This window comes from Pecten maximus, chromosome 1 (genome assembly GCF_902652985.1).
Source record: "Pecten maximus chromosome 1, xPecMax1.1, whole genome shotgun sequence".
Taxonomy (NCBI): Eukaryota; Metazoa; Mollusca; class Bivalvia; order Pectinida; family Pectinidae; genus Pecten; species Pecten maximus.
Window position 1 is genome coordinate 3,230,210 of NC_047015.1, and position 70,831 is coordinate 3,301,040.

The 70,831-nt window shown below is 35.9% G+C and overlaps 4 protein-coding genes and 1 long non-coding RNA gene across 6 annotated transcripts; 1 reads left to right on the forward strand and 4 right to left on the reverse strand.

Moving 5' to 3' along the window:
* Positions 1-321: 321 nt before the first annotated feature.
* Positions 322-6,675, reverse strand: LOC117322524. The gene is made up of 6 exons (XM_033877492.1): positions 5,222-6,675; positions 4,799-4,965; positions 3,514-3,631; positions 2,088-2,233; positions 1,332-1,496; positions 322-825 (listed from the first exon to the last, which is right to left on the reverse strand). Exons 1-6 carry the CDS (start codon positions 5,279-5,281, stop codon positions 690-692), a joined length of 792 nt encoding a protein of 263 aa, XP_033733383.1. The 5' UTR covers positions 5,282-6,675; the 3' UTR covers positions 322-689.
* Positions 6,676-8,389: 1,714 nt separating this feature from the next.
* Positions 8,390-22,180, reverse strand: LOC117322532 (delta-like protein 4). The gene is made up of 9 exons (XM_033877504.1): positions 22,013-22,180; positions 21,537-21,703; positions 19,765-19,885; positions 19,337-19,482; positions 16,007-16,125; positions 15,560-15,682; positions 10,951-11,261; positions 10,437-10,537; positions 8,390-8,796 (listed from the first exon to the last, which is right to left on the reverse strand). The coding sequence occupies exons 1-9, from the start codon at positions 22,058-22,060 to the stop codon at positions 8,661-8,663; spliced, it is 1,272 nt and encodes a 423-aa protein (XP_033733395.1). The 5' UTR covers positions 22,061-22,180; the 3' UTR covers positions 8,390-8,660.
* A 4,335-nt stretch (positions 22,181-26,515) lies between these two features.
* LOC117322539 (calumenin-like) lies at positions 26,516-40,829 on the forward strand. The gene is made up of 8 exons (XM_033877517.1): positions 26,516-26,570; positions 28,795-28,863; positions 29,413-29,543; positions 34,127-34,317; positions 34,837-35,009; positions 38,484-38,544; positions 38,774-38,970; positions 39,134-40,829. The coding sequence occupies exons 2-8, from the start codon at positions 28,804-28,806 to the stop codon at positions 39,236-39,238; spliced, it is 918 nt and encodes a 305-aa protein (XP_033733408.1). The 5' UTR covers positions 26,516-26,570; positions 28,795-28,803; the 3' UTR covers positions 39,239-40,829.
* Positions 40,830-41,197: 368 nt separating this feature from the next.
* LOC117322540 lies at positions 41,198-43,381 on the reverse strand. The gene is made up of 2 exons (XR_004531567.1): positions 43,137-43,381; positions 41,198-42,185 (listed from the first exon to the last, which is right to left on the reverse strand). It is a non-coding gene; the product is annotated as an uncharacterized LOC117322540 (long non-coding RNA).
* Positions 43,382-52,537: 9,156 nt separating this feature from the next.
* Positions 52,538-57,735, reverse strand: LOC117322544. Of its 2 annotated transcripts, XR_004531574.1 has the most exons (3): positions 57,596-57,735; positions 53,792-54,262; positions 52,538-52,634 (listed from the first exon to the last, which is right to left on the reverse strand). XR_004531574.1 is itself a non-coding variant. In XM_033877540.1 (2 exons), the coding sequence occupies exons 1-2, from the start codon at positions 57,619-57,621 to the stop codon at positions 53,929-53,931; spliced, it is 360 nt and encodes a 119-aa protein (XP_033733431.1). In that variant the 5' UTR covers positions 57,622-57,735; the 3' UTR covers positions 53,751-53,928. The 2 variants fall into 2 exon arrangements, 1 of the variants encoding a protein (XP_033733431.1); XM_033877540.1 differs by lacking the exon at positions 52,538-52,634 and having other exon boundaries at positions 53,751-54,262.
* Between the last annotated feature and the right edge of the window lie 13,096 nt (positions 57,736-70,831).

Consider the following 70,831-nt stretch of genomic DNA (forward strand, 5'->3'; position numbering starts at 1 on the left):
CCTGGTCGTTATAGATACGTGTTTATAGTCAGCACGTGTACAACTCCTGGTCGTTATAGATACGTGTTTATAGTCAGCACGTGTATTATAGATAGTGAGCTATGCTGAGAATGGTCATAACATGTTTCACTGGGTAATTAGCCGAGCTAGCAATAAACTGTATTTTATAAGGATTTCTTTAGATGACTAAGTCGGGATGTGTAATTTTGATATGGTTTGTTAGGTATCATTAAGATGTTACATAATTTACATAATGTAATGAGTTAAGATTTTTTGATAGACTTGTCGTTCAATTTAGTTTGAACTTAAAAAATCGAAATCATCATTTTGATCAACCTTTATTTTCAAACTTAAATCAAATGTCTGTTTCGCACAAAGTTAAATTAAATGGTCTGCTAATAAGAAACGTTCTCATTCAAATTCTACAAGAAAAAATGCCTATAAGTCATTTGTTTAGTCGGTTCAGACATGTATACATGGCTTAGCCAATCAACACTCCGTCCGCAGACGTGTATACATGGCTTAGGCAATCAACACTCCGTCCGCAGACGTGTATACATGGCTTAGCCAATCAACATTCCGTCCGCTTAGAAATCCTTACTTTGTATCAAAATTAGAAAATTGTCATATGGTTTTATTATCAGAGTCTATTAAGAAATTCACTGTCCGTAGTTCTGGTGATCATTCGTCTAGTCTGGTCTGCCGTTCACCACTTCCATAACAGTAGTGCCATCTCGAGGTGAAGAAGTTGCGTCCCCTGTCATTTTGTCTGTAGATTGGATCTTCTCGGTACCAATGTTCGTTTTCCTCTTGATTATGTATTTCCTAAACAATTAAATAATTGCCGAATGTAAGAATGAATAATTGTTCTGCAATGACCCACAGACAACAATATGCATCATAGGATATACACAACGCATCGGCCTGAACAGATTACATTGTATGTATGCCTTAACAATTAAATAATGGCTAAATGTAAGAAAGAATTGTTTGATTTATTGGTGTGTGATAAATGGTTTATAGACCTTTACTGATATAATCACGTGTAAATCAGTCTCCGATCTTGTGAGAATTGTAGAAAAACAATTTTCAAAATAAGTAAGTTTAATGGTTATAAATGGATGGTGATTGGTGTCACTAATTAATGTATATAAGGATGGTGATTGTAGTCACTAATTAATGTATATAAGGATGGTGATTGGTGTCACTAATGAATGTATATAAGGATGGTGATTGGTGTCACTAATTAATGTATATAAGGATGGTGATTTGAATGTAGACAGGGATCAGTAGACGAATTCCACTAATAGACTCTCGTTAAACATAATTACCTGAGGAAGTACCAAGCCGACACTAACACCAGTAACAGAACAGTGCCTCCTCCAACTGCTGCCCCGACCACGACCGCGGTATTATCCTCGTCTTGAGGTGGTGGTGGACTAGAGCAATCACCGTAGTACCCAGGATCACACTCTATACTGAACTCCAAATGTAACCTATACAGACACACAAACGAGGTTCTCAGCAATATGTGTAGGCATGGTTATTGTACCTGTTAAACCGGGGAATACATTGGCGGTCTGTCATCTGTCATTTATCGAAACTCATCTATTTATTAAAATTTCGTGTGTGAAACCACAAAGGATAGGATAAAACAACGGATATTCCGTACAGCTGTTTTTATTTCGCTTAGCATTCTGTTATTTCCAAACCTTTCCATTCTCAACTTATCTCCGACGTTTGACTATATATTCAGATACAGACAAAACTATTTCAGCTTTTATTTATTTAGTAGGGATCTTCCCAGAATCCGGGAGGATCGTTGTTAACATGATTTTTCTCCATCTAGAGCCCCCCCCACAGTGGCTTATACTATGGTAGATGGAAATTACCTTCCCCTTGCTCCCTTGATGCTCAGACCGATGTGAACGGAGCTTACAGCGACCTAGCCCCATCGAGCCTCAGACGGTCGTTAACTGAACTTACCTGCCCCTAACACCCAGTCCCAATGGGGCTTAGTCAGTTGTGAACGGAACTTATTTGTCGTAAGCCCCATTGAGCTTCAGATGGATGTGGAAGATACTTACATGCCCCTTGTCCCTTTGAGGCTCAGACCGTCGTGGACAGCTCCAGCCGCCAAATCCACGTCCTCGGACTGAATCATTATGTCCATGGTGTCAGAGGTTCCATCGGCATCAAAGTCTACCACCGCCACGGTTATAACGAAACCCATCTAAAGTAGAATCGTTACAACACTACTTACATACACAAAATGGAGTGACATGGCTCTCACACTTTACAACATTACTTTTGTAATGCTCTGGCTAAATTCCGTTACCTACAAAATGCAACTAAATTCATGTCTGATGCGAAGGAGTACGTATTCTCTCAAATGTTACCCTAAAAAGCATTTTAATCAGAGGCTTACATAAATGTACCCCTGTCCCATCCTATAAGTAACCAACTGTGACATTTGACTGTAGTATTGGTCAGTACTCACTTAAATCTAATCAGGTGTAGAGATTGTGTGATGCTATGGTGAAAATATTACTTAAACTGTACAATTATATCTTAGCTTGGTATGTAACATGTTGGGATTTCTTTCTACAAAGATTTGCCATTTGCGAAAAACCTATTTCATGTCGATGTGACGTAGGACGTTATTGTATCACAGTCTAACCTATTTCATGTCTATGTGACGTAGGACGTTATTGTATCACAGTCTAACCTATTTCATGTCTATGTGACGTAGGACGTTATTGTATCACAGTCTAACCTATTTCATGTCGATGTGACGTAGGACGTTATTGTATCACAGTCTAACCTATTTCATGTCGATGTGACGTAGGACGTTATTGTACCACAGTCTAACCTATTTCATGTCGATGTGACGTAGGACGTTATTGTATCACAGTCTAACCTATTTCATGTCTATGTGACGTAGGACGTTATTGTAACATAGTCTAACCTATTTCATGTCGATGTGACGTAGGACGTTATTATATCACAGTCTAACCTATTTCATGTCGATGTGACGTAGGACGTTATTGTATCACAGTCTAACCTATTTCATGTCGATGGTAAGTAGGACGTTATTGTACTACAGTCTAACCTATTTCATGTCGATGGGAAGACGAAATTGTGCTTGGCTTTATGTTTTTTTAGAATCAGATTCTTGGAGTATACACTCATCCCATATTGGAAGAACATTCCCCGCATAATACGAAAACAACGCCTACATGTTGATGGTTTTCAGTGAAATTACAAGTTTACCTCCAAACAAGATATGGAATGGACTAATTAAATTAAAAAGTTTCACCCACAAACATGATGTCCAGTGTTTACTATTTAAATCTAAAAAATCACTCCAAAACATGATATCGAGTTGACCATTTAGATCAAAAACACTTCTAACAAATAAAACTTCAGTTTTCCCTAGTTGGAATCAACCGAGCCATAATCTAAAAAGCCACATCTTTGTCTGGCTATCTAGAGGTGTAGTAATAGGATCACCTTCCAAGATGAAAAGTTGAAGTGTAACGGGTTTGATGATTCCCCAAACGTGTCATTGAAGGTGACGATGGAGGTATCATTGAAAACGTAGGACTCTTCTCTTCCCAAGGAACATTGCCTACAAAACAGGCACAGGTTTGTATTCTAAAAATTCAAATTTCAAAACAATATAAATATGTGTTGATAAGATCATTGTAAGCAATTTATACAAAACATATTAGTAAAAAATCAAATATGGTTTATCAGTAAAACCCGATGAGGTTTAACAGTAAAATAAAATACAAAAAGATGAATGGATCTTCAAACAGGAGCCAACACAATATGTTTATATAAATAATATATATATAAGATATATCAAACGCACTGCGTAATTCTTGAATAAATACATCATGAACACGCTGGACAAATACTTGCATAAAATAATTTTCATTTAAAACGTATTGGCTGTTCCAAATATAACCAAAACCCACACTACAAAGCTCATTTTAATATGATAAACCCAATTACTTTTACAATTAGGTTTTTTGTTATTCAATTTGACAATGAATGTTCCCCATTGAGTGTCATGATTTTTTAATTACTTTTTCCATTTCAAAAAATTAAAGATTAAGGGTTTTAAAAAAAGAAGATTTTTTGCCGTTTTGTATAACGTAATAATAACGAGAGTGTATTGCCAATCCCTTGACCCAGGTCACGATCTTTATAACAAAGTTTCCATATCTTGCTTAACCACCAAAATAGGAATATCCATTTTATTTTTTTCTTCAGTAGTTAAGTTGAATGGCCATACATGAGTCAGTTTTGCTACAAATATTTCATACAGTGATGAATTGAATAGATCAACGATAACCATTTTAAAGACGAAAACACAAACTTAAATATTCACTGCCGCGGGTATGTCAAACAAGTTAAGTGATCATCTCTGTCAAGATGAAGTGTTTCAAATGTATGTTTTTTCGGGGTTATTCTCACAAACATTTTTTTTGAAACATCTGAACAATTCTAGAATTATACTGAAGAGAACTTCCTTAGCAACGCAAAAACGTATACATTGCTAACTCTCATATCCGACTCATGACGTCAATATTACGATGTCACAAAATGTAGCTTCGCAAAACGTCGTATTAATATCAAAAACTCAAGTTAAGCTGATAACGTATAAATGAAGAAAACAAATTAAATAAAATGCGACATTCTGAGATATACAGTTGGAATTCATTTTGTATTGAATTCGATCTGACTTCTGGTCAAACCTGATAATCCATACTTTGTTTATACACCTTACTTGGAATCCAGCTGCTGGTACAGACAGACGATGAATTTGGGGTCACACTGGTTCCTGGAACAGTTTGTTGTACGAGTTTGATCACAGCACTGTCCGCTGGCGAGCTTCTGGGTGGGGTTTTCATAGGAAAGTAACCTCATTATTCCCGTCCCTCCTGCGCAGACACCCTGGGGATAACACTTATAATTAATGATTTTCCAATCAAATTATTGAAATAGAAAGCTATACTCGTCCAGTCAATGATAAAGTGTATGATATAAACTCGTCAACAGAAGGACGTGATCACTTTAATTACAAACAAAATTGATGTTTTATTAAAGTATAGTGTAAATGGCGTGCTCTACAAACATTTCTTATAAAGTTAAATCTTCAAATATAGTAAAAAAAGGTTTACAAATCAATTTGTTGCTGGGAATCACTCACCGCGATGTTGCACAGGAGTAGAAATCCAGTAAATGAAATAGTAGTCATTGTCCACTTCATCTGCCCGTGTTAATACAACACAACAGGATTGTTCTCAGGTTCAAAACAGGTGAGAGAATGGTCCGATAATGAAACAAACTGAGCAAATCCGTCTTAGTGAGTTTATTAAATAACAGAGATAATAAATTGTCAGTCGGGTAGGTACAAAAGATGAACTGAATAGGTAAGTCAGTTTATTAATATAGATTCTGACCGCTGTCCGTTTATCCGTTACGATAGGACACGAGGAGAATCGAATGGCGGCCTATCTCCAGATGTTGTCTATCCGATCTCTTTGTTATCTTAATCTTACCTGAAGCCTACCTTTTCTTATATAGAAATGTGATGTTCACAAAATACACCAGGCGCTTTACGTTGATAATTTGGTATGTGGATATGAGGATGAGTGGAAACATTCGGAGTATGTCGTTTCTCTCGTTATCACCGGAACGTGTTAGGGTACTGATTATTGAAGGGTTTGTTAATAGACAAAAATCAATTACAATAAATGCCACATTTTACCTACCACTGTTATCAAACGTCACCTCCCTAGGACCGGTCAGTTCGGGGATGACCTTTGTCCTTAGAGCTGGTACTAACCTCACAAAACGCAGCCTGTCTCACGTGAAACAATATCTAATATCGCCGTCACACCGAGGTACAGGTAGTTTATGCGGTGAGGGAACCATTCAAGTTAAAATATTTTACACATGTCGTTAATTACCTTAATGAAGCACAGATGTGATCATTTAATAGTTGTCATTACAGTAAAAATCATAACAGTCTGGAACTGTTCACTGATGAATACAATGGATATGTAACATAGAAACATAAAAGTCTAGATATATATGTCCTCTTTATAAGGTTGTGTATTATTTGTCTACTTGTTTACAAGTGTTGGATGATTGTGAAAAGCTCAAGTAACTCAAGATACAATACGAACAGTTTCTTTGATATCTTTATCTTAAAAATCAAGAGAACATTTCCCCCTACTTTCCAAAACGATGTTTTTGCACGTCACTCATTGCCTTTGTTTTGTTTTTTTTCCACAATGGCGTCATATGATGCATTGAGCTGTATTTCATTTATATTTGGAATTAAGCTAGCTATGTTCTCCGCAATCGTGTAAAATGAAATATGTATGTATATTATAATCATATACGCTGATGCATATGGAATAAATAGATTTGTAAAATTGTGGGGGTCGAATATTTCAGTTTTAACATTTTCAAATGAACAGAAATGTGAGTTTTAACAGGTGTACAGAAAGTCCAACTTAAAGAAGTACAGTTTGAGCATAGCATCAGTCCGAACATATGGAACATACTGTGAATCTAAATAAATGACTCTAACATACTGGTACAGACACTGAAAAGTTACGAAGAATTGAAAGGTATGACTTTGTGAGATTTAGCCTGAAGTAGTTACCGAATTTAGACCCGAACGTGTACTAAATAATATTAAAACTAAACTTGAGACATGTCCAGTATATTCTCATGAGATGTGACCAGTATACTATCATGAGATGTGACCAGTATACTATCACGAGATGTGACCAGTATACTATCATGAGATGTGACCAGTATATTCTCATGAGATGTGACCAGTATACTATCATGAGATGTGACCAGTATACTATCATGAGATGTGACCAGTATACTATCACGAGATGTGACCAGCATACTATCATGAGATGTGACCAGTATACTATCATGAGATGTGACCAGTATACTATCACGAGATGTGACCAGTATACTATCATGAGATGTGACCAGTATATTCTCATGAGACATGTCCAGTATATTCTCATGAGATGTGACCAGTATACTATCATGATATGTGACCAGTATACTATCATGAGATGTTACCAGTAGATTCTCATGAGATGTGACCAGTATACTATCATGAGATGTGACCAGTATACTATCATGAGATGTGACCAGTATACTATCATGATATGTGACCAGTATACTATCATGAGATGTGACCAGTATATTCTCATGAGATGTGACCAGTATACTATCACGAGATGTGACCAGTATATTCTCATGAGATGTGACCAGTATACTATCATGAGATGTGACCAGTATATTCTCATGAGATGTGACCAGTATACTATCATGAGATGTGACCAGTATACTATCATGAGATGTGACCAGCATATTCTCATGAGATGTGACCAGTATATTCTCATGAGATGTGACCAGTATACTATCATGAGATGTGACCAGTATACTATCATGAGATGTGACCAGTATACTATCATGAGATGTGACCAGTATACTATCATGAGATGTGACCAGTATATTCTCATGAGATGTGACCAGTATATTCTCATGAGATGTGATAAGTAGGTTCTCATAAGTTGTTAACAGATAATTTACCAATGGATGTTTTTGATATAGTACATAATTGTTGTTTTGTCCAGCATACAGTTTTTCCCAGTATATAGTAGTGGATTTGCCCAGTATATAGTAGTGGATTTGCCCAGTATATAGTTGTGGATTTGCCAAGTATATATTTGTGGATTTGCCCAGTATATAGTTGTGGATTTGCCAAGTATATATTTGTGGATTTGCCGAGTATATAGTTGTGGATTTGCCCAGTATATATTTGTGGATTTGCCAAGTATATATTTATGGATTTGCCCAGTATATAGTCGTTGATTTGCCCAGTAAATATTTGTAGATTTGCCCAGTATATATTAGTGAATTTGCCCAGTATATAGTTGTGGATTTGCCCAGTATATATTTGTGAATTTGCCCAGTATATAGTCGTTGATTTGCCCAGTATATAGTTGTGGATTTGCCCAGTATATAGTCGTTGATTTGCCCAGTATATAGTCGTTGATTTGCCCAGTATATAGTTGTGGATTTGCCCAGTATATATTTGTGAATTTGCCCAGTATATAGTCGTTGATTTGCCCAGTATATAGTTGTGGATTTGCCCAGTATATAGTCGTTGATTTGCCCAGTATATAGTTGTGGATTTGCCCAGTATATAGTCGTTGATTTGCCCAGTATATAGTCGTTGATTTGCCCAGTATATAGTCGTTGATTTACCCAGTACATATGTTTGTACCACTTCATTGTGTTTTTAGAGTATTGATGTGAAAACTCTAACCCGTTGAACAATCACATATTGTTTAATGGTGAATCAGCTTTCCTTTTACTTTGAAAACAAGAAATGTTATATTAGTAAAACGTTTACTAAAATATACAAAAATTTGGTTAAATGTTTAAAAAAAACAACAAAAAAAACCACCCAATCTCCTTCAAAAAGCACTGTCCATAGTGTTATTGAATTCGTCTGATGTATACAGTACTTGTCACAGTTAAAAAGCATTCCAACAGCAAAGCATCTATATGACATAACTAAGATTTCCATCTTGCTGTTGTAATCACGCCTGTTGTTGACCACTCAGAGCAGTGCCGATTGGAGGTGAAGCTGCTACTGCCAAACTTTCCCTTGTCAGTTGATCAGTAGATGATGTCCGATCGGTACCGATGGTCGTTTTCTTTTTGATGACATATTTCCTAAATAAAAAAGTTCTTAATGTTACAAAATAACAACAGAATTTCCAGAAGACCACTTATCGAGATTTAAAAATGTTGAGCACACTTATGTCTTGTCTAGTGAAAGGAGATCTTAGGGTCTATTCAATGTAGGTTATGGCAACATCAAAATGATATTACAGAAAAAATAACATTCATCAACACTGAAATTCTAAACAAGGTACGTCTTGATTAATCGTACATAGCTGATGAAGTACCCAGTACGTGTAAGGTATACAATAAATAGTTACCTGATGTGAAGTACCCAGTACGTGTAAGGTATACAATAAATAGTTACCTGATGTGAAGTACCCAGTTCATGTAAGGTATACAATACATAGTTACCTGATGTGAAGTACCCAGTACGTGTAAGGTATACAATAAATAGTTACCTGATGAAGTACCCAGTACGTGTAAGGTATACAATAAATAGTTACCTGATGTGAAGTACCCAGTTCATGTAAGGTATACAATACATAGTTACCTGATGTGAAGTACCCAGTACGTGTAAGGTATACAATAAATAGTTACTTGATGTGAAGTACCCAGTACGTGTAAGGTATACAATAAATAGTTACCTGATGAAGTACCCAGTTCATGTAAGGTATACAATACATAGTTACCTGATGTGAAGTACCCAGTACGTGTAAGGTATACAATAAATAGTTACCTGATGTGAAGTACCCAGTTCATGTAAGGTATACAATACATAGTTACCTGATGTGAAGTACCCAGTACATGTAAGGTATACAATAAATAGTTACCTGATGAAGTACTCAGTACGTGTAAGGTATACAATAAATAGTTACCTGATGAAGTACCCAGTACGTGTAAGGTATACAATAAATAGTTACCTGATGTGAAGTACCCAGTACGTGTAAGGTATACAATAAATAGTTACCTGATGAAGTACCCAGTACGTGTAAGGTATACAATAAATAGTTACGTGATGAAGTACCCAGTACGTGTAAGGTATACAATAAATAGTTACCTGATGAATTACCCAGTACGTGTAAGGTATACAATAAATAGTTACCTGATGTGAAGTACCCAGTACGTGTAAGGTATACAATAAATAGTTACCTGATGAAGTACCCAGTACGTGTAAGGTATACAATAAATAGTTACCTGATGAAGTACCCAATACGTGTAAGGTATACGATAAATAGTTACCTGATGAAGTACCCAGACGTGTAAAGTATACAATAAATAGTTACCTGATGAAATACCCAGTACGTGTAAGGTATACAATAAATAGTTACCTGATGAAATACCCAGTACGTGTTAGGTATACAATAAATAGTTACCTGATGAAGTACCCAGTACGTGTAAGGTATACAATAAATAGTTACCTGATGAAATACCCAGTACGTGTAAGTTATACAATAAATAGTTACCTGATGAAGTACCCAGTACGTGTAAGGTATACAATAAATAGTTACGTGATGAAGTACCCAGCACGTGTAATGTATACAATAAATAGTTACGTGATGAAGTACCCAGTACGTGTAAGGTATACAATAAATAGTTACCTGATGAAGTGCCCAGTACGTGTAAGGTATACAATATATAGTTACCTGATGAAGTACCCAGTACGTGTAAGGTATACAATAAATAGTTACCTGATGAAGTACCCTGCGGTCAGCAACACCATTAACAGGACCATCAGTCCGCCAACTACCCCGCCTACTACGGCTCCGGTATTGTCATCATTCCCTGTCACCTTAATTGCAGAAACAACATAATTATACTCTATGTGAGATGTAAGATATTCATGGTCATCACGGGATATTAATAATAGTTTAGTTGCAAAGAAGTAGAATGAATTGCAACTAGTGTAAATATCTTTTTTGAGATTCATTTCAATAATGAAATGTGCGAACAGATTTCCAAAAATAAATGACAATTAAAACCGACTCAAAAGAAAGCGAAGGAACAACAGCCTCATCAATAATAAAAGTGTTCATTGTTAGAATCTAAAATAATCAAGTCAATATGGACGTTATAAACCAGTGACAGACTTGGTATGACACGCAGAGTTACGACAAACTTAAAATAGTTGTAACTAAATACCGCCGTGTGAGCATGTATGTAGTGACTAGAGGGACCATTGGTCAAATAGTTGTAACTAAATACCGCTGGGTCAGCATGCATGTATTGACTTGAGGATCCATTGGTCGGTTTAGTGGAAATCGATGTCATAGCAGTTGAGTTAGTCTGGTATGCCGAGGTCGGTACAGATGACGTCAGTGGAGACGAAACAGAAGGTGAATCAGACGTTATCACCGATGTTGACTGTAAAGTGGTTACTGAAGGTGTTGACGTGACGTCGCTGTGGTTGCTGACCGTTGTTGATGTAGTTGAGGCCGTGGAACTGGTGATCATCACGTGAGTAGTAGGTGTTGTTGTTACTTGGGTTGTAGATACAGCGACGTTACAGAGAGGCCCTGCAAGGACAAACAGTAATATAACATCTGACACAGTGAAAGGACGTCCTGTAATACAACGTCTGACACAGAGAAAGGACGTCCTGTAATATAACGTCTGACACAGAGAAAGGACGTCCTGTAATATAATGTCTGACACAGAGAAAGGACGTCCTGTAATATAAGGTCTGACACAGTGAAAGGACGTCCTGTAATATAACGTCTGACACAGTGAAAGGACGTCCTGTAATATAATGTCTGACACAGTGAAAGGACGTCCTGTAATATAACGTCTGACACAGTGAAAGGACGTCCTGTAATATAATGTCTGACACAGTGAAAGGACGTCCTGTAATATAACGTCGGACACAGAGAAAGGACGTCCTGTAATATAACGTCTGACACAGAGAAAGGACGTCCTGTAATATAACGTCTGACACAGTGAAAGGACGTCCGGTAATATACCGTCTGACACAATGAAAGGACGTCCTGTAATATAACGTCTGACACAGAGAAAGGACATCCGGTAATATGACGTCTGACACAGAGAAAGGATGTCCTGTAATATAACGTCTGACACAGTGAAAGGACGTCCTGTAATATAACGTCTGACACAGAGAAAGGACATCCTGTAATATAACGTCTGACACAGGGAAAGGACGTCCTGTAATATAACGTCTGACACAGTGAAAGGACGTCCTGTAATATAACGTCTGACACAGTGAAAGGACGTCCTGTAATATAACGTCTGACACAGAGAAAGGACATCCTGTAATATAACGTCTGACACAGGGAAAGGACGTCCTGAAATATAACGTCTGACACAGTGAAAGGACGTCCTGTAATATAACGTCTGACACAGTGAAAGGACATCCTGTAATATAACGTCTGACACAGAGAAAGGACGTCCTGTAATATAAAGTCTGACACAGTGAAAGGACGTCCTGTAATATAACGTCTGACACAGAGAAAGGACGTCCTGTAATATAACATCTGACACAGAGAAAGGACGTCCTGTAATATAACGTCTGACACAGTGAAACGACGTCCTGTAATATAACGTCTGACACAGTGAAAGTACATTCTGTAATATAAAGTCTGACACAGTGAAAGGACGTCCTGTAATATAATGTCTGACACAGTGAAAGGACGTCCTGTAATATAACGTCTGACACAGAGAAAGGACGTCCTGTAATATAACGTCTGACACAGTGAAAGGACGTCCTGTAATATAACGTCTGACACAGTGAAAGGACGTCCTGTAATATAAAGTCTGACACAGTGAAAGGACATCCTGTAATATAACGTCTGACACAGAGAAAGGACGTCCTGTAATATAACATCTGACACAGAGAAAGGACGTCCTGTAATATAACGTCTGACACAGTGAAACGACGTCCTGTAATATAACGTCTGACACAGTGAAAGTACATTCTGTAATATAAAGTCTGACACAGTGAAAGGACGTCCTGTAATATAATGTCTGACACAGTGAAAGGACGTCCTGTAATATAACGTCTGACACAGAGAAAGGACGTCCTGTAATATAACGTCTGACACAGTGAAAGGACGTCCTGTAATATAACGTCTGACACAGAGAAAGGACGTCCTGTATTATAAGGTCTGACACAGTGAAACGACGTCCTGTAATATAACGTCTGACACAGTGAAAGGATGCTCTGTAATATAACGTCTGACACAGTGAAAGGACGTCCTGTATTATAACGTCTGACACAGTGAAAGGACGACCTGTAATATAACGTCTGACACAGAGAAAGGACGTCCTGTAATATAACGTCTGACACAGTGAAAGGACGTCCTGTAATATAACGTCTGACACAGTGAAAGTACACACAGTAATATAAAGTCTGACACAGTGAAGGGACGTCCTGTAATATAAAGTCTGACACAGTGAAGGGACGTCCTGTAATATAACGTCTGACACAGTGAAAGGACGTCCGGTAATATAACGTCTGACACAGTGAAAGGACGTCCTGTAATATAACGTCTGACACAGAGAAAGGACGTCCTGTAATATAACGTCTGACACAGAGAAAGGACGTCCTGTAATATAACGTCTGACACAGAGAAAGGACGTCCTGTAATATAACGTCTGACACAGTGAAAGGACGTCCTGAAATATAACGTCTGACACAGTGAAAGGACGTCCGGTAATATAACGTCTGACACAGTGAAAGGACGTCCTGAAATATAACGTCTGACACAGTGAAAGGACGTCCGGTAATATAACGTCTGACACAGAGAAACAACGTCCTGTAATATAACGTCTGACACAGAGAAAGGACGTCCTGTAATATAACGTCTGACACAGTGAAAGGACGTCCTGTAATATAACGTCTGACACAGTGAAAGAATATCCTGTAATATAACGTCTGACACAGTGAAAGGACGTCCGGTAATATAACGTCTGACACAGAGAAAGGACGTCCGGTAATATAACGTCTGACACAGAGAAAGGACGTCCTGTAATATTATGTCTGGCACACAAGCATTGCTTAATAAGATAGACGAAGATGGACGTTTATTGATGATACTTATTGATGCATGGAGGGAAAAAATAAATAAGACAATTCACATGGAGGCTGAAGGGGACAGGTGAGGCTAGTCGAATAGTTACGTTCTTGATTTCAGAAAATCTGGGTAACATCATCTCTTTTGATATTGGCCGGCGTAAATAATGTATACTGACTGATCATTTAGCGATCTCTATTAAAATACATTATAGACCACACGCCAAGGAATATAGAACAGAATTAACAGCTTACTGGAAGAAATTGAATGTAAATATAAATCCATGTTAAGAAATGTGATACGGGAATTGAAAGAAGAGCAGGCTGCTCTGGGATTCGGTAAGTCTCGATTTTGGGATTAATAATAGAACTATAGACTACTGCAGAAACAGAAGTAGAAATAATTCGCAATTGGTGAAATTAGTTGATCAGGAAATTTTAAAAGTAATAATATCTGAATTAGATTGATAGCAAGTTTTATGACGATAAAGCCAGAGGAGCTCCGGTACAAGGGTAGCATGAATTTGAAAAGGAGAAGGAATACGAAATATTTGTTGGGAATTGAAAGGCAGAGACAAGCAAAACAGACAACAAAAAGTATCAAGCTAGATGACGATGATATTGTTGACGATCCCGAGAAACTATTGAAGGAAATCGAGACTTTTTTTTTTATTAAAACCTTTATAGCAGTGACGGCATTGATAAAAGGGAGGTAACATTGACACAGACAGGTAAAGCTGTTGTTTCCGTCCCAACACTCACCTGCTCGGCCATGAGGACACAGACAGGTAAAGCTGTTGTTTCCGTCCCGACACTCACCTGCTCGGCCGTGAGGACACAGACAGGTAAAGATGTTGTTTCTGTCCCGGCACTCACCTGCTCGGCCATGAGGACACAGACAGGTAAAGCTGTTGTTTCCGTCCCGACACTCACCTGCTCGGCCGTGAGGACACAGACAGGTAAAACTGTTGTTTCTGTCCCGACACTCACCTGCTCGGCCATGAGGACACAGACAGGTAAAGCTGTTGTTTCTGTCCCGACACTCACCTGCTCGGCCATGAGGACACAGACAGGTAAAGCTGTTGTTTCTGTCCCGACACTCACCTGCTCGGCCTTGAGGACACAGACAGGTAAATCTGTTGTTTCTATCCCGACACTCACCTGCTCGGCCATGAGGACACAGACAGGTAAAGCTGTTGTTTCTGTCCCGACACTCACCTGCTCGGCCATGAGGACACAGACAGGTAAAGCTGTTGTTTCTATCCCGACACTCACCTGCTCGGCCGTGAGGACACAGACAGGTAAAGCTGTTGTTTCTATCCCGACACTCACCTGCTCGGCCATGAGGACACAGACAGGTAAAGCTGTTGTTTCCGTCCCGACACTCACCTGCTCGGCCGTGAGGACACAGACAGGTAAAGCTGTTGTTTCTATCCCGACACTCACCTGCTCGGCCGTGAGGACACAGACAGGTAAAGCTGTTGTTTCCGTCCCAACACTCACCTGCTCGGCCGTGAGGACACAGACAGGTAAAGATGTTGTTTCTATCCCGACACTCACCTGCTCGGCCGTGAGGACACAGACAGGTAAAGCTGTTGTTTCTATCCCGACACTCACCTGCTCGGCCGTGAGGACACAGACAGGTAAAGCTGTTGTTTCCGTCCCGACACTCACCTGCTCGGCCTTGAGGACACAGACAGGTAAAGCTGTTGTTTCTATCCCGACACTCACCTGCTCGGCCGTGAGGACACAGACAGGTAAATCTGTTGTTTCTCTCCCGACACTCACCTGCTCGGCCTTGAGGACACATACAGGTAAAGCTGTTGTTTCCATCTCGACATGTACCCCCATTAATACACGGATTACTCTGACAGTCGTCTATGTCCGTGTCACAATATCTGCCGGTAAAACCTGTATCCAAATGTAAAGTTATTAAAATTAACAAAACGTACCACTGGTGACTAATGTTTACATTTACATGTCATTCCTGCGTTAACTTATATAGGTTCTGTAATTGTTCGTTTTATATGAGTATAGGTATAAAAATGAGATTTTATGGTTTTAATAACTGACAACCAATCAGGAATGATGTTACATACCGCTACGTCGTGTTTATATCGTAGAATGATAACATATTTCATTTAGCCAATAAAAATACTTGTCATATGCAGTACAAGCTTCCTATTATCTTAATTGGAATTATATTATATATAGCGTATCGATATGTTGATTTACCCGGAACACAAACGAGAGTCCCAGACGGACTACAGTAGGAGTTGTTTTTCACTGTACAGCTTAGTGAACAATCACCGTAGAACCCAGGATCACACTCCAGTTTATACTCCAGTCGTAACCTGGGGAATAATACAGATATGGTCATGTGGTATACCAATAGTTGAATGATCTAGACTACGATATCGGCAAGCATAGCTGTAAAATTACTGCAGAATACCTGGTTTACCTGGATATATTTTGGTCATTTTGTCATCGTTGTATTGAATCTATGTTGGAATTATGGTTTATTGTACCATATTGTAGATCATTGTCGTATTCTAGTATACAATAATAGCCTTTTGATAAGGTCGAGTCCTGATTTTATCAACACGGACAAAATATTAACCGAGGACGAAATATAATTGTATATTATTATAAAATCATATTTTTCACACGCTCTGATTGGCTTAAATAGTGCCACGTGATTCCCGATAAAACGTTATCATATCATTATTCACAGAATCACAGAGGCACATTCCTTGTGTCGTTGAAACCTTAGTTTAGCTTATTTATGACACTTATTTGTTATTTCTTTAAGGAGAAATGGTGATATATCCATCCATGGTTGTGGATATGTAAATGTAGATTATACACACAAATTGTTCTTTCTAGTATGACGTACATTTCATCGAGAACAGTAGATAGAATTTGGATTGAAAGGGAAGTGTTCCTTATAACACTTTCTAAGCTAATAGACAAAGCTTAAGAAATGATCGTTGGAATTTTTGCACAAGTTTTGAGAATGTCCTCTGGTTGATCTATATTCACAATTTATTTGTGTCCAGGTTATCCAATCAATTGATAGTTTGTTTTGAATACTTGCAGCATATCTGCCTTTTTCTTTACAGTATTGCAAGGTTGGCAGGTCAAGGAGTTTTACACTTTCCAAATATATCTTGTCCAATAATGTAGGAACACGCTTTGTAGCTCTTCGTTGTACCCTTTCAATAGTATTTTCGTCCTCGACATATAATGTAGACCATATGATAGATGCATATTCAAGGTGTGGTCGTAATTGAGTCTTATGGAGAGTGGTGAAGTTTGATAAGCTAATGTAGATGAAGGTACGGAATAAAATGCCAGTGATCTGATCGGCCTTATTTGCTGCTTCCTGAGCATGTATTGGAAATTTAGACCGTCATCGATGTAAACTCAAAGTCTTTGTCTTTCCTTGTTGTGGTTATCGATGATATTTGAGCTAATAATGCATGTATTCTAATGTTTTATGACTTGTTCCTTTTTCCAATATCCCATTCCATAATCCAGCGGTCGACCCAATCACACATTTTATCTATACATTGTTGTAGTTGTTTCCTGCTTTGTTCTTTGTTTAGAGAACCTCCTCGTGTACGATGTATTTGGGGCTGGTTTCTAACTCGGTGACTCTACATTCCATAGCAAATGTTCAACCGTAGAGACTTCGGCTTTGCACCATATGTCATGCATTCATTAATACAAGACTGTATTTCGTACTGATTTCATCGGATTCCTGGGTCTGTATTTGATGGACATACACGTTTAATAAACCTGAAGATACACACTACATCGTCTTCCTCTCTACAAACACACCAACAAAAATATACTTGGTAGGTCATACCTCAACGTATAATTATTGTAGTTTTAGACGTGTGATTGGGACTTCATAAAAAGTCACATTTATGACTTAATTCCATTGTAGTCAAGCTACGAATGGTAGCAACTATTTCATTATAAATTGTACATATTCTCTAAATTGTAGTCAAGCTACGAATGGTAACAACTATTTTCATTATATATTGTACATATTCTCGATATTTAGCAAATCGTGGTTTGAGTTTATCATGTAGTTCTTGAAACCTTGTAAAATCGTTATCAACTTGAATACGTTCATTTAGTTTGCGTTCTTCATAATTCATCACAGAATTCATATACTGTATTTTTCCAGTCACGTTTCTCTTGAAAGATTCCGGTTTCAGAAAATTTTAGATTTTGATGAAGTGAATACTCTTTTTGATATTTTGATTGTATTAGGGATTAATCCATTCTGGCACGGTCTACCTAGTCTAAACAAAAGGAGTCTTGTAATAAAAACTTTACAAACAAGAGTCATTTGATTCGTTCTGCACTATCTACCTAAGAACAATAATTTCTTAATGTCTCTATACATTTTGTGTACCTCAACACAAGTCCAGTCGAGTAAAGATGTACACCTATCTGTACTGGATCTTTTGTCAAATCCTTGAACGGATTTAACAATAAAATGTTGTGCTCTTTCTAGCATTAAAAGCTCGCATCCGTAAAAGGTGGATGGATAAACTTAAATTGTAATAAGCTTCGCTGCTGTTAAAAGATTTAGAACAAACACATGTCCACCAGAACGGACAAGGGCAGTGTACCCGTTGTAACTTATTACATGCTAATGCTGTTCTCTCGAATGAGATCCGTTGAAGGTTTAATACAATACCAACATGTCTAATGCTGTCAGTCTGCGGCATTATACAACTATAGAGATGAAGCTCATTATACAAAATAAAAATTCCACTATTTAGATTTCTGATTATTATAATTTTGCCTTTTTTTTCAGCGGAGAATGAAAAAAAACAAAACAAAAAATCTCTCATATACTGCCATCATTTTCTAAAGATTTTTAAGACTTGTATTTACCATTGAAATAAGCTATTGCTACACCTAAGCCAGAATGTATTAATTCATAAGTTATTGATATATACTAAATACATCTTGGCAGACAACGCCACTCCTTGTAATATTCCACGTTCCATTTCCAGCATGGAGGAGTGTAATCCATTAAATAAAACAACTTTTAACATTTGTGTTCACACATTTTAGTCAAATCCACGTCTTCGCACTTAGTCCTAATTCTCATATTTTAAACAATAATCCAGCGAGCCACACAGTGTCAAACACTTTGTTACTGTCTAAAAAGGGACATGTACTTTGGAATCGTATTCAATATTGTGACTAATAATGAATTACTTTACCTTGGCATCGATGAACAGCGTAAAATATCTTGCAAGTTTTGAAAGATGACAAACAATAACTTTAATTATTAGAATATTAAATCCTTATCAGAATTAGTGTATTGAATGCATTTTAATATATTAGTTTACCTTGAATTGTGTAGTGTTTAAAAGATATATTGAGTTGTTTACAAGTGTAATGTGTATTCAGGCCGTGATGAGTAAAAAATCAAAACGGACATCCTTTATTACCACATACTGTAGAACATTTACATATTTCCGGATAATATCACAATCTTTACATTTTTTCCAGACGATTGCCGCCAGGACCTACCTTCCCTTTGATCCCCGGAGACTTAGACCATTGTCTACAGGCCCGCCAGCTAAGTTGACATTCTCCGATTGGACCATTATATCCATGGTGTCTGAAGTTCCAACATTGTCAAAGTCCGTAACTGTCACGGAAATAATGAATCCAGTCTGTAATACAATTAAATATCGATCTAACACGGAGTTTACAGAATTATACGAATACTTTACCAAACTAAGTTGGAATATCGGCATTCAATTTTACAATGTGACAAATAAGCTTAAGAGGTAAAACAGATTTCTGTTACATTATTGTTTGAAACTTGACACATCAATATCGAATTAATGCGTTCCATTCCAATGAAAACAATCCCACGCGAAAAAAAGGCCAACGTAACTATGGTGATTTGTAAATAAGTTTAATTTTTCTTATCATGATCTGATTACAGGTACCTTCCAGGAAGTAAAGCTGAAGTGTAAGGGGTTTGGTGAGGATGGTCCAAACTGGTCGGTGAATGTGACGGAGGTCGTGTCATTGAAAACGTAGGATTCCTCTCTTAACAGCGAACATCGACTTAAAAGACAAAACACAAAACATTAATCTAGTGAGGGAAAACCATACTACCTGTCAACGAAATCTAGTGAGGGGGTATTATACCTCCCGTATAGAAAATCTAGTTAGGGAATATTATACTACCCATCAATGAAATCTAGTGAGGGGAAACCATACTACCCATCAATGAAATCTAGTGAAAGAATATCATACTACCCGTCAACGAAATCTGGTGAGGAAAAATATACCACTCATATAGAAAATCTAGTGAGGGATTATCATACTACCCGTCAAAGAAATAGTGAAGGGTTATCATACTACCCGTCAACGAAATAGTGAGGGGTTATTATACAACCCGTCAACGATATCTGGTGAGGGGTTATTATACAACCCGAAAACGAATCTAGTGAGAGAATATTATATCACCCGTGTTTGAAACCTTGTGAGGAAATATACCACCTGTGTACGAAATCTATTGAGGGAATATTATATAACATATGTACAAAATCTATTGTGGGAATATTATTTTACCCGTGTACGAAATCTATTGAGAGAACATCATATCACATATGTACGAAATCTATTGAGGGAATATTATATAACATATGTACGAAATCTATTGATGGAATATCATATCACTCGTGTACGGAATCAGGTTTCCTGTTGTCATACTGATCACTCTAGTTTAGATATACATTAATGAAATCAAATTTTCTGATGCTAACGGTTTGATTCAAACTTTGATAATGTAGTGTTTACATTAGGCACCACAATCTCCAATTGCGTCATTGTTAATCAGGACTGCATCTATGAGTGTATAGATGAAGTCGATATCACATAACGTGATGGTTACGTCAGTTTGATCAACGTCATGTAATATGACGCTAAAATTAACCAACACATCTAATTAAAACATTTTACTGCATACCTCTTGTTACTAAAGATCTCGTGTTACTAAAGACCTCTTGTTACTAAAAACCTCTTGTTAGATTTCTCAATAAGATCACAGTTACTTTCACTATTTGTTAATATCAATAAATTGACAATTAAATGTTTCCGGGAATAACATGAAAATTATCAGATACATTTATATGTAGGTGGTAACTCATAAGAAAAGAGGAATCATAAATAGGAGAAATAAGTAGTAACACACCGGTGGTAACTCGGTGTCCCGTAACGAAACATAAACATAAAGGATGAATATGAAAAGAATACTAGGTATGATCTATTAGTATAACACTCGTGATATAATAGATAATGATTATAATATAATTATGATATTAATGATATAACATATAATGATTAATACATAATAATTGCTATATAATAATACCACTTATGGTATAATAATAAATGAGTATGATATAATGATAACTTTAATGGTGTTATACACAATGATTATTATATAATGATGACATTAATGATGTTATAAACAATAATGATTATATAATGCATTAGTATTATTCATTTATATCAATTAATATCAAATAACTTCAAGGAATAAAAAGAAGTCCTAAACAGTGACCTCGGACATATCAGTGTAGAACTGTTGGCACTGAAATCTCGTCGGAAGTATATGTCAGGTGACACCCCTTACCTAGACGTCAGGTGACACCCCTTACCTAGACGCCGGCTGATGGTTCTCACCTAGACGCCGGCTGATGGTTCTTACCTAGACGCCGGCTGCTGGTTCAGACAGACGGTAAATTTAGGGTCACACTGGTTCCTGAGACAGTTAGAGGCGATAAAGTGATCACAGCATTGTCCAGTGGCAAGCTGCTGGGTGGGGTTGTCGTATGTCAGTAGTCTTAAACTGCCCGTCCCTCCCGTGGAGACAACCTCGAAGGAAAATATACAGTACTTTATACTTCATCACTAGTATTGGATGACAGACGAAAGAGGAAACTTTACTTGTCGACATTAATGGAATTTCCAAAGCATAACGAGTGGCGGAGAATTGTTTATATATAAAACAGCCTTAAAACAAAAACAAAAACAAAAAAACAAAACAAAACAAAGTGCTATTGGATTGTTCTAAAAAAAAAAAAAAAAACAAAAAAAAAAAAACGAAAAAAAACCCCCAAAACCCCTCATTAACTTATCGTAGCAATGTTTTTTTCAGTATGAATTGCTGAGTGTAACACTTACCGTGATGATACACAGAAGTATAAGTCCTGTACGTGAAATAGTAGCCATTGTCCTCAACACTCGCGTGTATGTTTTAACATTGGGTCATCATTAACAAAGTTGAATTCATCCCACACAATCAACAGTCAGAATATAGTATTCGTTTCCTTGTGGAATCAACTTTCTGTCTTGTTAATTAAATAATACAAAATTTTACTCTACGTTGACAGCCGACCGACATCAAAATAAACAAAGTTAGAAATGTCGGTCAATTTATGAATTCATAAAAGGACCATCTTGATATGAAGATTTAATTTAGAACTTGACAGGTGTCTTTTAATTTCACATGTCGTTCCGACAGGACTGGATGGAGGCTTATCGTCCATATGTTGTCTTTGATCTGCTAATCTCGCTATTCTCCTTTCGGACACTCGAATACATATTGGATGTTAAAATTACGAGCTGCCTAGTTTATTTGAAACTCGAAATCACGTAGACATTAGCGGAGGTTACCGACAGCGGTTTGGGCGTCCGTAACTTTCTCGTTCTTCCCGTTTGAAACATGTTAAACAATAGGTTTGTTGTCTTCTTACGTTTATTTTGTTCATACGTTTATTGATTTCACCAACACCTTACCAATTGATAAGCTATCTTCGGTGACGGCGTTTGTTATACAATAATGCTATGGGCAAAATTGAGTAAATCCTAAATCTTAAAAAGCTTATATATTAAACAATAGAAATATCATTGTCTTGTGAAGGGTCTGAAGGGTCAGTTTGTCATTGTCTAGTGAAGGATCCGTAGAGCTAGTTTATCAATACCTTAATATATTAATAATAAAACGGCATCTTTGTTGTTAAGCCACGTGACTCCAAATCTGGGACATCATCCCTAAACCCTCGATCAACAACGACATTGCCATCTTTCTCCAGCCAGGAGAGATTATCCCTGATGACTGTTGTAATCTTTACATCTTTCTCCAGCCAGGAGAGATTATCCCTGATGACTGTTGTAATCTTTACATCTTTCTCCAGCCAGGAGAGATTATCCCTGATGACTGTTGTAATCTTTACATCTTTCTCCAGCCAGGAGAGACTATCACTGATGACTGTTGTAATCTTTACATCTTTCTCCAGCCAGGAGAGATTATCCCTGATGACTGTTGTAATCTTTACATCTTTCTCCAGCCAGGAGAGATTATCCCTGATGACTGTTGTAATCTTTACATCTTTCTCCAGCCAGGAGAGACTATCACTGATGACTGTTGTAATCTTTACATCTTTCTCCAGCCAGGAGAGACTATCACTGATGACTGTTGTAATCTTTACATCATTATCGCTTCCAGGAAAAGGTCTTACTGTGTCCAATAGGCAGGGCTATGCTCATGAACTTTAAATAGTTCCGTTTCTTCTGGCCATAGAAGGAGATTCTCCTGAGCTTGCGATCAGAGCTCAGGAATAAAGATTACAATGCACCGTCAAGTATAACAGTCTCCTGCTTGCCACAAAATGATTCGCAGAACTTTGTGCTGTGCTCCAGAATGTTTTCTCCTGTAAGATGTTCACGTCCAAGGAACAACGGACCAATAGTTATGTCTAATGTTTTTTTTTTTTTACTACTTTTCGATGTAATGGAAACTGACATGTTAGAGTTGAACACTGTTTCTAGGATATGTCCGTTTTCACTTTTAGAGTATGTATTATGTGAAAGAATTTCTAGAAACTATGTTCTTGTCAAGCCTGTCCAGGCTTAACCATCTGCACTATCAAGAGAGGAGAAAAGCAGAGTTAAGAAAAACTGCTGCATTAATAGCATATTTGATACTTTGAAACAACTTACTGATACATTAATTGTTTTGTGACATCAAAGTTAGTTCCTTTTTACATTCAAGCCAAATTAATCGATGCTTACTTGCACATACCAAATATCACTGTCAGCTGGCTACATCAGTGAGCACATCAGTGATGATGGTGACTATGAGGTCTGGATGTATCGGCACTCACGGGCCATTGTATGATGTAACATCTACTCGAGGTATATAAGTATTACTGGACAGAGAACCGCGGGGGATATGTATCCTCCTCTAGGATACTCATGAATTTGGAAACCAGTAAGACTTTGCATCCAAAAGTCAAAAGATTTAAGACAAACCTCAAGTAATCTGGATTTCGCTACCAACCGTCATCATGCAGGTATTTAGATCCAACACTGACATACCCAATCAGATTCTAGGACGAGGAAGCCATATTGGATCCCAGAGTTGATGATTTAATGTGTAAACTACCATAAATCTATCATGACGTGTTCTTGTCAGAAAATTGATTCAGAAGTTGTAAGAACATCAAATATTTGTGGTTATCAGGGAACTTGGCGGCCATTTTGAAAGTGGGAATTTCACTCTAGTTGCGCATGGTTATACCTGTATAGGTGTCTGTGTACTAATGAAACCAAGAATGAATATTTTATTTCCGTCCACTTTATAATATTTCAATGCAAAACAGATTTTTTCTTTTAAAAATCACATAGCAATATTGTCAATCAATTTTGATTACTTTGCACAATTTACTATTTTTGGGCAATTTGTTTTATGTGTTGGAAGATGTTTTAAGCACATAGTTACGAATGGACTGCAAAAGGAAGTTGTATTTTTGACCTTCAGAAAATTTCGCTTAATATAAAAGATAGCCTGTCGTTCTTCAAAATCATATGTTTGAATGTGTAGGGGTGTGCTTGCCTTGTTCTGAAGTCGGTGGTGTGGGAGATCTTGCTGTAGTCTATGATTACACATTTGGACATGAATTTATAAAATAGTACGAGTGTGTACCGCCGTTTGATATGTACGTTATGTAGATTCATTATCGGCCGGCTATTTGTGGCTGCACGGTTTTTGAGAAAGAGAGCAGTTTGTTATATTTGTTAATGCATGTATTGTTTTCATGAATCTAAAATAGATAAAGAATTTGAATTCTTGTTGTTGTTTATAAATTGATAAGTATGTTGTGGATGTATATGTCATAGCGACACAGTAATTGATTGATTAATAATTATAAGATAGCAAACTGTTCCTACTGTCTAAACTAACCGATAACAAATACCAGATCATATACCTTACTTTCCTTTTCAATGAGGCGCTTTCAGTTTACCACCAATGCTAGTGGTATATCGCTAATGGCTGATGAGGAGTTACTGATTATGATGGCCATGTACATATCCACTGTGGTATATTACTGTACAGTGTAGTAGTTCATTCTAATTAAAATTAGTCTTGTAATTTCACTCCTCTACTGTAGAGTATCGTAGAGGACCGGTAATTAAAAGTTTAATGTTAATTAGACTGTGTAGTAGGCATGCACTACATTGGACTATGTTTTTAGTTAAAGTGACAACAGTCAGTAGTTATTTACAGTTGTGTTGTAACTTCATTCTGAAATTCTCCTTTCATTTTTTATGTACATACATTTGTGTTTGTTATTCAAACATACATGCCACTATACTGAATTGATCTTTCGTTTATGGGGAAGAATAACTTTTTCTTCCTAGAAATGGGTCAATTTCTTATCTTCTGTCATATTGTATTTTGGATATTGTATATATTTACTGATAATGTGCTTAGCGTTTGATGAACATTACTAATAGATAGTTAAAATGTATTAAAATGATGTTACCAGGTAAAAGAACGACTTAGTCCTTAGGAATTACTCTTCATTTTTCTTTTAAAGATGCACATTTTCTTTCAACGGAACCGAATTCAGTTGTTAGTTGTTGAATTTTCATTGTTTCCGTCCGAAACGACGTTTTAGCATCAAGGTTTTCTTGTGGAAATGTATTATATATCTGTACAGGTTTATACAGATAGCTCAAGCTAAAATTTAATATACATAGGCCAAGTGTACCATCGAAGATAAAGAGCCAATTCTGAGATAGAAAAAAAAAAAAACCCAAAAAAAAACAAGAAATATCTTTGAAAAAAAATAAATTGCATAGTTTTAATGCTGGTGGTTATAATGTAATACTGCTGGTGAAATAAATCAAACCCCCGAACAAATGAAATACAAAAATGTACCTCATAACTAGAACCTATCATTGCGTACCATCAATAGTAAATTGTATGATGCAACATTCAACCAACATGACGCAATGATTTGTTTTCACGCAAGGAATATTTCTAACTACACACGTTTTATGCTCCATTACAGTACATAAAGAATCATTTATATTAACCTTACAGACATGCACATATAATATTGCCTCACTATATGAATACAACGAGCGCTTAAACATATAATGAAACGGTCTAGATATAAGCGAGGACTTGGGTAAGTCTATCTCAGACGAGGCCAGGAAGTTGAAGAAATTTCGAGAATTAGATCATTTTACACAAAGTATGGGAACCACATTCCACGTAGGCAGTTTTCTAATTGGTCATTATCGGACAAGGACTGTTCTGATTGGCTTATTTCCACGTAGAGTATTCTAGAAGTTCCTCTCCTCCTCCCCAGTGCAATAAAACCAGCTGCCCAACCATCTCTTTTACATATTCGCCCGAAAGGTTCCGTCAAGCTCTGTTAAAGTGCTGCGGGTAAGTTGGTCATAATTAGCGAGTAGTATAACAAATAGAAATCCAATGTACACGATTCACAGTCACCTGTTTATCTTCAGTTTTCGTTAGGATGTTTTTTAAAGCACAGTCAATGATTTTAGAATTTTATGCCAAACTTGTTAACGTCAGCAATCACGGTCCCGATTAATTGTGATATTTGCATGAAAACGAATGTAGCTACCAGAGATGTTGATCGAAGTTTTCAAATATGATTCTTTATAACAATCGGAACAGGTGATTGAAGGCATCTGTTTGGTGTAAAGGTATAATTCCCTGTGGTTATGTCTGACACGTCAGCAGAAGTAGGCCTGGTTCCCAAGCTGTTTGGTTGATATCCAATTTCATGTAAAATGATTTTGCTGTTCACATATATCAACATTCCATTAGGAATAGTGAACAATGATAAATTTACACGGAGTTCAGATTCGGACATTTATATAATTTCACACACTTTATTCATTTTGAGGTATTTTTATGATTAATGCGTGTATTTCATACTGACGGTATTTTGACACGTGTATTTTATACTGACGTTACTTTGACACGTGTATTTTATACTGAAGTTACTTTGACACGTGTATTTTATACTGACGTTATTTTGACACGTGTATTTGATACTGACGTTACTTTGACACGTGTATTTTATACTGACGTTACTTTGACACGTGTATTTTATACTGACGGTACTTTGACACGTGTATTTTATACTGACGGTATTTTGACACGTGTATTTCATACTGACGTTATTTTGACACGTGTATTTTATACTGACGTTTTTTTGACACGTTGTTTTATACTGACGTTATTTTGACTCGTGCATTTCATACTGACGGTATTTTGACACGTGTATTTTATACTGACGCTATTTTGACACGTGTATTTATACTGACAGTATTTTGACACTGTATTGTATGTGATCCAGACGTGACTATGACGCATTAAATTGTGTTTTATGACCCTGTGTGTCATTATCATACTTGCATTTATGCTGATGTTATCAAGACAAGTTTACGACACGTGTATTTTGGCATACATTTTTGTAAACGTTAAAATGACACTTGCATGTTATGTAGACGCTATTTTGACACGTATATTTTATGCTGACATTACTTTAACACATGCTTTTTTAAGTAGACCATGTTTTGACACGCTTTTTTCGTAGACGTTATTTTGACACATGTATTTTATGCTGACGTTATTTGGACACATGTTTGCTATTTGATGCAGGCGTTACTATGGCACCTGTATTTGTATTTTATGACGCGGACACTTGTATTTATGCAGACCTTATTCTGACTCGTGCAGTATCATATTTTGACACATGTATTTTGAATTATTGAAGTCCACACACTTTGGCTTGAAGAAGAATGGAAAGTGAGTATGATTACGTTACATCTGTTTCTACTTGACACCATCCTACCTGAGTATGTATATCTACAGCGATGTCTGATAGGAAAGTGTTTTCTCTGTACCAACAACTTACTTCACCTAAACTTTGTCCGGGATTTCCTCGGAAGCCGTGTTCAAACAACCATTTTGTATAGCGCTTGTTTGTAACATGTAATTGAGGTTGTGCTTTTTTCTATAACGAGTTTCAAATCTAAAGAAATGAAGCTAGGAGTTTGCCCTGTTATTGTGTGTCTGATCCTGGACATGGTGTCACGTGACTAACTAATATGGGTGGTGCTGTTTGGATATATATAACAGTCTATCGTATTTCTCATTTTTAGAAGAGAGAGAAATGCAAAGGTACAGGTAGTACTAGATTGTTGCTGAAATATCAAATAAAAACAAATAATTCGATCTGTTAGAGATCTGTCTGAGATTCCTTAGGTTAGAAAGCGGCTGTTTTAGTGGTGGTCAGTGAATCACAGGGACTCGGAACCTCCGTGGCTTTTACTAACCTACACAGGCCTGATTTCCTGGCTACAGGGAGGGTTTTGAAATATATAGGGAGGGTTAAATCTCACGTTTACGAAATGACGTCGGAATGTTCCACACATATATAGGGGACACAGTTCCCAAATCCCTAGCTTTCTAAATTCTATGGGTTAAGGGTTGTCTGCCACGTCACTGTACGTGTCAGGCGGGGGTGGTGTAACACACGTGTACGTGTCTGAGATGTATACAGTACAACATTTGTTGATAGCTCGTACACATATGCCAGTGGGGTAACTGTAGGCTGCCTCAATATTTATTTCAGACGTTCAACATGCGTTTTCTACGATTGCTAGTGGTGCTGGCCGTGATGGTCGCGTGCTCACGCGGACTGGTGAGTACATATCTTTGACCTTTTCTGATTTATAGACTTACTAAATATAATATAGTATGGGTTTGCTAATAGTGAAATCATTTGAACATAGGCCGACTGGAAGTGGGCCCCTACCGGGGTCAAGCGTGTAATTGTGGGAGGAGGGACTAACAGCTTGGCAGCAATAAAAATAGCCCCACCCACTGTATTAGTAAACACAGACACATGGCTGTGCATGGCCACTCAGCTGGGTGTGATGCTGGCTGATAAGGCTATCACAGTGTAATAATATGTCATACCAAATGTACAAATACAACAATGAGGCCCTTCTCTATGAATCTACATTGTTTTATTTAACAAACAATTGATATAATATACATTGTGTAGTTATAAATATATTATGATCATTTACTGATTTTCATATAAAGTAGTAATTATTCATCTTTAACTAGTTAACAAAGGAATATCACATGTGAATCAAACGTATCATCAGCGTATGTGACGTAAATTTAATCTGAATGTATGTGGTATATGATGTGGTAAGACATCTTAGAGAATTGTTGTTTTCAGTCACTATCCGACCTCCCACATGAGATTGATGGAAAACACAATGAACATTATGACCACGAGGTATTCCTAGGGAAGGATAACGCCGAGGAGTTTGAACATCTTACGGAAGAGGAGAGCAAGCGCCGCCTGGGGTAGGTTGTCTTCACTTAACACACATATTACACCACATTAAAGTTGTCTTCACTTAATACACAAATAACACCACACTAAGGTTGTCTTCACTTAACACACAAATAACACCACATTAAGGTTGTCTTCACTTAATACACAAATAACACCACATTGTCTTCACTTAATACACAAATAACACCACATTAAAGTTGTCTTCACTTAATACACAAATAACACCACATTGTCTTCACTTAATACACAAATAACACCACACTAAGGTTGTCTTCACTTAACACACAAATAACACCACACTAAGGTTGTCTTCACTTAACACACAAATAACACCACATTGAGGTTGTCTTCACTTAACACACAAATAACACCACACTAAGGTTGTCTTCACTTAACACACAAATAATACCACACTAAGGTTGTCTTCACTTAATACACAAATAACACCACACTAAGGTTGTCTTCACTTAATACACAAATAACACCACACTAAGGTTGTCTTCACTTAATACACAAATAACACCACACTAAGGTTGTCTTCACTTAATACACAAATAACACCACATTGAGGTTGTCTTCACTTAATACACAAATAACACCACATTGAGGTTGTCTTCACTTAATACACAAATAACACCACATTGTCTTCACTTAATACACAAATAACACCACACTAAGGTTGTCTTCACTTAACACACAAATAATACCACACTAAGGTTGTCTTCACTTAATACACAAATAACACCACACTAAGGTTGTCTTCACTTAATACACAAATAACACCACACTAAGGTTGTCTTCACTTAATACACAAATAACACCACACTAAGGTTGTCTTCACTTAATACACAAATAACACCACATTGAGGTTGTCTTCACTTAATACACAAATAACACCACATTGAGGTTGTCTTCACTTAATACACAAATAACACCACATTGTCTTCACTTAATACACAAATAACACCACACTAAGGTTGTCTTCACTTAATACACAAATAACACCAATTAAGGTTGTCTTCACTTAATACACAAATAACACCACATTGTCTTCACTTAATACACAAATAACACCACATTGTCTTCACTTAACACACAAATAACACCACACTAAGGTTGTCTTCACTTACTACACAAATAACACCACATTGTCTTCACTTAATACACAAATAACACCACATTAAGGTTGTCTTCACTTAACACACAAATAACACCTCATTAAGGTTGTCTTCACTTAACACAAAAATAAAACACCACATTGTCTTCACTTAATACACAAATAACACCACATTGTCTTCACTTAATACACAAATAACACCACAATAAGGCTGTCTTCACTTAATACACAAATAACACCACGTTGTCTTCACTTAATACACAAATAACACCACATTAATGTTGTCTTCACTTAATACACAAATAACACCACATTGTCTTCACTTAATACACAAATAACACCACATTAATGTTGTCTTCACTTAACACACAAATAACAACACATTAAAGGGTCTTCACTTAATACACAAATAACACCACATTGTCTTCACTTAATACACAAATAACACCACACTAAGGTTGTCTTCACTTAACACACAAATAACACCACATTACGGTTGTCTTCACTTAACACACAAATAACACCACATTAAGGTTGTCTTCACTTAATACAAAATAACACCACATTGAGGTTGTCTTCACTTAATACACAAATAACACCACATTGAGGTTGTCTTCACTTAATACACAAATAACACCAAATTGAGGTTGTCTTCACTTAATACACAAATAACACCACATTGTCTTCACTTAATACACAAATAACACCACACTAAGGTTGTCTTCACTTAATACACAAATAACACCAATTAAGGTTGTCTTCACTTAATACACAAATAACACCACATTGTCTTCACTTAATACACAAATAACACCACATTGTCTTCACTTAACACACAAATAACACCACATTGTCTTCACTTAACACACAAATAGCACCACACTAAGGTTGTCTTCACTTACTACACAAATAACACCACATTGTCTTCACTTAATACACAAATAACACCACATTAAGGTTGTCTACATAACACACAAATAACACCTCATTAAGGTTGTCTTAACTTAACACACAAATAACACCACATTGTCTTCACTTAATACACAAATAACACCACATTGTCTTCACTTAATACACAAATAACACCACAATAAGGCTGTCTTCACTTAATACACAAATAACACCACGTTGTCTTCACTTAATACACAAATAACACCACATTAATGTTGTCTTCACTTAATACACAAATAACACCACATTGTCTTCACTTAATACACAAATAACACCACACTAAGGTTGTCTTCACTTAATACACAAATAACACCACACTAAGGTTGTCTTCACGTAATACACAAATAACACCACACTAAGGTTGTCTTCACTTAATACACAAATAACACCACATTGAGGTTGTCTTCACTTAATACACAAATAACACCACATTGAGGTTGTCTTCACTTAATACACAAATAACACCACATTGTCTTCACTTAATACACAAATAACACCACACTAAGGTTGTCTTCACTTAACACACAAATAATACCACACTAAGGTTGTCTTCACTTAATACACAAATAACACCACACTAAGGTTGTCTTCACTTAATACACAAATAACACCACACTAAGGTTGTCTTCACTTAATACACAAATAACACCACACTAAGGTTGTCTTCACTTAATACACAAATAACACCACATTGAGGTTGTCTTCACTTAATACACAAATAACACCACATTGAGGTTGTCTTCACTTAATACACAAATAACACCACATTGTCTTCACTTAATACACAAATAACACCACACTAAGGTTGTCTTCACTTAATACACAAATAACACCAATTAAGGTTGTCTTCACTTAATACACAAATAACACCACATTGTCTTCACTTAATACACAAATAACACCACATTGTCTTCACTTAACACACAAATAACACCACACTAAGGTTGTCTTCACTTACTACACAAATAACACCACATTGTCTTCACTTAATACACAAATAACACCACATTAAGGTTGTCTTCACTTAACACACAAATAACACCTCATTAAGGTTGTCTTCACTTAACACACAAATAACACCACATTGTCTTCACTTAATACACAAATAACACCACATTGTCTTCACTTAATACACAAATAACACCACAATAAGGCTGTCTTCACTTAATACACAAATAACACCACATTAATGTTGTCTTCACTTAATACACAAATAACACCACATTGTCTTCACTTAATACACAAATAACACCACATTAATGTTGTCTTCACTTAACACACAAATAACAACACATTAAAGGGTCTTCACTTAATACACAAATAACACCACATTGTCTTCACTTAATACACAAATAACACCACACTAAGGTTGTCTTCACTTAACACACAAATAACACCACATTACGGTTGTCTTCACTTAACACACAAATAACACCACATTAAGGTTGTCTTCACTTAATACAAAATAACACCACATTGAGGTTGTCTTCACTTAATACACAAATAACACCACATTGAGGTTGTCTTCACTTAATACACAAATAACACCAAATTGAGGTTGTCTTCACTTAATACACAAATAACACCACATTGTCTTCACTTAATACACAAATAACACCACACTAAGGTTGTCTTCACTTAATACACAAATAACACCAATTAAGGTTGTCTTCACTTAATACACAAATAACACCACATTGTCTTCACTTAATACACAAATAACACCACATTGTCTTCACTTAACACACAAATAACACCACATTGTCTTCACTTAACACACAAATAGCACCACGCTAAGGTTGTCTTCACTTACTACACAAATAACACCACATTGTCTTCACTTAATACACAAATAACACCACCTTAAGGTTGTCTACATAACACACAAATAACACCTCATTAAGGTTGTCTTCACTTAACACACAAATAACACCACATTGTCTTCACTTAATACACAAATAACACCACATTGTCTTCACTTAATACACAAATAACACTACAATAAGGCTGTCTTCACTTAATACACAAATAACACCACGTTGTCTTCACTTAATACACAAATAACACCACATTAATGTTGTCTTCACTTAATACACAAATAACACCACATTGTCTTCACTTAATACACAAATAACACCACATTAATGTTGTCTTCACTTAACACACAAATAACAACACATTAAAGGGTCTTCACTTAATACACAAATAACACCACATTGTCTTCACTTAATACACAAATAACACCACACTAAGGTTGTCTTCACTTAACACACAAATAACACCACATTACGGTTGTCTTCACTTAACACACAAATAACACCACATTAAGGTTGTCTTCACTTAATACAAAATAACACCACATTGAGGTTGTCTTCACTTAATACACAAATAACACCATTAAGGTTCTCTTCACTTAACACACAAATAATACCACATTAATGATTTCGATGAGAGGAAATAAACTCCTCCTCCTTTTCCTTCCCCTGGGATACTAACTGTTTAGGTCGTTTTGCCTACACACAGACTTATCGTGGATAAAATAGATAAAGACGGAGACGAGAGGGTAACAGAGGTAGAACTCACGGACTGGATCTGGTACGTCCGCACCAGCTTTGTAGCCAACGATACTAACCGGATCTGGGTCCATCTTGATCACGAAGACGGCAAACTGTCCTGGCCGAATTATCTCCGTAAAACGTTTGGACATTACGATGGTAAGTATTGGCACTTCTAGGAACTAAATCACAAAGATACAAGAGACGAAAATGTACAAAGTGATATCAAGGATTGTTGTATATATTACAGAGAATGCTGAGAGTCACCACTCTCTCTTGTACAAAGTGAGATCCAGTGTGTTGTATATATAACAGAGGATGTTGAGAGTCTCTCTCTGCCTGATATATTACAGAGAATGTTGAGAGTCCTCATTCTCCCCTGTACAAAGTGAGATCCAGTGTGTTGTATATATTACAGAGAATGCTGAGAGTCCCCACTCTCTCTTGTACAAAGGCAGATCCAGTGTGTTGTATATATTACAGAAAATGTTGAGAGTCCTCACTCTCTCCTGTACAAAGTGAGATCCAGTGTGTTGTATATATTACAGAGAATGCTGAGAGTCCCCACTCTCTCTTGTACAAAGGCAGATCCAGTGTGTTGTATATATTACAGAAAATGCTGAGAGTCCCCACTCTCTCTTGTACAAAGTGAGATCCAGTGTGTTGAATATATTACAGAGAATGTTGAGAGTCCCCACTCTCCCCTGTACAATTTGAGATCCAGAGTGAAGGAAGAACGACGTCGCTGGGAGGCCGCCGATCTCAATAAGGACTCTCTACTTACAAAAACGGAATTCATGTACTTCGTCCATCCGGAGGAGGGGAAACACACAAAGGACGTCCTTGTTCTGGTGAGGATGAAATATCATCAAGGTGTATCACTCATGGCATTGGGTGTATTACCGACAGGGCCGGGGGTGTATAACCTACAGGGTCGTGGTGTATTACCGACAAGGTCGGGGTGTATTACCTACAGGGTCGGGGTATATTACCTACAGGGTCGGGTTGTATTACCTACAGGGTCGGGGTGTATTACATACAGGGCCGGGGTGTATTACATACAGGGTGTGGGTGTATCACCTACGGGTGGGGATGTATTACTTACAGGGTCGGGGTGTATTACCTACAGGGTCGGGGTGTACTACCTACAGGGTCGGGGTGTATTACCTACAGGGTCGGGGTGTACTACCTACAGGGTCGGGGTGTATTACCTACAGAGTCGGGGTGTATTACCTACGGGGTCGGGGTGTACTACCTACAGAGTTGGCGTGTATCACCTACAGGGTCGGGATGTATTACCTACAGGGTCGGGGTGTATCACCTACAGGGTCGGGGTGTATATAACCTACAGGATCGTGGTGTATTACCTACAGGGTCGGGGTGTACTACCTACTGGGTCGGGGTGTATCACCTACAGGGTCGGGGTGTATTACCTACAGGGTCGGGGTGTATTACCTACAGGGTCGGGATGTATTACCTACAGGGTCGGGGTGTATTACATACAGGGTCGGGGTGTATTACCTACAGGGTCGGGGTGTATTACCTACAGGGTCGGGATGTATTACCTACAGGGTCGGGGTGTATTACTACAGGGTCGGGGTGTATTACCTACAGGGTCGGGGTGTATTACCTTCAGGGTGGGGGTGTATTACCTACAGAGTCGGGGTGTATTACCTACAGGGTGGGGGTGTATTACCTACAGGGTCGGGGTGTATTACATACAGGGCCGTGGTGTATTACCTACAGGGTCGGGGTGTATTACCTACAGGGTCGGAGTGTATTACCTACAGGGTCGGGATGTATTACCTACAGGGTCGGGGTGTATTACCTACAGGGTGGGGGTGTATTACCTACAGAGTCGGGGTGTATTACCTACAGGGTGGGGGTGTATTACCTACAGGGTCGGGGTGTATTACCTACAGGGTCGGGGTGTATTACATACAGGGCCGGGGTGTATTACATACAGGGCCGTGGTGTATTACATACAGGGCCGTGGTGTATTACCTACAGAGTCGGGGTGTATTACCTACGGGGTCGGGGTGTATTACCTACAGAGTTGGCGTGTATCACCTACAGGGTCGGGATGTATTACCTACAGGGTCGGGGTGTATCACCTACAGGGTCGGGGTGTATATTACCTACAGGATCGTGGTGTATTACCTACAGGGTCGGGGTGTACTACCTACTGGGTCGGGGTGTATCACCTACAGGGTCGGGGTGTATTACCTACAGGGTCGGGGTGTATTACCTACAGGGTCGGGATGTATTACCTACAGGGTCGGGGTGTATTACCTACAGGGTCGGGGTGTATTACCTACAGGGTCGGGGTGTATTACCTACAGGGTCGGGATGTATTACCTACAGGGTCGGGGTGTATTACTACAGGGTCGGGGTGTATTACCTACAGGGTCGGGGTGTATTACCTACAGGGTGGGGGTGTATTACCTACAGAGTCGGGGTGTATTACCTACAGGGTGGGGGTGTATTACCTACAGGGTCGGGGTGTATTACATACAGGGCCGTGGTGTATTACCTACAGGGTCGGGGTGTATTACCTACAGGGTCGGAGTGTATTACCTACAGGGTCGGGATGTATTACCTACAGGGTCGGGGTGTATTACCTACAGGGTGGGGGTGTATTACCTACAGAGTCGGGGTGTATTACCTACAGGGTCGGGGTGTATTACCTACAGGGTCGGGGTGTATTACATACAGGGCCGGGGTGTATTACATACAGGGCCGTGGTGTATTACATACAGGGCCGTGGTGTATTACCTACAGGGTCGGGGTGTATTACCTACAGGGTGGGAGTGTATTACCTACAGGGTCGGGATGTATTACCTACAGGGTCGGGGTGGATTACCTACAGGGTGGGGGTGTATTACCTACAGGGTCGGGGTGTATTACCTACAGGGTCGGGGTGTATTACCTACAGGGTCGGGGTGTATTAGCTACAGGGTGGGGGTGTATTACCTACAGGGTCAGGGTGTATTACCTACAGGGCCGGGGTGTACTACCTACAGGGTGGGGGTGTATCACCTACAGGATTGTGTGTTGATACTCATTGATATACATAGTGGTTCTGTTGTCACCTCCCTAGTTTGATACCCGTTGATATACCTGGTGGTTCTGTTGTCACCTCCCTAGTTTGATACTTGTTGATATACCTGGTGGTTCTGTTGTCACCTCCCTTGTTTGATACTCGTTGATGTACCTGGTGGTTCTGTTGTCACCTCCCTTGTTTGATACTCGTTGATGTACCTGGTGGTTCTGTTGTCACCTCCCTTGTTTGATACTCGTTTATGTACCTGGTGGTTCTGTTGTCACCTCCCTAGTTTGATACTTGTTGATGTACCTGGTGGTTCTGTTGTCACCTCCCTGGTTTGATACTCGTTTATATACCTGGTGGTTCTGTTGTCACCTCCCTTGTTCGATACTTGTTGATATACGTGGTGGTTCTGTTGTCACCTCCCTAGTTTGATACTTGTTGATATACCTGGTGGTTCTGTTGTCACCTCCCTTGTTTGATACTCGTTGATGTACCTGGTGGTTCTGTTGTCACCTCCCTAGTTTGATACTCGTTGATATACCTGGTGGTTCCGTTGTCACCTCCCTAGTTTGATACTGATATACCTGGTGGTTCTGTTGTCACCTCCCTAGTTTGATACTGATATACCTGTTGGTTCTGTTGTCACCTCTCTAGTTTGATACTTGTTGATATACCTGGTGGTTCTGTTGTCACCTCGTTTGATACTCGTTGATATACCTGGTGGTTCTGTTGTCACCTCCCTTGTTTGATACTCGTTGATGTACCTGGTGGTTCTGTTGTCACCTCCCTTGTTTGATACTCGTTGATGTACCTGGTGGTTCTGTTGTCACCTCCCTAGTTTGATACCCGTTGATATACCTGGTGGTTCTGTTGTCACCTGGTTTGATATCCGTTGATATACGTGGTGGTTCTGTTGTCACCTCCCTAGTTTGATACTTGTTGATATACCTGGTGGTTCTGTTGTCACCTCCCTAGTTTGATACTTGTTGATATACCTGGTGGTTCTGTTGTCGCCTCCCTAGTTTGATACTCGTTGATATACCTGGTGGTTTTGTTGTCACCTCCTTTGTTTGACTAGGATGTCTCATTTGACAACATGACTTAACCTATGACCTAGATTGTTTGCCGTGTATCGTTGGGGACGAAGAAGAGCCATACACCTCCACAGCAGCTGGTGCTGTGCCCCTCGTATTTTTCTCAAGGGTCTCCAAGCGAACATGTGTTTGTGTTTATTCTATAATAACGATCCCGTCATTATCCCTTGTTCTTGTTACAGGAATATACAGACAGACTTGATCAAAATAACGACGGAAAAATTGATGTCGATGAATACATAAGTAAGTAAAGTTGTTGATGTCGCAAAGATCTATTTATTATGCTTTCTCACTTCTTCGGAAATACTATTTAGAAACTGCTAATAGTATATAAAATATAATATATATATAAAGTATCGTTGGGAAAACAATAGGTTATATCTAAACATGTAAAAACTCAATTAAACTAACGCAAAAAGAAATTGGTGAGAAATTCGGTGACATGACCCCACGTTACATCCATCTGTTTCAGCGGACGTGCATGTTAACGATAAACGGACACAAGATGACCAGTGGAAGGATCTACGCCGGAAGGAGTTTACTACCCGAGACAAAAACAGTAATGGTGTATTGGATTTCGAGGAGATGAAGGAGTGGATCAGCCCCGGTAATTATAACCCATCCCAGGCCGAGGCTCATCACCTGATCCACCACGCCGACTCCAATAAGGTGGGTTCTCCTAACACCCTGGTGTCTTTATCCGCCCTTCCTTCACCTTTAGTAGAACATTAATACATACTTTTATTTCCCTTGTTATTGTATAGAACGGATTGAAAACCCATTTGTAAGATTAGTTTAATATTTTCTCTGTATTTAATACTTGTTATTTTAGGATAATGCTCTATCCAAGGAGGAGATACTGGACAGCTACAACATATTTGTGGGAAGTCAGGCGCTGGATTACGGGACCGTTCTAAAGAAACACGATGAGTTCTGATGAATTGTTTACAGTAAGGACATTATCCAATTGTACTTTCAGCCCTACACGGGGCCAATACGCATTTAGTTCACTTCTTGTACTTGACAAAAACGCTTGAACATTATTTTTACAATACGGTATAATGATTTACACTCAATGACTTATACATTTGTACAGTGTAATACCTGTCTACAATACGGTATAATGATTTACACTCAATGACTTATACATTTGTACAATGTAATACCTGTCTACAATACGGTGTAATGATTTACACTCAATGACTTATACATTTGTACAGTGTAATACCTGTCTACAATACGGTGTAATGATTTACACTCACTGACATATACACTTGTACAGTGTAATACCTGTCTACAATACGGTGTAACGATTTACACTCAATGACATATACACTTGTACAGTGTAATACCTGTCTACAATACGGTGTAATGATTTACACTCAATGATATATACACTTGTACAGTGTAATACCTGTCTACAATACAGTGTAATGATTTACACTCAATGACTTATACATTTGTACAGTGTAATACCTGTCTACAATACGGCGTAATGATTTACACTCACTGACATATACACTTGTACAGTGTAATACCTGTCTACAATACGGTGTTATGATTTACACTCAATGGCATATACACTTGTACAGTGTAATACCTGTCTACAATACGGTGTAATGATTTACACTCACTGACATATACACTTGTACAGTGTAATACCTGTCTACAATACGGTGTAATGATTTACACTCAATGACATATACACTTGTACAGTGTAATACCTGTCTACAATACGGTGTAATGATTTACACTCACTGACATATACACTTGTACAGTGTAATACCTGTCTACAATGCGGTGTAATGATTTACACTCACTGACTTAGACACTTGTACAGTGTAATACCTGTCTACAATACAGTGTAACGATTTACACTCAAGGACATATATACTTGTACAATGTAATACCTGTCTACAATACGGCGTAATGATTTACACTCACTGACATATACACTTGTACAGTGTAATACCTGTCTACAATACGGTGTTATGATTTACACTCACTGACATATACACTTGTACAGTGTAATACCTGTCTACAATACGGTGTAACGATTTACACTCAAGGACATATACACTTGTACAGTGTAATACCTGTCTACAATACGGCGTAATGATTTACACTCAATGACTTATACACTTGTACAGTGTAATACCTGTCTACAATAGGTGTAATGATTTACACTCAAGGACATATACACTTGTACAGTGTAATACCTGTCTACAATACGGTGTAATGATTTACACTCAAGGACATATACACTTGTACAGTATAATACCTGTCTACAATACGGCGTAATGATTTACACTCTCTGACATATACACTTGTACAGTGTAATACTTGACTGTATACCCGATGTTCCTTTACTCTGTCTTGATATTTTACACGTTTTACACAAAGGCTATTTTTAACTGTATACTTTATGTATAACGATAAATTCTACTTCAGGCCACCTGATATTACTTTTCATGCCAGAAAAAACGAAAATCTTATTGAAACAATAAAATGTTACCAAAAATGTTAAATTTTTCCTTCTTATTGTATTTCTAATCTTAGTCAATGTTTTGTTTTCACGTGACACAGAAATGTAGCTGTTTCCTTCAATATCACAGACAGACATTGACGGTGTGTGCTCTTCATAGACCAATCAACGTGTACATGTTTTTTTCTCGATGATGGACAATTTCGCTATGATAAGTCGAGATGTGTCTGGATTGATCCTGATGCCAAACACGCCTCAATGATAACGCAAATAGAAATATACAATAGTCCATATACATGTATACTGTATGTAGATAGTATTACACTTCGAAGTAGATTAACTTGATGACAAGTACCACGGATGGTTCATCTTTTGGACAGACTTCTGTTGTAAAAAAAAAACAACCGTTAATGTTGAGGAAAGTTATTTGGTTTCATTTTTTATTACGGGAACAGATTGATTTGTTGTAAAGTACAAGAAAAGATGTAAACCAAAACTTGATCAAAACGTCTTTCTACATCCTTATTACTCTTACAGAAATCGTACTACGTCTTTCTACCATCCTTATTACAGAAATCGTACTCCGTCTTTCTACCATCCTTATTACAGAAATCGTACTCCGTCTTTCTACCATCCTCATTACTCTTACAGAAATCGTACTCCGTCTTTATACCATCCTCATTACTCTTACAGAAATCGTACTCCGTCTTTCTACCATCCTCATTACTCTTACAGAAATCGTACTCCGTCTTTCTACCATCCTTGTTACAGAAATCGTACTACATCTTTCTACATCCTTATTACTCTTACAGAAATCGTACTATGAGAAAAGTAAGAAGTAAAATTAAGAAACAGTGAACAGTATATTAAGTTACGAATAAAATAACGTCGTAACTTACGAATCTTCCAAAGTTAAGTTTACGACGAAAACTTACGAACGCTTTAGTAAAACAGGCAAATTGGAACTTTATATTGTACTTAAGAAAATCGTAAGTTGGATTTTTTTTCGTAATTTAATACTTAGAACGTTTCTAATTTCCAGATGCATACATTCACTGAAACAATAACTTTGTTTTTGTATGAGAACTATCTCATCCTATAATGCATTTGATGCAGGTCATGGGCATGAAGATTTCGTAAACAAATCTAAAAAAAACAAAAACAATTAAACGATAAAAGCGAATACTGTTGCCCCGGTCCTGACATCTCCTGGATGTCCAGTGTCTGTGTGCGGTTAATACAGGTGACGTATTATGTTTACTGGGAAGTTAAGTTGATTTCTGTCGAGGCGGGTGGAGAAGAGGAGTTCTGGGCTGAGATCTCAGTCGGTACATGACCTGCCGATGATGGGAAGGCCTGCCTGTCGTCGGCGACTTTAGCCCTTTTGTCTCTATGCCATCTGTAGTAAGCGTGAGAAAGGAAACGTGTTAACTGATGTCGGCATTGATATGTTTGGGACGTGGTTGGAAATGTACACTTAATAATTATGAATTAGTTTGAAGAACAAGCAAGATCAAAATGACATCAAGCTTAATTGATGTCGGCTAATTACGCGGTACACGTAAGATCATGGGTCATATAGGAATACAATTATCATCTGAAATTCTTTCTGTCCGATTTTTTTGCAGTGTCCAACATAGTTTGCATGTGATCACGTGTATACCGTTGCCATGTATCTGGTATGTAGTACCCGTATGCAGTGTATGACGTTGTATTGTATCTGGTACGTAGTACCTGTATACACTGTATGACGTTGTATTGTTTCTGGTATGTAGTACCTGTATACAGTGTATGACGTATTGTATCTAGTATGTAGTACCTGTATACACTGTATGACGTATTGTATCTAGTATGTAGTACCTGTATACAGTGTATGGCGTTGTATTGTTTCTGGTATGTAGTACATGTATACAGTGTATGTTGTTGTATTGTATCTGGTATGTAATACCTGTATACAATGTATGACGTATTGTATCTGGTATGTAGTACCTGTATACACTGTGTCATGTTATGTTGTATCTGGTATGTAGTACCTGTATACAGTGTATGACGTTGTATTATATCTGGTATGTAGTACCTGTATACACTGTATGACGTATTGTATCTGGTATGTAATACCTGTATACACTGTATGACGTATTGTATCTGGTATGTAGTACCTGTATACACTGTGTCATGTTATGTTGTATCTGGTATGTAGTACCTGTATACACTGTATGACGTTGTATTGTATCTGGTATGTAGTACCTGTATACAGTGTATGACGTTGTATTGTATCTGGTATGTAGTACCTGTATACAGTGTATGACGTATTGTATATGGTATCAGTTTCAAGTTTTACCCTAACTACCTGTATAAGAAAAACACCACAATGCTGAGGACGGTGATAAAGAGGGCTCCCAACACTCCACCAACGACCGCCCCCGTCTTACTGGAGTTATTCTTCCCGTCGCCATTACTACGCCGCCCTTTACTGGTTCCCGGGACCTACCGTAAAACAAGGTCAGAGTGATATTACTGTGATATAGTGTTAACAGTCAAATACAGATCGGCAATATATGTTCTTTATAAAATATGATATATGTACTCTTAACATTTGTTATTGGCCAATGCTTGATTAATATAACTAATATAACTACATATAATATAACATGATCAACATCTCACCAATGTCTGACACAGTTCTATCCGGGTACAATTACAACAGGATCAACATCTTACCTTTGTCTGACAGAGTTATATCCGGGTACAATTACAACAGGATCAACATCTTACCTTTGACAGAGTTCTATCCGGGTACAATTACAACAGGATCAACATCTTACCTTTGACAGTTATATCCGGGTACAATTACATCAGGATCAACATCTTACCTTTGTCTGACAGAGTTATATCCGGGTACAATTACAACATGATCAACATCTTACCTTTGTCTGACAAAGTTCTATCCGGGTACAATTACAACAGGATCAACATCTTACCTTTGACAGAGTTCTGTCCGGGTAAATTTACAACAAGATCAACTTCTTACCTTTGACAAAGTTCTATCCGGGAACAATTACAACAGGATCAACATCTTACCTTTGACAAAGTTCTATCCGGGTACAATTACAACATGATCAACATCTCACCAATGTCTGACACAGTTCTATCCGGGTACAATTACAACAGGATCAACATCTTACCTTTGTCTGACACAGTTCTATCCGGGTACAATTACAACAGGATCAACATCTCACCAATGTCTGACACAGTTCTATCCGGGTACAATTACAACAGGATCAACATCTTACCTTTGTCTGACACAGTTCTATCCGGGTACAATTACAACAGGATCAACATCTTACCTTTGTCTGACAGAGTTCTATCCAGGTATAATTACAACAGGATCAACATCTTACCTTTGTCTGACACAGTTCTATCCGGGTACAATTTCATCAGGATCAACATCTTACCTTTGTCTGACAGAGTTATATCCGGGTACAATTACAACAGGATCAACATCTTACCTTTGTCTGACAGAGTTATATCCGGGTACAATTACAACAGGATCAACATCTTACCTTTGTCTGACAGAGTTATATCCGGGTACAATTACAACAGGATCAACATCTTACCTTTGTCTGACAGAGTTATATCCGGGTACAATTACAACAGGATCAACATCTTACCTTTGTCTGACACAGGTCTATCCGGGCACGGGAGAGGAGTGAGTTGATCATCGTAGATGTATTGTAGGCGATCTCCATTTCAAACACCATACTACAAATGATTAAAGGACTGTAGATGTGGTAGGTAAAATGTTCATTGAGTGAGGATATCTTTTCTACATCTGCTCAACAAATACTTGGACCAAAATCAAAACATGTATAAATACATGACATTAAGTTTCAGTTTTGTTTGTTCAAATGAGCATTATCGTGCAACATCAATTAGATATATAAGGGAGTTCTAATATCAATATGATATATAAGGGAGTTCTAATATCAATATAATATGTAAGGAAGTTCTAATATCAATTAGATATGTAAGGAAGTTCTAATATCAATTAGATATATAAGGAAGTTCTAATACCAATATGATATATAAGAGAGTTCTAATATCAATTAGATATATATAAGGGAGTTCTAATATCAATTAGATATATAAGGGAGCTCTAATATCAATTAGATATATAAGGGAGTTCTAATATCAATATGATATATAAGGGAGTTCTAATACCAATATGATATGTAAGGGAGCTCTAATACCAATATGATATGTAAGGGAGCTCTAATATCAATTAAGCACGCATTATGAAATGATTGTCTGCAAAGCTCTGGCATCTATATAGACCATATAATCCATAAAAAGACAGTTTAATGCTTATATTTACGTTTTCTATATTAGTTTCTTTTCGATTTCAACTTTCATTTTCATTATAATTTGAAATCTGACTTTTACCGACGTTTCCATTGTCAGAGGTCAACAAATTGAACAGCCTATTGTGATTCACGTGCTGATTGGCAAAAAAAAAATAAAAAAAAAATAGTGCATGGAAATAATTAAAAAAATACTGAAAACATCATCAGATATTTTAATAACAATATCAATAATATTAGTAGTCAGTATTTCAGAATATACGGATGAATTATATACGGATGAATTATTCAGTTTGTTAACGATTTCGGAATTTTCTTTTTTTAATTTACCATCCGGAACAATTATGTGGAAATTTCACCCGTCACCACGCGCACGCAACGGCTGACAGCATTGACAGAGTTTAGCTATGAAAGTTGAATGTGCAGTGGGAGAAAGTGGAATTCGCCAAAAAACCAGATGTAAACATGTTCTTTGATTACATGGAAACCTGATTACAGTTTATAGTAGCTACAACAGCACCGGTGTCAGGGATACGATCAATGAGGTAGGTGACAATGGCCGAGGGAGTTGGACGAGCTTCAGCGACAACGTTGCTTGTGACGGGTACCATGGCTGTTTCAAGTTTAGGATGCGTTAGACACGATAATGCACCACTTGATGCTTTCTTTTGTGAAGAAGAAACTGTTCTATTGTACGACCAGAGAGAAGCCTCGTTCTTATGATTTGACATAAACATGATGTGTCGGGTTTCAAATTTTTTGTCATTCAAACACTGGATGGCGGTGGCGCGCAAACAATGTGGTGTGTAATGATTTTCCACTCTGGCCCCGGAACAAATATCTGTCAGCATATGTGTTTATTAAATCTTGTTTTATTCCTATTTTCGTGATTGTTAACCATTCTTACCTTTATTTTCGTTTTACATTTTAAGATTTGTTTTCTGGTCTCGTACTCTATCCGATAGCATGATGGGCAATGATAAGATGCCATTTGTTTACATTGGTTGCAAGTAGTTCCGGGGGATCCGGTCGCGTATGAATAACACCCGAATGCACGATTTGGGTGTCAGTTATGCATAGAATGGTGTCACGCTTTGGGTGTCAGTTATACTCTCATAGACTGCAAATTTGTTTAGTTTGTTTATATCATGGCTTTGCCATCCAAATGTAAATATTATGATAATTAAGGGAGTTCTAATATCAATATGATATATAAGGGAGTTCTAATATCAATTAGATATATAAGGGAGTTCTAATACCAATATGATATATAAGGGAGTTCTAATACCAATATGATATGTAAGGGAGCTCTAATACCAATATGATATGTAAGGGAGCTCTAATATCAATATGATATATAAGGGAGTTCTAATATCAATATGATATATAAGGGAGTTCTAATACCAATTAGATATATAAGTGAGTTCTAATACCAATATGATATATAAGGGAGTTCTAATATCAATTAGATACATAAGGGAGTTCTAATATCAATTTGATATATAAGGGAGTTCTAATATCAATTAGATATATAAGTGAGTTCTAATATCAATAAGATATGTTAGGGAGTTTTAATACCAATATAATATGTAAGGGAGTTCTAATATCAATTAGATATATAAGAGAGTTCTAATATCAATTAGATACATAAGGGAGTTCTAATATCAATTTGATATATAAGGGAGTTCTAATATCAATTAGATATATAAGAGAGTTCTAATATCAATTAGATACATAAGGGAGTTCTAATATCAATTTGATATATAAGGGAGTTCTAATATCAATTAGATACATAAGGGAGTTCTAATATCAATATGATATATAAGAGAGTTCTAATATCAATTAGATATATAAGAGAGTTCTAATATCAATATGATATGTAAGGGAGTTCTAATACCAATATGATATATAAGAGAGTTATGATATCAATTAGATATATAAGGGAGTTCTAATATCAATATGATATATAAGGGAGTTCTAATACCAATATGATATATAAGGGAGTTCTAATATCAATATGATATATAAGGGAGTTCTAATACCAATATGATATATAAGAGAGTTATGATATCAATTAGATATATAAGGGAGTTCTAATATCAATATGATATATAAGGGAGTTCTAATACCTATATGATATATAAGGGAGTTCTAATACCAATTAGATATATAAGGGAGTTCTAATACCAATATGATATATAAGGGAGTTCTAATACCAATTAGATATATAAGGGAGTTCTAATACCAATTAGATATATAAGGAGTTCTAATACCAATTAGATATATAAGGGAGTTCTAATATCAATATGATATATAAGGGAGTTCTAATACCAATATGATATATAAGGGAGTTCTAATATCAATTAGATATCTAAGGAGTTCTAATATCAATTTGATATATAAGGGAGTTCTAATATCAATATGATATGTAAGGGAGTTCTAATATCAATAAGATATGTAAGGGAGTTCTAATATCAATTAGATATATAAGGGAGTTCTAATATCAATATGATATATAAGGGAGTTCTAATACCAATATGATATATAAGAGAGTTATGATATCAATTAGATATATAAGGGAGTTCTAATATCAATATGATATATAAGGGAGTTCTAATACCAATATGATATATAAGGGAGTTCTAATACCTATATGATATATAAGGGAGTTCTAATACCAATTAGATATATAAGGGAGTTCTAATACCAATATGATATATAAGAGAGTTATGATATCAATTAGATATATAAGGGAGTTCTAATATCAATATGATATATAAGGGAGTTCTAATACCAATATGATATATAAGGGAGTTCTAATACCAATTAGATATATAAGGGAGTTCTAATACCTATATGATATATAAGGGAGTTCTAATACCAATTAGATATATAAGGGAGTTCTAATACCTATATGATATATAAGAGAGTTATGATATCAATTAGATATATAAGGGAGTTCTAATATCAATATGATATATAAGGGAGTTCTAATACCAATATGATATATAAGGGAGTTCTAATACCAATTAGATATATAAGGGAGTTCTAATACCAATATGATATATAAGGGAGTTCTAATACCAATTAGATATATAAGGGAGTTCTAATACCTATATGATATATAAGGGAGTTCTAATACCAATATGATATATAAGGGAGTTCTAATACCAATATGATATATAAGGGAGTTCTAATACCAATATGATATATAAGGGAGTTCTAATACCAATTAGATATATAAGGGAGTTCTAATACCTATATGATATATAAGGGAGTTCTAATACCAATTAGATATATAAGGGAGTTCTAATACCTATATGATATATAAGGGAGTTCTAATATCAATATGATATGTAAGGGAGTTCTAATATCAATATGATATGTAAGGGAGTTCTAATATCAATTAGATATATAAGGGAGTTCTAATATCAATTTGATATATAAGGGAGTTCTAATATCAATTAGATATATAAGTGAGTTCTAATATCAATAAGATATGTTAGGGAGTTTTAATACTAATATAATATGTAAGGGAGTTCTAATATCAATTAGATACATAAGGGAGTTCTAATATCAATTTGATATATAAGGGAGTTCTAATATCAATTAGATATATAAGTGAGTTCTAATATCAATAAGATATATAAGGGAGTTCTAATATCAATAAGATATGTTAGGGACTTTTAATACTAATATAATATGTAAGGGAGTTCTAATATCAATTAGATATATAAGAGAGTTCTAATATCAATTAGATACATAAGGGAGTTCTAATATCAATTTGATATATAAGGGAGTTCTAATATCAATTAGATATATAAGAGAGTTCTAATATCAATTAGATACATAAGGGAGTTCTAATATCAATATGATATATAAGGGAGTTCTAATATCAATTAGATACATAAGGGAGTTCTAATATCAATTTGATATATAAGGGAGTTCTAATATCAATTAGATACATAAGGGAGTTCTAATATCAATATGATATATAAGAGAGTTCTAATATCAATTAGATATATAAGAGAGTTCTAATATCAATATGATATGTAAGGGAGTTCTAATACCAATATGATATATAAGAGAGTTCTAATATCAATTAGATACATAAGGGAGTTCTAATATCAATAAGATATGTTAGGGAGTTTTAATACCAATATAATATGTAAGGGAGTTCTAATATCAATTAGATATATAAGAGAGTTCTAATATCAGTTAGATACATAAGGGAGTTCTAATATCAATTTGATATATAAGGGAGTTCTAATATCAATTAGATATATAAGAGAGTTCTAATATCAATTAGATACATAAGGGAGTTCTAATATCAATATGATATATAAGGGAGTTCTAATATCAATTAGATACATAAGGGAGTTCTAATATCAATTTGATATATAAGGGAGTTCTAATATCAATTAGATACATAAGGGAGTTCTAATATCAATATGATATATAAGAGAGTTCTAATATCAATTAGATATATAAGAGAGTTCTAATATCAATATGATATGTAAGGGAGTTCTAATACCAATATGATATATAAGAGAGTTATGATATCAATTAGATATATAAGGGAGTTCTAATATCAATATGATATATAAGGGAGTTCTAATACCAATATGATATATAAGGGAGTTCTAATACCAATTAGATATATAAGGGAGTTCTAATACCTATATGATATATAAGGGAGTTCTAATATCAATATGATATGTAAGGGAGTTCTAATATCAATAAGATATATAAGGGAGTTCTAATACCAATATGATATATAAGGGAGTTCTAATATCAATTAGATACATAAGGGAGTTCTAATATCAATTTGATATATAAGGGAGTTCTAATATCAATTAGATACATAAGGGAGTTCTAATATAAATTTGATATATAAGGGAGTTCTAATATCAATTAGATATATAAGTGAGTTCTAATATCAATAAGATATGTTAGGGAGTTTTAATACTAATATAATATGTAAGGGAGTTCTAATATCAATTAGATATATAAGAGAGTTCTAATATCAATTAGATACATAAGGGAGTTCTAATATCAATTTGATATATAAGGGAGTTCTAATATCAATTAGATACATAAGGGAGTTCTAATATCAATATGATATATAAGAGAGTTCTAATATCAATTAGATATATAAGAGAGTTCTAATATCAATATGATATGTAAGGGAGTTCTTATACCAATATGATATATAAGGGAGTTCTAATATCAATTAGATATATAAGGGAGTTCTAATATCAATATGATATATAAGGGAGTTCTAATATCAATTTGATATATAAGGGAGTTCTAATACCAATATGATATATAAGAGAGTTCTAATATCAATTAGATATATAAGAGAGTTCTAATATCAATATGATATGTAAGGGAGTTCTAATACCAATATGATATATAAGGGAGTTCTAATATCAATTAGATATATAAGAGAGTTCTAATATCAATATGATATATAAGGGAGTTCTAATACCAATTAGATATATAAGGGAGTTCTAATATCAATAAGATATATAAGGGAGTTCTAATATCAATTAGATATATAAGAGAGTTCTAATATCAATATGATATATAAGGGAGTTCTAATACCAATTAGATATATAAGGGAGTTCTAATACCAATATGATATATAAGAGAGTTCTAATATCAATTAGATATATAAGAGAGTTCTAATATCAATATGATATGTAAGGGAGTTCTAATACCAATATGATATATAAGGGAGTTCTAATATCAATTAGATATATAAGAGAGTTCTAATATCAATATGATATATAAGGGAGTTCTAATACCAATTAGATATATAAGGGAGTTCTAATATCAATAAGATATATAAGGGAGTTCTAATATCAATTAGATACATAAGGGAGTTCTAATATCAATATGATATGTAAGGGAGTTATGATATCAATTTGATATATAAGAGAGTTCTAATATCAATATGATATATAAGGGAGTTCTAATATCAATTAGATATATAAGGGAGTTCTAATATCAATATTATATATAAGAGAGTTCTAATATCAATATGATATATAAGGGAGTTCTAATATCAATAAGATATATAAGAGAGTTCTAATATCAATATGATATATAAGGGAGTTCTTATATCAATTAGATATATAAGGGAGTTCTAATACCAATATGATATATAAGGGAGTTCTAATACCAATAAGATATATAAGGGAGTTCTAATACCAATATGATATGTAAGGGAGTTCTAATACCTATATGATATATAAGGGAGTTCTAATACCAATATGATATATAAGGGAGTTCTAATACCTATATGATATATAAGGGAGTTCTAATATCAATTAGATATATAAGGGAGTTCTAATATCAATATGATATGTAAGGGAGTTCTAATATCAATAAGATATATAAGGGAGTTCTAATACCAATATGATATATAAGGGAGTTCTAATACCAATATAATATATAAGGGAGTTCTAATATCAATATGATATATAAGGGAGTTCTAATATCAATATGATATATAAGGGAGTTCTAATATCAATATGATATATAAGGGAGTTCTAATATAAATATAATATATAAGGGAGTTCTAATATCAATTAGATATGTAAGGGAGTTCTAATACCAGTATGATATATAAGGGAGTTCTAATATCAATATGATATATAAGGGAGTTCTAATACCTATATGATATATAAGGGAGTTCTAATATCAATTAGATATGTAAGGGAGTTCTAATATCAATATAATATATAAGGGAGTTCTAATACCAATATGATATATAAGGGAGTTCTAATATCAATATGATATATAAGGGAGTTCTAATATCAATATAATATATAAGGGAGTTCTAATATCAATTAGATATATAAGGGAGTTCTAATATCAATTAGATATATAAGGGAGTTCTAATACCAGTATGATATATAAGGGAGTTCTAATATCAATTAGATATGTAAGGGAGTTCTAATATCAATATAATATATAAGGGAGTTCTAATACCAATATGATATATAAGGGAGTTCTAATATCAATATGATATATAAGGGAGTTCTAATATCAATATGATATGTAAGGGAGTTCTAATACCAATTAGATATGTAAGGAAGTTCTAATATCAACGTACATAGTTTATATATAACACGGAAACACAACCAAGAACAGAAGGAAGACGACTCATGTACTGCATGATAAATACAATGTGTAACTTTGAGAGCCATGATAAAGTTGTTAACAACAGAAACACCAAAACCTTCAGGTATGCTAAGTTATGGCGAGGACAGAGCTAAGAGAGGAGGATATTAAAATAACGCCCAATAATCAAAACACTATGTATACAACATGTACATATATTACTTACACACTGTCGTTAAGTGATAAAAGACGAAGACTGCTTGGGTTGACATTTTGTGTCAGTGTCCTTTCTACATTTCTGGCACTCAATCTCATTTTATCAAAACCGGACAGCTGTATCTTTGTCACATTTGTTCCTGTCAAATATATAATACTCTTATATATATTACCCAAACATGATACCTAGATACGTACCAAACTATAATATTACTCAGTTATGATAGCGAGATATATAATACCCAAACATGATACCGAGATACATACCCAAATATGATACTCTTATTTATTGCATTTTTGCCAGTGAGATATAGAATTTATCAAAGTAATAAAACTTATATTTTCACTGCAACGATATAAGTTTTTCGTTTTTGACCAATCAGAGCGAACCTTTGTATTCACCTCATTGAAACTTGCCGATTTTCCTAATCGAAGCGAAGATAGATAAATTGGTCATTTTTTTTGTATTTCTGAAATATCCAGACTGGTTTTTGACAAAAACTCACTTGATGTCAGCTATTCATGTACAGATAACTTCGATAACAGCAGAAAACGCTTAAATTGCGTTGATCAGTCCTTCCGCCGTCAAGTTGACGTGGAGTAACGTCACAAAGAGATGACGTCATGAATTATGTTACCGATTCCCGCACTATTAATATTTCGATGTCTCTAATTTTGTTTTTAAGTATCAAAATGCAATTAAAAGAAAATTGAATGGTTTCCTGTTTAATATAACCTTTATCTCACTCGTATGACAGAATATTTCGATATTCGCACTCGTGAAAATATCGATATTCTGCCACACTCGTGAAATATATGTCATATTAAACGGGAAGTCATTCAATATCCTCTATATATATCGCCCCCAAATATACACTACCGAGATATATATCACCCCAAATATATAATACCGAGAGTTGTATATATTTCCATTTGGTAACAGTTCAATGCTTAGACATATCATCGAAATATATATCCCCCCCCCCAAAAATAAACAATGCCGATATATATCTATCTAGCACCACTAAATATCTGTGTTAAAGAAATGGGTCAGGGTTGCTTGTGCATAGTGTTAAATACGGTCTATGCCATTCAGCTGACGGATCATGCTTCTCTGACTAGAGGGACGGTTCGGTTCCTGTCGGAGCACCCGTCAGCAATTTGCTTTCCCTGTTCTTTCACATACAATGTAAGTTACTTCGATATAAATTATATATTTCACGTACCCTTGGGTCTGTACTGTAACATAAACGCACTTCAGTTTGCCAGGGTTATGATGAAAGAATTTTTTTTTTACCATTTATAAGGTTGAAAGCTATCTGACAGAATGCGCTGTTTGGTATGGTGTGCGTTGTAGTGGGCGTGGCTAACGGATCAGCTGTACTGTCTATACCCGATGTGTGTGGTGTACTATGCTGTGACGTAATATGACTACTACTGATGACACGTTGTGTTGTTGACCTCGATCCTTTTTGTGTTGTTGACAAGACTGGTCTTTGTGATGATGACGTGCCGAGTTGATGTGTTGATGACGTCAATCCTTTTGGTGTTGTTGCATTCATAGGCCACTGTGATGTTGATGACGTCAATCCTTTTGGTGTTGTTACACTCACTGGTCCCTGTGATGATGACGTGTTTAGTTTCTGTGTTGATGACAACGTTGAGAGAAGAGTAGTAGGAGTCGATGACGTAATCGAAGCTGTTGTTGCGGAGGTGAGAATAGTTGTCCTCACATTTTGAGGCAATGCGAACGTTTCGCAGGTCTTTCCTACAACATCGACACCTATGTATGTGTCTATAATATTATGATGATCAAAACAAAATGCAAATGGTCATTGCATACAGAACATAACCATTGGATACTGAATACTTAATAGTACAATGGAATACTGATTGTAACTATGGGATACTGATTGTAACTATGGAATACTGATTGTAACTATGGGATACTGATTGTAACTATGGGATACTGATTGTAACTATGGGATACTGATTGTAACTATGGGATGATGATTGTAACTAATAAATATGGGATACTGATTGTAACTATGGGATACTGATTGTAACTATGGGATGATGATTGTAACTATGGGATGATGATTGTAACTATGGGATACTGATTGTAACTATGGGATACTGATTGTAACCATGGTATGTTAAACGCACGTGGGTTAATGTTGCTCTTACAATTGAACAGAACAAAATCATGATGTTTTTATATCAATATATATTAAATAATATAAGTAAATAAATTAAAAAAATAATAATAAGTATTGATTTTGGGCAATCGGGTGCTCAAGGACGATTATAGAGCAAGCGTTAATATCACTGGAATACTGAATGTTATAATGGAATACTGAATGTTATAATAGAATACTGAATGTAATAGTGGAATACTAAATGTTACAATGGAATACTGAATGTTATAATGGAAAACTGAATGTAATAGTGGAATACTGAATGTTATAGTGGAATACGAAATATTACAATTGAATATTGAATGTTTCAATGTAATACTGAATGTTATAATGTAATACTGAATGTTACAATGTAATACTGAATGTTAAAATGGAATACTGAATGTTATAATGGAATACTGAATGTTATAATGGAATACTGAATGTTATAATAGAATACTGAATGTAAAAGTGGAATACGAAATATTACAATTGAATATTGAATGTTATAATGTAATACTGAATGTTATAATGTAATACTGAATGTTACAATGTAATACTGAATGTTATAATGGAATACTGAATGTAACAATGGAATACAGAATGTTACAATGTAATACTGAATGTTATAATGTAATACTGAATGTTACAATGTAATACAGAATGTTACAATGTAATACTGAATGTTATAATGTAATACTGAATGTTATAATGTAATACTGAATGTTATAATGTGATACAGAATGTTATAGTGGAATACTGAATGTTATAATAGAATACTGAATGTTACAATGTAAAACTGAATGTTACAATAGAATACTGAATGTTATAATGTAATACTGAATGTTATAATGTAATACTGAATGTTATAATGTAATACTGAATGTTATAATGTAATACTGAATGTTACAATGTAATACTGAATGTTATAATGTAATACTGAATGTTACAATAGAATACTGAATGTAACAATGGAATACAGAATGTTATAATGGAATACTGAATGTTATAATGGAATACTGAATGTTATAATAGAATACTGAATGTAATAGTGGAATACGAAATATTACAATTGAATATTGAATGTTATAATGTAATACTGAATGTTATAATGTAATACAGAATGTTACAATGTAATACTGAATGTTATAATGTAATACTGAATGTTATAATGTAATACTGAATGTTATAATGTAATACTGAATGTTATAATGTAATACTGAATGTAACAATGTAATACTGAATGTTATAATGTAATACTGAATGTTACAATAGAATACTGAATGTAACAATGGAATACAGAATGTTATAATGGAATACAGAATGTTATAATGTAATACTGAATGTTATAATGTAATACTGAATGTTATAATGTAATACTGAATTTATAATGTAATACTGAATGTTATAATGGAATACTGAATGTTACAATGTAATACTGAATGTTATAATGGAATACTGAATGTTATAATATAATACTGAATGTAATAGTGGAATACGAAATATTACAATTGAATATTGAATGTTATAATGTAATACTGAATGTTACAATGTAATACTGAATGTTATAATGGAATACTGAATGTTATAATGGAATACTGAATGTTATAATAGAATACTGAATGTAATAGTGGAATACGAAATATTACAATTGAATATTGAATGTTATAATGTAATACTGAATGTTATAATGTAATACAGAATGTTACAATGTAATACTGAATGTTATAATGTAATACTGAATGTTATAATGTAATACTGAATGTTATAATGGAATACTGAATGTTATAGTGGAATACTGAATGTTATAATGTAATACTGAATGTTATAATGTAATACTGAATGTTATAATGTAAAACTGAATGTTACAATAGAATACTGAATGTAACAATGGAATACTGAATGTTATAATGGAATACTGAATGTTATAATGGAATACTGAATGTTATAATAGAATACTGAAGGTTACAATTGAATACTAAATGTTACAATTGAATACTGAATGTTGTCATGGAATACTGAATGTTATACATAGAACACTGAATGGTATAATAGAATACTGAATGTTATAAATGAAGACAGAAATTGACCATAGAAGACAGAAAATGACCATTGAAGACAGAAATTGACAATCGTATAATGGGAAAGAACGTGGAACACTAAAACAGATGCAAAAGAAAAAAACTAATAATACATAAAACGGCAAAGAATATCTACATTTTAACGAAACCATAATTGTAACTGAAAATCGATGAAAAGATGGTAAAATATAAACAAAAGTATGTAAAGAGATCATTGAACAGGGAGAATAAGAGAAGGTGCTCTGGGAAGTAAAAGTCTTCTGCTCCATCGACGACACCCGCCATACAAGCATTTGTGCAACGCTGATTATAAAATAATGAAAGTGATTCAAATATATCGGGTAGATGGCTAATGTTAATTATGCAGTGGACGATAGTTCGATAAACTAACCACTGGCTGTTACAAACAAACGATTTTACAATTCTACGTATAGAATAATAATCAATTTGATACTAAATAACTAAAAATATATGTATAGAATAATAATCAATTTGATACCAAATAACTAAAAATTGTTGTATAGAATAATAATCAATTTGATACTAAATAACTAAAAATATATGTATAGAATAATAATCAGTTTGATACTAAATAACTAAAAATTGTTGTATAGAATAATAATCAATTTGATACTAAATAACTAAAAATATATGTATAGAATAATAATCAATTTGATACCAAATAACTAAAAATTGTTGTATAGAATAATAATCAATTTGATACTAAATAACTAAAAATATATGCATAGAATAATAATCAGTTTGATACTAAATAACTAAAAATATGTATAGGGTATATGCTGAGTACCTTCATTCTATTTCTGTTATCCCTCGGAAACATACCTGTCCACCCTTTTAAACAGGTACATTGGTAGTTGTTGGTCGGCACATCTGTACAGGTAGCACCATTATGGCAGGGTTTGGTCGCGCAGGAGTTCTCTGGTGTGTTACATTGGGCCCCAACCCACCCTGTCCGAATTAGAGGAAGCATTCTTAATCTTTATTGGCAGTTATATGAATTGCCATTTTCGTTTAAGAATATTCATTTTACGTTATTTCTTTGTATACATGTCTCTATACATGTATCCACAAATGACATATACAACCACTGACCTATTAAAGCAATGGGATTAAATTGACACATGGATTTCGTATGTTTTGGCCCCAATCTTGATCAAATGAATGACATTTGATGTAACATTGCCATGGTTACCTGTGTAGTATGACTAAATAAGTCGACATCATTTCACCAAGCTTTAACAGATAAAATATTATGACAACATATAGCATATACATCCGATATGTCTGTCATAAGATGCTAGTTCATCACTTGTAAGCACGTCCCTACAGTTATCGTGACCCTGCCTTACCTGATCTCACTATACGTTCCCTCCCTTCATATTCACACAGAACTATCCTAAACCTGTATGGTCAATAAACACATTAAATGCCAAAAATCAGTTCCGTATAAAATACAAGAATTTTTTGATGCTATCAAAATGACCCCTTTGTCAATTCGATTTTAGTATTTTGTGCTATTTCTCCTACTTCATACAGATGAACGTAATACTATGTGATACCTGATAGGTAGGATTCTGGTCCATACCAGATAAACAATTGTTATACCTTGTCTGATCCATACAAGGTAAACGCTTGTAATACCCAGTACGTATGTTTCTGATCCATACAAGATAAACGTTTGTAATACCTAGTAAATACGTTTCTGATCCATACAAGATAAACGTTTGTAATGCCTAGTAAATACGTTTCTGATCCATACAAGATAAACGTTTGCAATACCTGGTAAATACGTTTCTGATCCATACAAGATAAACGTTTGTAATACCTAGTAAATACGTTTCTGATCCATACAAGATAAACGTTTGTAATACCTAGTAAATACGTTTCTGATCCATACAAGATAAACGTTTGTAATACCTGGTAAACATATCTTCTGTCCGGTGCTGCTACAGTTGTAATTTGGTAGTAGTGGTCTACAGGATATTGAACAGTCGCCATAGTAATTCTCATCACAAACAACACTGTACTGTATCGCCATTCTAAAATACCAACAGTTATTCCTATAAATTTCTTATTAATGACACAATTCAGTAGGTATTTCCCTAAGACATCAACTTTACTAATATCTTTGTCATCAATTTGATCATTTGTGTCCCAAAATCAATGACAATCATGTCTGTCCAATTTCACCCTAAAAATCGAAAGAAACTTCTACTCCTACAATTGATAGTTTTCCTCAATACAAATTTTACAATAATAGGTATCGTCAAACCTTGTCACGGTGAAGACCTATTCCGCCACACATCACAAAGTACTCACTCTGCTGCCCCTCCCCGTATGGTTGTGGCCGTGTAGTGTGGCACTCCACCGTTTTGGACTACCGGCCCTGTGATCTGGTAATCAATGGTCCCGATCAGGTCATCGCTCCCGAAAACATTGGTGGAATCTTTGTCAACTACATCTACCTTGACATTGATCCCAGTCTGTTAACATATACACAACAATCGTAGATGAATAGGAATGAGTGCGCACCACATGGTATTAGATTGGTTTAAACACGGGAAACCCCAAGAAAGCATGTAAATACGAGGGAAGAAAGCAGGTAAATACGAGGGAAGGAAACAGGTAAATACGAGGGAATGGAACAGGTAAATACGAGGGAATAGAACAGACAAATACGAGGGAATGGAACAGGTAAATACGAGGGAATGGAACAGGTAAATACGAGGGAATGGAACAGACAAATACGAGGGAATGGAACAGGTAAATAAGAGGGAATGGACGAGGGAATGAGGGGAATACACCACAATATAAGAAGTCATTATCGAGATATTTGACATAGCAGACCCTATCAGATGTATCCATATTCATTCAATACAAAGTACATACCCCCCAGTTACTGAATGTCTTTACGATGGGATTCGGCATGCTTCTGATTTGGTTTCCGAACCGGACGGTGTCCGTATTTTCACTCACTTCTGTCTTCACCTTGCCGAAATCACACCTAAACAATGCAGTCGATACTTTACAAATGTTTGTATGTAAAACAGGTACTAGGTGTGTTAAACGTACATTATAACAGGTACTGGGTGTGTTAAACGTACACTATAACAGGTACTAGGTGTGTTAAACGTACACTATACCAGGTACTAGGTGTGTTAAACGTACACTATAACAGGTACTAGGTGTTAAACGTACACTATAACAGGTACTAGGTGTGTTAAACGTACATTATACAGGTACTAGGTGTTAAACGTACACTATAACAGGTACTAGGTGTTAAACGTACACTATAACAGGTACTAGGTGTGTTAAACGTACACTATAACAGGTACTAGGTGTGTTAAACGTACACTATAACAGGTACTAGGTGTGTTAAACGTACACTATAACAGGTACTAGGTATGTTAAACGTACACTATAACAGGTACTATGTGTGTTAAACGTACACTATAACAGGTACTAGGTGTGTTAAACGTACACTATAACAGGTACTAGGTGTGTTAAACGTACACTATAACAGGTACTAGGTGTTAAACGTACACTATAACAGGTACTAGGTGTGTTAAACGTACATTATACAGGTACTAGGTGTTAAACGTACACTATAACAGGTACTAGGTGTTAAACGTACACTATAACAGGTACCAGGTGTGTTAAACGTACACTATAACAGGTACTAGGTGTGTTAAACGTACACTATAACAGGTAGTAGGTGTGTTAAACGTACACTATAACAGGTAGTAGGTGTGTTAAACGTACACTATAACAGGTACTAGGTGTGTTAAACATACACTATAACAGGTACTAGGTGTGTTAAACGTACACTATAACAGGTACTAGGTGTGTTAAACGTACACTATAACAGGTACTAGGTGTGTTAAACGTACACTATAACAGGTACTAGGTGTGTTATACGTACACTATAACAGGTACTAGGTGTTAAACGTACATTATAACAGGTACTAAGTGTGTTAAACGTACACTATAACAGGTACTAGGTGTGTTAAACGTACACTATAACAAGTACTGGGTGTGTTAAACGTACACTATAACAGGTACTAGGTGTGTTAAACGTACACTATAACAGGTACTAGGTGTGTTAAACGTACACTATAACAGGTACTAGGTGTGTTAAACGTACACTATAACAGGTACTAGGTGTGTTAAACGTACACTATAACAGGTACTAGGTGTGTTAAACGTACACTATACAGGTACTAGGTGTGTTAAACGTACACTATAACAGGTACTAGGTGTGTTAAACGTACACTATAACAGGTACTAGGTTTGTTAAACGTACACTATAACAGGTACTAGGTGTGTTAAACGTACACTATAACAGGTAGTAGGTGGGTTAAACGTACACTATAACAGGTACTAGGCGTGTTAAACGTACACTATAACAGGTACTAGGTGTGTTAAACGTACACTATAACAGGTAGTAGGTGGGTTAAACGTACACTATAACAGGTACTAGGTGTGTTAAACGTACACTATAACAGGTACTAGGTGTGTTAAACGTATACTATAACAGGTACTAGGTGTGTTAAACGTACACTATAACAGGTACTAGGTGTGTTAAACGTACACTATAACAGGTACTAGGTGTTAAACGTACACTATAACAGGTACTAGGTGTGTTAAACGTACACTATAACAGGTACTAGGTGTGTTAAACGTACACTATAACAGGTACTAGGTGTGTTAAACGTACACTATAACAGGTACTAGGTGTTAAACGTACACTATACAGGTACTAGGTGTGTTAAACGTACACTATAACAGGTAGGTGTGTTAAACGTACACTATAACAGGTACTAGGTGTTAAACGTACACTATAACAGGTACTAGGTGTGTTAAACGTACACTATAACAGGTACTAGATGTGTTAAACGTACACTATAACAGGTACTAGGTGTTAAACGTACACTATAACAGGTACTAGGTGTGTTAAACGTACACTATAACAGGTACTAGGTGTGTTAAACGTACACTATAACAGGTACTAGGTGTTAAACGTACACTATACAGGTACTAGGTGTGTTAAACGTACACTATAACAGGTAGTAGGTGTGTTAAACGTACACTATAACAGGTACTAGGTGTTAAACGTACACTATAACAGGTACTAGGTGTGTTAAACGTACACTATAACAGGTACTAGATGTGTTAAACGTACACTATAACAGGTACTAGGTGTTAAACGTACACTATAACAGGTACTAGGTGTGTTAAACGTACACTATAACAGGTACTAGGTGTGTTAAACGTACACTATAACAGGTACTAGGTGTTAAACGTACACTATAACAGGTACTAGGTGTGTTAAACGTACACTATAACAGGTACTAGGTGTGGTAAACGTACACTATAACAGGTGCTGGGTGTGTTAAACATACACTATAACAGGTACTGGGTGTGTTAAACGTACACTATAACAGGTACTAGGTGTGTTAAACGTACACTATAACAGGTACTGGGTGTGTTAAACGTACACTATAACAGGTACTAGGTGTGTTAAACGTACACTATACAGGTACTAGGTGTGTTAAACGTACACTATAACAGGTACTAGGTGTGTTAAACGTACACTATAACAGGTACTAGGTGTGTTAAACGTACACTATAACAGGTAGTAGGTGTGTTAAACGTACACTATAACAGGTACTAGGCGTGTTAAACGTACACTATAACAGGTACTAGGTGTGTTAAACGTACACTATAACAGGTAGTAGGTGGGTTAAACGTACACTATAACAGGTACTAGGTGTGTTAAACGTACACTATAACAGGTACTAGGTGTGTTAAACGTATACTATAACAGGTACTAGGTGTGTTAAACGTACACTATAACAGGTACTAGGTGTGTTAAACGTACACTATAACAGGTACTAGGTGTTAAACGTACACTATAACAAGTACTAGGTGTGTTAAACGTACACTATAACAGGTAGTAGGTGGGTTAAACGTACACTATAACAGGTACTAGGTGTGTTAAACGTACACTATAACAGGTACTAGGTGTGTTAAACGTATACTATAACAGGTACTAGGTGTGTTAAACGTACACTATAACAGGTACTAGGTGTGTTAAACGTACACTATAACAGGTACTAGGTGTTAAACGTACACTATAACAAGTACTAGGTGTGTTAAACGTACACTATAACAGGTACTAGGTGTGTTAAACGTACACTATAACAGGTACTAGGTGTGTTAAACGTACACTATAACAGGTACTAGGTGTTAAACGTACACTATACAGGTACTAGGTGTGTTAAACGTACACTATAACAAGTACTAGGTGTGTTAAACGTACATTATAACAGGTACTAGGTGTGTTAAACGTACACTATAACAGGTACTAGGTGTGTTAAACGTACACTATAACAGGTACTAGGTGTGTTAAACGTACACTATAACAGGTACTAGGTGAGTTAAACGTACACTATGACAGGTACTAGGTTTTAAACGTACACTATAACAGGTACTAGGTGTGTTAAACGTACACTATAACAGGTACTAGGTGTGTTAAACGTACACTATAACAGGTACTAGGTGTGTTAAACGTACACTATAACAGGTACTAGGTGTGTTAAACGTACACTATAACAGGTACTAGGTGTGTTAAACGTACACTATAACAGGTACTAGGTGTGTTAAACGTACACTATAACAGGTACTAGGTGTGTTAAACGTACACTATAACAGGTACTAGGTGTTAAACGTACACTATACAGGTACTAGGTGTGTTAAACGTACACTATAACAAGTACTAGGTGTGTTAAACGTACACTATAACAGGTACTAGGTGTGTTAAACGTACACTATAACAGGTACTAGGTGTTAAACGTACACTATACAGGTACTAGGTGTGTTAAACGTACACTATAACAAGTACTAGGTGTGTTAAACGTACATTATAACAGGTACTAGGTGTGTTAAACGTACACTATAACAGGTACTAGGTGTGTTAAACGTACACTATAACAGGTACTAGGTGTGTTAAACGTACACTATAACAGGTACTAGGTGAGTTAAACGTACACTATGACAGGTACTAGGTTTTAAACGTACACTATAACAGGTACTAGGTGTGTTAAACGTACACTATAACAGGTACTAGGTGTGTTAAACGTACACTATAACAGGTACTAGGTGTGTTAAACGTACACTATAACAGGTACTAGGTGTGTTAAACGTACACTATAACAGGTACTAGGTGTGTTAAACGTACACTATAACAGGTACTGGGTGTGTTAAACGTACACTATAACAGGTACTAGGTGTGTTAAACGTACACTATAACAGGTAGTAGGTGTGTTAAACGTACACTATAACAGGTACTAGGTGTTAAACGTACACTATAACAGGTACTAGGTGTGTTAAACGTACACTATAACAGGTACTAGGTGTGTTAAACGTACACTATAACAGGTACTAGGTGTGTTAAACGTACACTATAACAGGTACTAGGTGTGTTAAACGTACACTATAACAGGTACTGGGTGTGTTAAACGTACACTATAACAGGTACTAGGTGTGTTAAACGTACACTATAACAGGTAGTAGGTGTGTTAAACGTACACTATAACAGGTACTAGGTGTTAAACGTACACTATAACAGGTACTAGGTGTGTTAAACGTACACTATAACAGGTACTAGGTGTGTTAAACGTACACTATAACAGGTACTAGATGTGTTAAACGTACACTATAACAGGTACTAGGTGTTAAACGTACACTATAACAGGTACTAGGTGTGTTAAACGTACACTATAACAGGTACTAGGTGTGTTAAACGTACACTATAACAGGTACTAGGTGTTAAACGTACACTATAACAGGTACTAGGTGTGTTAAACGTACACTATAACAGGTACTAGGTGTGGTAAACGTACACTATAACAGGTGCTGGGTGTGTTAAACATACACTATAACAGGTACTGGGTGTGTTAAACGTACACTATAACAGGTACTAGGTGTGATAAACGTATACTATAACAGGTACTAGGTGTGTTAAACGTACACTATAACAGGTACTAGGTGTGTTAAACGTATACTATAACAGGTACTAGGTGTGTTAAACGTACACTATAACAGGTACTAGGTGTGTTAAACGTACACTATAACAAGTACTAGGTGTGTTAAACGTACACTATAACAGGTACTAGGTGTGTTAAACGTACACTATAACAGGTACTAGGTGTGTTAAACGTACACTATAACAAGTACTAGGTGTGTTAAACGTACACTATAACAGGTAGTAGGTGTGTTAAACGTACACTATAACAGGTACTAGGCGTGTTAAACGTACACTATAACAGGTACTAGGTGTGTTAAACGTACACTATAACAGGTAGTAGGTGGGTTAAACGTACACTATAACAGGTACTAGGTGTGTTAAACGTACACTATAACAGGTACTAGGTGTGTTAAACGTATACTATAACAGGTACTAGGTGTGTTAAACGTACACTATAACAGGTACTAGGTGTGTTAAACGTACACTATAACAGGTACTAGGTGTTAAACGTACACTATAACAAGTACTAGGTGTGTTAAACGTACACTATAACAGGTAGTAGGTGGGTTAAACGTACACTATAACAGGTACTAGGTGTGTTAAACGTACACTATAACAGGTACTAGGTGTGTTAAACGTATACTATAACAGGTACTAGGTGTGTTAAACGTACACTATAACAGGTACTAGGTGTGTTAAACGTACACTATAACAGGTACTAGGTGTTAAACGTACACTATAACAAGTACTAGGTGTGTTAAACGTACACTATAACAGGTACTAGGTGTGTTAAACGTACACTATAACAGGTACTAGGTGTGTTAAACGTACACTATAACAGGTACTAGGTGTTAAACGTACACTATACAGGTACTAGGTGTGTTAAACGTACACTATAACAAGTACTAGGTGTGTTAAACGTACATTATAACAGGTACTAGGTGTGTTAAACGTACACTATAACAGGTACTAGGTGTGTTAAACGTACACTATAACAGGTACTAGGTGTGTTAAACGTACACTATAACAGGTACTAGGTGAGTTAAACGTACACTATGACAGGTACTAGGTTTTAAACGTACACTATAACAGGTACTAGGTGTGTTAAACGTACACTATAACAGGTACTAGGTGTGTTAAACGTACACTATAACAGGTACTAGGTGTGTTAAACGTACACTATAACAGGTACTAGGTGTGTTAAACGTACACTATAACAGGTACTAGGTGTGTTAAACGTACACTATAACAGGTACTAGGTGTGTTAAACGTACACTATAACAGGTACTAGGTGTGTTAAACGTACACTATAACAGGTACTAGGTGTTAAACGTACACTATACAGGTACTAGGTGTGTTAAACGTACACTATAACAAGTACTAGGTGTGTTAAACGTACACTATAACAGGTACTAGGTGTGTTAAACGTACACTATAACAGGTACTAGGTGTTAAACGTACACTATACAGGTACTAGGTGTGTTAAACGTACACTATAACAAGTACTAGGTGTGTTAAACGTACATTATAACAGGTACTAGGTGTGTTAAACGTACACTATAACAGGTACTAGGTGTGTTAAACGTACACTATAACAGGTACTAGGTGTGTTAAACGTACACTATAACAGGTACTAGGTGAGTTAAACGTACACTATGACAGGTACTAGGTTTTAAACGTACACTATAACAGGTACTAGGTGTGTTAAACGTACACTATAACAGGTACTAGGTGTGTTAAACGTACACTATAACAGGTACTAGGTGTGTTAAACGTACACTATAACAGGTACTAGGTGTGTTAAACGTACACTATAACAGGTACTAGGTGTGTTAAACGTACACTATAACAGGTACTGGGTGTGTTAAACGTACACTATAACAGGTACTAGGTGTGTTAAACGTACACTATAACAGGTAGTAGGTGTGTTAAACGTACACTATAACAGGTACTAGGTGTTAAACGTACACTATAACAGGTACTAGGTGTGTTAAACGTACACTATAACAGGTACTAGGTGTGTTAAACGTACACTATAACAGGTACTAGGTGTGTTAAACGTACACTATAACAGGTACTAGGTGTGTTAAACGTACACTATAACAGGTACTGGGTGTGTTAAACGTACACTATAACAGGTACTAGGTGTGTTAAACGTACACTATAACAGGTAGTAGGTGTGTTAAACGTACACTATAACAGGTACTAGGTGTTAAACGTACACTATAACAGGTACTAGGTGTGTTAAACGTACACTATAACAGGTACTAGGTGTGTTAAACGTACACTATAACAGGTACTAGATGTGTTAAACGTACACTATAACAGGTACTAGGTGTTAAACGTACACTATAACAGGTACTAGGTGTGTTAAACGTACACTATAACAGGTACTAGGTGTGTTAAACGTACACTATAACAGGTACTAGGTGTTAAACGTACACTATAACAGGTACTAGGTGTGTTAAACGTACACTATAACAGGTACTAGGTGTGGTAAACGTACACTATAACAGGTGCTGGGTGTGTTAAACATACACTATAACAGGTACTGGGTGTGTTAAACGTACACTATAACAGGTACTAGGTGTGATAAACGTATACTATAACAGGTACTAGGTGTGTTAAACGTACACTATAACAGGTACTAGGTGTGTTAAACGTATACTATAACAGGTACTAGGTGTGTTAAACGTACACTATAACAGGTACTAGGTGTGTTAAACGTACACTATAACAAGTACTAGGTGTGTTAAACGTACACTATAACAGGTACTAGGTGTGTTAAACGTACACTATAACAGGTACTAGGTGTGTTAAACGTACACTATAACAAGTACTAGGTGTGTTAAACGTACACTATAACAGGTACTAGGTGTGTTAAACGTACACTATAACAGGTACTAGGTGTGTTAAACGTACACTATAACAGGTACTAGGTGTGTTAAACGTACACTATAACAAGTACTAGGTGTGTTAAACGTACATTATAACAGGTACTAGGTGTGTTAAACGTACACTATAACAGGTACTAGGTGTGTTAAACGTACACTATAACAGGTACTAGGTGTGTTAAACGTACACTATAACAGGTACTAGGTGAGTTAAACGTACACTATGACAGGTACTAGGTTTTAAACGTACACTATAACAGGTACTAGGTGTGTTAAACGTACACTATAACAGGTACTAGGTGTGTTAAACGTACACTATAACAGGTACTAGGTGTGTTAAACGTACACTATAACAGGTAGTAGGTGTGTTAAACGTACACTATAACAGGTACTAGGTGTGTTAAACGTACACTATAACAGGTACTAGGTGTGTTAAACGTACACTATAACAGGTACTAGGTGTGTTAAACGTACACTATAACAGGTACTGGGTGTGTTAAACGTACACTATAACAGGTACTAGGTGTGTTAAACGTACACTATAACAGGTAGTAGGTGTGTTAAACGTACACTATAACAGGTACTAGGTGTTAAACGTACACTATAACAGGTACTAGGTGTGTTAAACGTACACTATAACAGGTACTAGGTGTGTTAAACGTACACTATAACAGGTACTAGGTGTTAAACGTACACTATAACAGGTACTAGGTGTGTTAAACGTACACTATAACAGGTACTAGGTGTGTTATACGTACACTATAACAGGTACTAGGTGTTAAACGTACACTATAACAGGTACTAGGTGTGTTAAACGTACAATATAACAGGTACTAGGTGTGTTAAACGTACACTATAACAGGTACTAGGTGTTAAACGTACATTATAACAGGTACTAGGTATGTTAAACGTACATTATAACAGGTACTAGGTGTTAAACGTACATTATAACAGGTACTAGGTATGTTAAACGTACATTATAACAGGTACTAGGTGTTAAACGTACATTATAACAGGTACTAGGTATGTTAAACGTACACTATAACAGGTACTAGGTGTGTTAAACGTACACTATAACAGGTACTAGGTGTGTTAAACGTACACTATAACAGGTACTGGGTATGTTAAACGTACATTATAACAGGTACTAGGTATGTTAAACGTACACTATAACAGGTACTAGGTGTTAAACGTACATTATAACAGGTACTAGGTGTGTTAAACGTACACTATAACAGGTACTAGGTGTGTTAAACGTACACTATAACAGGTACTAGGTGTGTTAAACGTACACTATAACAGGTACTAGGTGTGTTAAACGTACACTATAACAGGTACTAGGTGTGTTAAACGTACACTATAACAGGTAGTAGGTGTGTTAAACGTACACTATAACAGGTACTAGGTGTTAAACGTACACTATAACAGGTACTAGGTGTGTTAAACGTACACTATAACAGGTAGTAGGTGGGTTAAACGTACACTATAACAGGTACTGGGTGTGTTAAACGTACACTATAACAGGTACTAGGTGTGTTAAACGTACACTATAACAGGTACTTGGTGTGTTAAACGTACACTATAACAGGTAGTAGGTGTGTTAAACGTACACTATAACAGGTACTAGGTGTTAAACGTACACTATAACAAGTACTAGGTGTGTTAAACGTACACTATAACAGGTACTAGGTGTGTTAAACGTACACTATAACAGGTACTAGGTGTGTTAAACGTACACTATAACAGGTACTAGGTGTGTTAAACGTACACTATAACAGGTACTAGGTGTGTTAAACGTACACTATAACAGGTACTATGTGTGTTAAACGTACACTATAACAGGTACTAGGTGTGTTAAACGTACACTATAACAGGTACTAGGTGTGTTAAACGTACACTATAACAGGTAGTAGGTCGGTTAAACGTACACTTTAACAGGTACAAGGTGTGTTAAACGTACATTATAACAGGTACTGGGTGTGTTAAACGTACACTATAACAGGTACTGGGTGTGTTAAACGTACACTATAACAGGTACTGGGTGTGTTAAACGTACACTATAACAGGTACTAGGTGTGTTAAACGTGCACTATAACAGGTACTAGGTGTTAAACGTACACTATACAGGTACTAGTTGTGTTAAACGTACACTATAACAGGTACTGGGTGTGTTAAACGTACACTATAACAGGTACTAGGTGTGTTAAACATACACTATAACACTTTGCTTTAACAGCATGTTGTATGTTAAAGACATGTCGGATAGTGTTGTAACTGTTGTTAAGGACATGTCGGGTATTGTTTTAACTGTTGATAAAGACATGTTGGGTATTGTTGTAACTGCTGTTAAAGACATGTCGGGTATTGTTGTAACTGTTGATAAAGACATGTCGGGTATTGTTGTAACTGTTGATAAAGACATGTCGGGTATTGTTGTAACTGTTAATAAAGACATGTCGGGTATTGTTGTAACTGTTGATAAAGACATGTCGGGTGTTGTTGTAACTGTTGTTAAAGACATGTTGGGTATTGTTGTGTCTATTGATAAAGACATGTAGGGTGTTGTTGTTACAATTGTTAAAGACATGTCGGGTGTTGTTGTAACTATTGTTAAAGACATGTCGGATGTTATTGTAACTGTTAATAAAGACATGTCGGGTATTGTTGTAACTGTTGATAAAGACATGTCGGGTGTTGTTGTAACTGTTGTTAAAGACATGTCGGGTGTTGTAACTGTTGATAAAGACATGTAAGGTATTGTTGTGTCTATTGATAAAGACATGTCGGGTGTTGTAACTGTTGTTAAAGACATGTCGGGTGTTGTTGTAACTGTTGTTAAAGACATGTCGGGTGTTGTAACTGTTGATAAAGACATGTCAGGTATTGTTGTGTCTATTGATAAAGACATGTCGGGTGTTGTTGTAACTGTTGTTAAAGACATGTCGGGTGTTGTTGTAACTATTGTTAATGACATGTCGGGTGTTGTAACTGTTGTTAAAGACATGTCGGGTGTTGTTGTAACTATTGTTAAAGACATGTCGGGTGTTTTAACTGTTGTTAAAGACATGTCGGGTGTTGTTGTAACTGTTGTTAAGGACATGTCGGGTATTGTTTTAACTGTTGATAAAGACATGT

Coding starts and splice junctions, on each gene's coding strand:
- LOC117322544 (XM_033877540.1), bottom strand. CDS start 57,621: ATGTACCTGTTTAAAAGGGTGGACAG. Junction 54,263..57,595: donor CTGTTTAAAAGGGTGGACAG/GTATGTTTCCGA, acceptor TCGATGTTGTAG/GAAAGACCTGCGAAACGTTC.
- LOC117322532 (XM_033877504.1), bottom strand. CDS start 22,060: ATGGCTACTATTTCACGTACAGGACTTATACTTCTGTGTATCATCACG. Junction 19,483..19,764: donor TCAGCTTTACTTCCTGGAAG/GTACCTGTAATC, acceptor ATTGTATTACAG/ACTGGATTCATTATTTCCGT. Junction 16,126..19,336: donor CTCCGGGGATCAAAGGGAAG/GTAGGTCCTGGC, acceptor ATTATTCCCCAG/GTTACGACTGGAGTATAAAC.
- LOC117322524 (XM_033877492.1), bottom strand. CDS start 5,281: ATGAAGTGGACAATGACTACTATTTCATTTACTGGATTTCTACTCCTG. Junction 4,966..5,221: donor TACTCCTGTGCAACATCGCG/GTGAGTGATTCC, acceptor TGTTATCCCCAG/GGTGTCTGCGCAGGAGGGAC. Junction 2,234..3,513: donor TCAACTTTTCATCTTGGAAG/GTGATCCTATTA, acceptor ATTCTACTTTAG/ATGGGTTTCGTTATAACCGT.
- LOC117322539 (XM_033877517.1), top strand. CDS start 28,804: ATGCGTTTTCTACGATTGCTAGTGGTGCTGGCCGTGATGGTCGCGTGC. Junction 28,864..29,412: donor TCGCGTGCTCACGCGGACTG/GTGAGTACATAT, acceptor TGTTGTTTTCAG/TCACTATCCGACCTCCCACA. Junction 38,545..38,773: donor TGATGTCGATGAATACATAA/GTAAGTAAAGTT, acceptor CATCTGTTTCAG/CGGACGTGCATGTTAACGAT.